This window comes from Nannobrachium achirus (genome assembly GCF_963921795.1).
Source record: "Nannobrachium achirus genome assembly, chromosome: 23".
Classification (NCBI taxonomy): domain Eukaryota; kingdom Metazoa; phylum Chordata; class Actinopteri; order Myctophiformes; family Myctophidae; genus Nannobrachium; species Nannobrachium achirus.
The window spans coordinates 38062959-38129034 of NC_137830.1; the positions used below are offsets into that span (position 1 = coordinate 38062959).

General features: G+C 42.0%; 2 protein-coding genes across 4 annotated transcripts; both read right to left on the reverse strand.

Moving 5' to 3' along the window:
• Positions 1–10637: 10637 nt before the first annotated feature.
• On the reverse strand, positions 10638–20508 carry LOC308309100 (multidrug and toxin extrusion protein 1-like). Of its 2 annotated transcripts, none has more exons than XM_080754570.1 (17): positions 20279–20508; positions 20070–20171; positions 19861–19929; positions 19454–19602; positions 18193–18235; positions 17915–17959; positions 15790–15887; positions 15598–15695; positions 14746–14859; positions 13643–13710; positions 13393–13501; positions 12961–13036; positions 12325–12394; positions 11975–12107; positions 11448–11542; positions 11313–11355; positions 10638–11136 (listed from the first exon to the last, which is right to left on the reverse strand). In XM_080754570.1, the coding sequence occupies exons 1-17, from the start codon at positions 20420–20422 to the stop codon at positions 10925–10927; spliced, it is 1668 nt and encodes a 555-aa protein (XP_080610696.1). In that variant the 5' UTR covers positions 20423–20508; the 3' UTR covers positions 10638–10924. The 2 variants fall into 2 exon arrangements, with proteins under 2 accessions (XP_080610696.1, XP_080610697.1); XM_080754571.1 differs by having other exon boundaries at positions 10999–11136; positions 11448–11504.
• Positions 20509–24238: 3730 nt separating this feature from the next.
• gas2l3 (growth arrest-specific 2 like 3) lies at positions 24239–54950 on the reverse strand. Of its 2 annotated transcripts, none has more exons than XM_080754704.1 (9): positions 54817–54950; positions 42321–42376; positions 36129–36315; positions 33619–33737; positions 33271–33412; positions 31731–31794; positions 31340–31481; positions 29123–29227; positions 24239–26580 (listed from the first exon to the last, which is right to left on the reverse strand). In XM_080754704.1, exons 2-9 carry the CDS (start codon positions 42342–42344, stop codon positions 24919–24921), a joined length of 2445 nt encoding a protein of 814 aa, XP_080610830.1. In that variant the 5' UTR covers positions 42345–42376; positions 54817–54950; the 3' UTR covers positions 24239–24918. The 2 variants fall into 2 exon arrangements, with proteins under 2 accessions (XP_080610830.1, XP_080610831.1); XM_080754705.1 differs by lacking the exon at positions 54817–54950 and adding an exon at positions 43910–43976.
• Between the last annotated feature and the right edge of the window lie 11126 nt (positions 54951–66076).

Below are 66076 nucleotides of genomic sequence, written 5' to 3' on the forward strand. Positions count from 1 at the left end.
GGGTATGGCTTTTTTCTCTATTTAGAACTTTCTCAAATTAAATCAATAGTTTTATTTAGCTAGTTATCAGATTGCGGTCATAGCTAACATAAATGTTTTAATCTCCTTTTTGTTCCCTTCTTCCTGCAGGGCAAACATGCAGTGTTGGACATAAGCCCCAAGGCTGTGGACAGGCTGATCCATACTCAGTGGCACCCGATCGTGGTGTTCCTCAAACCTGACAGCAAGGAGGGTGTGAAGAAAATGAGAAACCGGCTGTGTCCTGAATCCAGGAAAAAACCAGAGAAGCTGTACCAGAAAGCCATCAAACTGAGAACTAAGAAACACCACCTGTTCACAGGTGAGTGTCATTGTTCCTTAACTCAGTGGTTCTCAACCTTTTCAGGCCGCGACCCCCAAAATAATCATTTTAACTGGGGACCCCCCACCTTGACGAGCACTCAGAGTTGAGGAATTACACTTTTCTATAAGATGGTTCTATTGTGAAAATAGTAGATCTATATGCTCACAACGCCGATCTGCTATTTTCACAATTTCGGCTTCTAATATTTGATAATTTGGCGAATGTTTAATTTGTCATTTTAGAGGTATTAAAAGGATCCCTGGCTAATACGACAAATATGCCTTAATACATTATAATTGTCCTCTATAACTACAATGTAAAATTAAAAACACCTTAAATATTTTATTTCTTCTAGAAATAGCTAATCTTTAACTCAATGTGATTCTCAACCTTTTTTCTGCATGGGCACACTTTTCATGTCCCAAGAATCCATGGGCACACCAACATAATACGGGGGTGTAAATATCGTCACTGTCGGGAAGAAACCTTGTATCTCCAAGTTTCAAATGTGTACGTTTCTTCGCAAAGTAAAGCCCTGCTTCATCATACAAGGCTGTCGCACAACAGTAGTGAAAACAGCAGATCTACAAGCACACAACGCCTCGCGGTGCGAGGCGTTGTGTGCTTGTAGATCGGCTGTTCTAGTTTACTAGACTAGTTTACTACACTAGTTTAAATCATTTTTAAAATGATAAATACAATACTGGCTTTCAAGCAGTTTCAAGGGGCACACTTGACCCTTCTGAGGGGCACACCAAAGGTCTGGTCCCCAGGCACAGTGGTTGAGAAACACTGGCGTATGGACCAGGATTGTTTTCCACCTCCACGACAACTGTGTGCGTCTTTCAAGGGCTCCCGTGAGCTGATCGGAGTGAGGTATAATATTCTATGATTCTTCAAAATAGTGAAAAACACAGCCAGAAAGCTGGCAGCCTGGACCAATGAGATGAGAATAATGATACACAAAGAGTGGTAACTGTTTCACGTCATCATCATCACACATAGTGTGACGTGTTTATGCATGTAATAAACACCACTGGTGTAGCTTGGTGAATGTGCTGGCTATGAGAGGTCACCACCAGATAAATCTTACCGTACATGCGTGTATTGCCAAAGTGATATACAGTAGACAAATGCAAAACAAGCAAGCCGTTTCCTCCAGTAAAGTAAGCTTTTCCTCCACCTGAAAACTGTACTGTACTCCAGGGGTCTTCAATGTTTTCAGGCCGAGGACCCCTTAGTTGAGAGAGAGATGAAGCAGGGACCCCCACAACCTTTCCATAGATTCCATATGGTTTCATTGTTTGACAGTACAATCATCAGTATATTTTGGATTCATGTCAATTTGTGTTTTCAGATATTTAACCACTTGAACCATCAATAGTTAACTTTATAGTTACCTTTCACTCTGTACTTAGTCTGCTCTTTTCTACACAAAACCTCTTTGCCAAAAATAGCCAATCTACAAGCTCACAACGCCTCGCAGTGTGAGTCGTTGTGATCTTGTAGATCTGCTATTTTTGGCTAAAGTTCTCCGAATATGGACGCTAGGGTTCAAGTGGTTAATCTACTGTAAAAAGGAGAAACAAAGTCTCTATCATATAAAGATTTGGAGAACCCTCTGTAGTAACTCTGAGGACCCCCTAGGGGTCCGGGACCCCCTGTTGAAGATCCTTGCTGTACTTTACTTGGAAAAATACACAAGTGATTTAGAGATGTAATGTTCCTTTGTAGAAACCATCTACCTGAACAGTATGAATGATGGCTGGTATGGCACCCTGAAGGAAACTATCCGGCTACAACAGAAACAGCGGGTCTGGGTGTCAGTCGGAAAGGTGAGACACCACATGGCTAGTATTTGTACAGTAACACCACAGATCACCATCATGCTACAATTACCATCTAGCTACAATCACCTATCTAGTATCTATACAATCTAGCTAGTATCTATAGTCTCAGTCCGGGTGGCTCTACCACCAGGCACCCAACGTAATTGTTCATACGGTTCATTAAAATACATGATAACAAGAGCTAAATGTGTGCTTCCTCCTCAGGATGACCTGGATGTCCATGATGACAGCCTGTCCTACCTGTCGGCCCAAGGCAGCGAGTACTCCATGTATAGCACTCTCAGCGGCCACACCTCCTCCTACCGAGACACAGAGAGCACTCTCAGCCGTCACACCTCCTCCTACCGCGACACGGACACCGAGAGCGGAACCTGCACTGACCAGGAGCTGGACGACACTCTGACCGACGAGGTCAGCCTGGCCTCAAGTTCCACCCTCACCCCCTCCTCAGAGTGTGTACTGGAGGACCCAACCATCATTCAGGACATTTGTGCTTACGCCGGGTGCCTTCACCAATTGTCTCTAGCCCTAGCCAATCGCATCGACCCCACCGGGTTCGAGATGGGCGCTTCACAGCGGGTAATTTCCACATTCAGGAGAGCTGACCTGTTTTGACTGCAATGTTCACTGTCATGTGTCACTAATGACGCCTTTTGTGGAAGCTATGTTAACCATGGTGGTGTGTTTTTAGCATTATGGAGAGAGAGCTACAATATTGTCCGAGTACGAATGTCTCTTAGCTATGCTTCACAGCAAGACGAGGCCGCCACAAATTGCCTTTTAGCTGTAACTCTTTCTTTTTTCTTCTTTTTTTTTAAAGATTTGTTTTCAGGCTCTCTTTTGTGCCTTTATTTTAGCACAGCGAAGAGTGACAAGGGAGAGAGCTGGGAAGAGACATGCCTTGACGCTGTCATGGCATCAGAGCCTATATGATATGCACCTTAACCACTTGGCCATTGGCGCCCCCTTTAATAGCTGGACAGTAGAGCACTTTCAACGCCATTAGTATTGCCAGTAGCTGTAATTGATGTAATGCCTATTGTAATTGTATTGGAGTGGTTGTATTAGATGCAAACTGAATGTTGGTCGATTCACTGTCAAGCAATTCTTCCAATGGTAAAAACAAACACACATAGTGTCTTTGGTGGTAGTAGTTGTCCTGTGTGAATGCCCACAAATCAAGCTTCTTCCATATGAAGTTCTGTCTCTATATCTGCTGCACATCATATGTTCCAGAACAAACAGCCATGTCGGCCATGCGGATACGACAGCTACGCTGAACAAAAGCCTCCTCACCTGCACCGCAACGACCGTGTGCCTCACTACAATGACCAGCAGCCCTCCTCTGACCAGCAGCCCTCCTATGACCAGCAGCCCTCCTATGACCAGCAGCCCTCCAATGATCAGCAGCCCTCCAATGACCAGCAGCCCTCCTCTGACCAGCAGCCCTCCTCTGACCAGCAGCCCTCCAATGATCAGCAGCCCTCCTATGACCAGCAGCCCTCCTATGACCAGCAGCCCTCCTCTGACCAGCAGCCCTCCAATGACCAGCAGCCCTCCAATGACCAGCAGCCCTCCTCTGACCAGCAGCCCTCCTATGACCAGCAGAGCAGAGCACCTTTTACTTCTACTCCACTACTCCAGAGGCAAATATTGTACTTTTACTCCACTGCAATTATTTGAAAACTCTAGTTATAGATCTGGTTTATTATTACAAAACATATATTAACCACTTCAGCCCTATGTGTACATTCCGGCCATTTGGAAATAGTCGATCTATAAGCTCACAATGCGTCGCATTGTGAGCAGTGAGCTTGTAGATCTGCGCTTTTCAAAGAGATTTATACATTTGAAAACTTGAAATGGGACGTTCTTGCATAATGAGTACTTTTTTCTACTTTTGGTACTTTAAGTACATTTTGATGCCGATACTTTTGTACTTTTACTCAAGTAAATGTTTTGTACCAGACACGTTGTAATGGAGTACTTTTTCCACCCACTGCTGCAGACCCTCTCAGCCACGTGATGGCAAGCCTCTGTCCCTGTTGCCTGCGGCCTGCGACCCCCGCTCCCCTAATGGGGCAGAACCACGGGCCTTCCCTATCAACTCGCCCCGCTTGCCTGACCCGCCGTCAGGGATGCCTGTGGTGACCGTGTCGCCTGTGGTGAACGTTGATTCTCCCACATCCTCTCCTGAACCGGAGTCGCCGCCGTCCCCAGGTGAATCGAGCCGCGCTTCGGGGTGCAAAGCTCCTCCTCCTTCTCCCAGTGAGGAAGAACCAGCAATGAAGCCCAAATCCGTGCGGATCAGAGTGAAGCTGTTTGAGAGCCAGAGATCTGTCATTGTGGACAGGGTAAGTTAACCACCAAGCCGTAGATAATTCATTGTGAAAATAGCCAATCTACAAGCTCACAATTATTGTTTAACTTTTATTTGTTTGTGTGTGCCTATGATGCCCAAAATAGGGGATGCCAGGTTAAAAGTTGTTAAACTACTACATTGTTTAAAAAAAAAGATGGAATGAGAAATAAAAACTAAACTAACTACAGTTAATAATCTACAAACCATTTAGGACGGGAACATACGCGACGTGTATTGTCTTAATGTGTTGATGCAGTGTCCGGCAGTGGTTTAGATCAAGACCCAAAAGAGAGTCTTTGCTCACATGCTCAGACGCCCACCATTATGGAATTTATTTTATTAATGTATTTATTAAATTATTTTGAAAAATGTAAAATGTATTTGGATTGTTTTGAAAATACTTTGAAATAATAAATGATAATAAAAAAATAAAATAAAAAGAACTGTTTATAATAACAAAGGGATATTTACTCACGACCCATCACCGAACAACAGCTCCTGGTCCGCTCAGAAGGTGAAACAATTGTGTCTGTTGTTCAGCCTGCAGACGTGGCTGCTCCTGCTCCGGCCCTCCAGAACCAGACTCCTGGTCCGGCCCTCCAGAACCAGACCCCTGCTGCGGCCCTCCAGAACCAGACTCCTGGTCAGGCCCTCCAGAACCAGACTCCTGGTCAGACCCTCCAGAACCAGACTCCTGGTCAGGCCCTCCAGAACCAGACCCCTGCTCCGGCCCTCCAGAACCAGACCCCTGCTCCGGCCCTCCAGAACCAGACTCCTGGTCAGACCCTCCAGAACCAGACCCCTGCTCTCCAGAACCAGACTCCTGGTCAGACCCTCCAGAACCAGACCCCTGCTCTCCAGAACCAGACTCCTGGTCCGGCCCTCCAGAACCAGACTCCTGGTCAGGCCCTCCAGAACCAGACGGCCCTCCAGGATGAGACGTCTGCAGACGGGTATGTACTGTAGGGCCTGTCACATTTATTACATAATCGCCTGATCACAATTAGTTGAGATAATCACAAATATGTTTGCATAATCGTTTACATTAAAAAAAAGTTCCCTATCCAAAATAGTACAAATATTTCCACCTATATGTATGTTAGAAAGTATTAAGTTATTTAAATATGTTAGTCCTTTCTTTGTATATTTCACTATTTCTCATATCTGCCCTGTGCTATTTTTGTTTATGAAGCCTAAGAGCCGCACTGAAATGTACGTTTTATTGATATGTTTCATACCAAAAACACAATTAAATCGTTAGTCACCATTATTGGTGTGACCGTTAATTATCAAATAAAATTCCATGATTGTGACAGCCTTACAGGTATGCTGCCACAACTACATGAGCTGGGCGATAGAATATCACAATATGTTTGACCAAATACCTTGATATTGATAATGTGACAATATAATATTTTGACAGTGATATAAAAAGAAACGGTCAACATAAAAAAATAGTGAAAATAGCCGATCTACAAGTCACTAGTCAACTGTTGTGAGCTTGTACTGTAGATCAGCTACGTTTACTTAGTTTCTTCTTTTAAGATTAGTTCTTGGGCTTCTATACCTTTATTGATAGGACAGTAGACTGACAGAAAAGGGAGAGAGATGGGAAGTGACACGCAGCAAATGCCTTCGGGAACGGGATTCGAACCCGCGACACGCTGTCAGGCATCAGAGCCTATGTGGTATGCGCCTGGACCGCTAGGCCAGCGGGCGCCCTATGTTTGCTTCTTTTTAAAAAAAAGTATATAACAACATTTGTTGTAATGTCCTTTTCCAGCTCAGACAGCTTAACCCATTTAGGCTTAGAATTATTGAATGCTTTAACTATTGAAAAATAGCAGATATACAAGCTCACAGCGCGGCACCGAGTGCCGCGCTGCGAGCTTGTAGATCTGCTATTTTTTTTTTAGTTGTGAAAATGTGTGCAAATCTTTGAATATATGTATTTTTAAAGGTAACGTTTGTAACTCAAATTTTGCTTCTGGGGGGTCCCTGGAACTAAGTATTTTGAGATGGGGGTCCGTGGCCAAATAAATATCAGTTTGAGGGTCCTTCACATGAAAAGGTTTGAGAACCACTGACATAGTAGTCTCTCAAGAACAGACTAACTGAGCTCCAGTTAAGTGAAAAGGACCTTTTCTTTGACGATGGCTGGCCAGATTGCTGACATAGAAACATAGGCTTTTCAAAAAACCTTAGAAGGATTCAAAAAACACTTATAGAATCGGGTCAAAATTCAAATTTTCACAATTGTTCAAAAATAGCAGATCTACAAGCTCGCTTGTTGAGCTTGTATATCTGCTGTTTTTCCAATAGCTAAAGCATAAAATAATGATACACAATAATGTGTACCCGTTCTAAAACCTGTCCCTCACTGCAGTTCTACAGAACCTCCGGAGGCCCAGCCTTCTGATCTGGACGAGGAGGACGAGGACGTCCGATCCTATAGGGAGCAGCTGTCGCTCTTCTGCCGGCGGTTCTACAGCCCGACCACCCAACCCCAGTAGAGAACAGTTGTTCCTGTTTAACACAACCTCAAGCATTTATGGTGTGAGAAATCGTCGAAAATAACCGATCTGCAAGCTCACAGCGCATCACGCGCTGCGAGCTTGTGGTATCTGCTATTTCCGACAAAGCTATTTGCCATTTTGTTCTTTGGCACTTTTTTCTGTTTTGCACTTGCGCTGAAGGGGATATTCGTTGGGTCTTTTTATTGTCTAATCAGGCTTTTATGACCACCCTGAACAGTTTTTAATTTGCTTGATACAGTATTTAGATATTTGATGTAAATGTTATCAGGCCCTCCTTCTCCAGGGCTTCTCCCCATACGCACCCATTGTAACTTCAAACTCCATTTTAACCATGATAGATAAAAACACGCATTCTTTTTTCTGGTGAAAATAATACCCTCCTAATACGTGAGCGTTTTTTTTTTTTTTTTTTTTTGTCTAATCTTTTTTTCATTTATTTTTAATAATCTCTTATTGTATTCAATTTTTTCCATTTTCCCAAAGAATTATTAAAAATGAGTGAAAAAAATTATCAAAAAACACGCCCAGCTCACGTATTAGGAGGGTAGTATGACTCACCAGAAAAAATAATGGGTGTTTTTATCTATCATGGTTAAAATGGAGTTTGAAGTTACAATGGGTGTGTATGGGGAGGAGGGCCTGGTAACATTTACATAAAATATTTAAATACTGAATCAAGCAAATTAAAAACTTTTCAGGGTGGTCATAAAAGCCTGATTAGACGATAAAATGAGAAAAAGTTTTTTTGAAAGTAAAATATCCCTTGAAGTTGCACTGAAGTTGCACTTTTGCACTGTTTGTGTTTAAAAAAAATTACTACCTCCTTTTTACCAGAGTTTAACAGTTTTGCGGATGGTTGTGTTGTATTGTGCTTTTTTATTTTTATATTAAAAGCAAAAAGCTGTTCTCATTTATTTGTGTCTTGCATCTATACAGCTTGCATCTATACCTGACAAAATTAAATATGCTGGGCTTATGGTCTTTAAACATAACAGGAGCGTTACGAATAAAAACAATGCCCGGAAATTAGTTTCTCCGGGCGAATTAATCGCACAGGCAAAATATTAACAATAGTTCTCCAGGTTTATATGGACCTTTATATGATGTTGCTGAAAGAATTTATAGCCTACCATACATGTGTGGTAAAACATTCAAGGTCATATGAATAGGCTAAATGTATTTCTTTTCCACAATCCTCGATTGCTGCAGTACATAGCATAATCTGTAATTAGGGTGACCATTATTTTCAATTAAATCTGATTTTAAATATCCAATCTACAAGCTCAGTATCAATACGCCCGTTGTGAACTTGTGAGTTGGGAGTCTATCCCTGTTTCAGTGTGCTAATAACCTGGAGAAATGTAGCACAAGTTATTTTCTGTATGTAGCCTTGTTACCAAAATCTATATACTAGAAGTATACTAGAAGATCGGCCGGCTGCGCCGGCCTCCCCTCTAGGTCGTCGCGTTGCGTCTATAGGAGTAAAGATTCGTCGAAAACAAATCCCTGAGGTACAGGGTGGCCACGATCTGATGGTTTTTTTGAGAAAAAAAAAATTTTTGAGAAAAAAAGTTTTTTGAGAAAAAAAAAGTTTTTTGAGAAATTTTTTTTTAAATTTGAGAAAAAAAAATGTTTTGAGAAAAAAAAAAAATTCTCAAAAAAAAATTTTAGAGAAAAGATTTTTGAGAAAAAAAAATGTTTTGAGAAAAAAAAATTTGAGAAAAAAAAATTTGAGAAAAAAAATTGAGAAAAAAAAAATTGTACTGATATATTATTACACCTGTGCGTCTGGTAACTAACTCATGGCATGATGTCACAACACTACCAACTGTAAATTCTTCTTAGATCCACCCAAACAATAAGTGCATTCCCCCTACACAGGTGGGGAACTGGGGATGTGAGTATTATCAAAAAGAGGTGAGGCCTACGACTATTTGTTCACTATGCCTGATGAAGCACCATTTAGCGCCTGGTGTAAGAACCGCCTCCAACGTAAACAAGACCATAAAAGGACTTATTTGGGATGTTCCTTTTAGGCTGGGTGTTTAACTGTACTTTTGTATTGACTTCATTTTTGTCTAATAAAATATTCAATCAATCAATCAATCAATCAAAACCTACTAGCCCTTACCCGTTCAAAGTTATGAGCTCCGAAATGATGTGCAGTGTGTGGGTTATGGGATGTGCACTGTGCACACATTATATGAGGGATGGAAAGTAACTTTAACTGGTGCTTGCATGATAATATGTAGGAGCATCAATGTAAGAAATACCTGTTTCGTTTAATGGCTACAGAGATACTGTGTACCCCCCCCCCCGCCCGCCCGCCCATGCACCCACCCGCCTGCACACACACACACACACACACACACACACACACACACACACACACACACACACACATAGAATAGATAGTAGATACACCATAAAAATGCTAATATACAGCATATGATTTGTGAAAGTGACAAACGGGCTTCACAGTTAAGTCAGGTGTGTTCATACTAGAAGATCGGCCGGCTGCGCCGGCCTCCCCTCTAGGTCGTCGCGTTGCGTCTATAGGAGTAAAGATTCGTCGAAAACAAATCCCTGAGGTACAGGGTGGCCACGATCTGATGGTTTTTTTGAGAAAAAAAAATTTTTTGAGAAAAAAAGTTTTTTGAGAAAAAAAAAGTTTTTTGAGAAAATTTTTTTTAAATTTGAGAAAAAAAAATGTTTTGAGAAAAAAAAAAAATTCTCAAAAAAAAATTTTAGAGAAAAGATTTTTGAGAAAAAAAAATGTTTTGAGAAAAAAAAATTTGAGAAAAAAAAATTTGAGAAAAAAAAAATTTAGAGAAAAAAAATGAGAAAAAAAAAGTTTTTGAGAAAAAAAAATTTTTGAGAAAAAAAAATTGAGAAAAAGAAATGTTTGAGAAAAAAAGAAATTCTCAAAAAAAAATTTTAGAGAAAAAAAAATTTGAGAAAAAAAATTTTTTGAGAAAAAAAAAATGTTTGAGAAAAAAAAATTGGAAAAAAAATATAATAATAATAATAAATAAAACGTATTGGTGATGCGATGACGTGGTATACGGATGTTACTGCGATTGAGGTGAAAGAGAAAAGTGGAAAGTTGTGAGCTAACTATTAGCTATTTGTGTGTGTGTGTGTGTGTGTGTGTGTGTGTGTGTGTGTGTGTGTTCTGGCTACGCCCTCCTCGGTTGAAATTGGATCCGCCGGTCCCATAGCTGGGAATACGAGCCAATGGACGGCGGTCACCATGGCAACGGGGGGCCAATGATAGAGTTATGGGCGGTTTTATTCCCTACACTCTACCGACATCTGCTCTGATTCCCTACACTCTACCGACATCTGCTCTGGCTATGAGTTGAAGTGGAGGCGAAATGGGCGTGGAAGTGGGATGCGGCTCTAAGAAAAATGTAATAGTAGATGCTAATGATGATGCGATTTCAGATCAATTGCTCCAGCCACTGAGGAGAAACGCTGTGACAGACAGACACTCACTCAGACAGACAGACATTAGGAAAATGATATGTTTGATATACGTATTTTATTAGTTAACACAACTTAGGCTACCACACTGAGAGAATGTGGCTCAGTACAAGAGTGGTATCGTGTTACTAAACTCAATAAATTAATAGTTTTATAATAATAATAACAATAATAATGAAAACGAAAGATTGGTAATAAAGCCTTTACCAATGGTCTCTGCTCTGTAGATGTGCATGTACTGTGTTGGCTGGTCCCAGTCACATGCAGCAACCGTTTGTACCACGGTCTGTGCCGCTGCCAACCATGATGCTTGGTTCTAGCTGAGAACAACTATCTACGGGTATGCTCATCTAATCAAGTTAGTGACTACTACGTTGGTGATGATTCCAACAGCCAAAATGAAGAGCATCCCAGCCAGGGTCAGACCCCTACGCAACACCAGAGCTCTGTAGCTGTGTGACTCCACCACTGTTATGACAGCCGATCTGTTCCCAACATCAGCCAGCTCCTGTGTATCTGTTTGTCCCTCGCAGGGCCCTGTATCTTCCAAATTACTCCCTGGAGAGACATGACAGTAGATATTACAACTTGTCAGTAGATCCTTCTCCGATTCATTCTCCAATGTTCTACTCTTGACTTTCAGAACATGAACAAAGACCCTTAAGCCCACAGATCTCTCACACTGACATGACAGATAGAATAAGGAAAACATGTTTAGACAAACACACTCTTACCTGTGTCTGTAGAGCTCCCATGCACTCCAGCTCTCATCAGTGCCTGGAAGGGAAATTGTTATTACCTTCCCAGAAAGGTTAGATCATAATTGGCATTTTTGATCCAATCAGAGAGTTCTAAATCTGCCTACTCACCTCTGCTGTGGCTTTCTTCCAGTTCATTTTGGTCAGATAAACCATTAGGCCGGAGCACTGGAAGAAAACACCGGTAAACATACCAGTCCACAGACCTGGAGAGGTTCAGAGTAATGCCTGTGTTGTTCATATTGTTTATGTCCAGAAAGGGAAATAATAGGTGCTCGGGACATTTGATGTCTTTCTAAAAGAGCAGCAGCTAATAATGATAATAATCAATGTTTTGTACACACAATTAAACTTCCAAAATAGCCTCATCACTGATTTATATTTCATGATGAACAGGTCTAAAATGCAGGGCAAATCTTGTAATCATGTGAATGTTAAGAAACAACAACAGTCCCTTTACCAATGTTTACCATTGTCATTGTAAACAGATTTAAAAAACTAACAAAATGCTAAACTGAGGTTTGTAATATTATTACTTATGTAATAATGGATTGCATTTTTAAAGAGCTTTTCCAAGTGCTCAAACCACTCAAACCCAACAGTTTAATTGTGCTTTAAGTCTCTAAACTTCTTCTTACCTTTGATCCCTAATTTGGCAGCAAACATCAGAGACACACCAATAGGAAAGGCCACACCATAATACCCGACCACATTAACGATGGCTCCAATTTTCTGCTTCCCAGCTCCTCTGATAATACCTGCTATGGAAGCCTAAAAACAAGTAAACAGAACAAAGACATGACATTAGCCTGGTTCCAGCCCATAGACCCCGCCCACTCTCAGAGTGGACTGTTGGGTCTGGAATCAGGCTAACATGACAGTATCAATAATCCATTAGAAATCTTTACAGAAAGTAGTTCACAGGCACTGCACTGTAGGTTCTATCATGTCAAGGTGAAATGCAGTGGCAGTGGCAAGAGATACTTACTGATAATGCATCTAACAGGAGGAATGGTGCATAGAAGGCCATAACTTCAGAAACCCGTGCTCTAATTTGTCTGTTGGAATTGAATAACGAAAATTCCATTTTAAAACTGTCAGACTGTAAGACAGCATTAAACCAAAATAACATACTTGCAATATAGTAAGTAAGTAAGTATTATTATTATATTTTACACAAGCAGGAAATCAGCTTGCCTGATGTTGTGGTTACAGTTTTGCCCACCACTATTCTCCGTCTCTCTCTTGCTGATAGAGATCTGGATATGTACCGGTATATGTATGTGTACAGTATATGTGTATGAGTGATTTGTCACTTGATGTCAACAGTGTAATACTAAAAACTAAAATCATCACCCAGACTGTTATGTGCATAACCCAAACCTTGATTAGATTACAGGTACTGTACTAATCAAGCTTCTGAGAACAAAGGCCACTCACCATGATCACTTGACCGAAGTTAATATGTAAAAGATGTAAGTTCACGGTATTCGTTTTCTATCATACAGTGATTGTTATAATATAATTCAAATGCACTGCTTCGTCTGGGTCAGGGGTAAGCAGAATTCACAATACAGTAATACACCAATGCGAAGATCACTACTCAACATTACTCAATACTCACTCATCATATGTAAAGACATAGGCGATATGGTCCTTTAGGCTCCCAATGACAACTGATAAGCACACAGAGACTGACCCTGGAAATGAGATAATGGAGTTTCACAATTACATCCTGATAGGACTGTAAAGTCCAATTATTATAGGCCAAATAACATCATTCAATAATCAAATCATTGTTAAATGAATTTCTAATAAAGATTTTCATTTAAAAAAAAGATAAATCAATTCTCTTCCTAAGGAAGTCCATAATATGGACATTGGACAGGATCCTGTAGTTAAAATAGTGATTTTTTTCACGTTTTCTTCCTCCCAAATATTTTGAAGATCAATTGTTCAGTACTTCATAATGTCATTTCTAAATCCATAACATTTTAATAATTTAACAACTAAACATAAATTATGGCAGAGGACATGGGTTAGAATGTGTAGTAACCTGCACAGAGCACAGTCATTTTGGCAGACAGTTTGGCCTGCTCTGTATTTCCTGCCCCCAGGGCATTGCCTACTCTCACACTGCCTGCAATAGCAAACCCTAGAGGAAACTAAAAACAAAAACCTTGCATTAACTTACAATTTAATTTCATACATAAACATGGTTCATATTATTTAATGAGTCTAGAATTTGTTATAGATGCCGTCTGCATAACAGATGGATTTACATACTTTTTCATGTAATAACTCACCATATAGCAAACATTTGCCAGTTCGAACACAACTGCCTGCGCTCCGAGTTCCACTTCGCTAATTAGGCCTGACCAAGAGAAATGGAGTTCAAATATAAGTTTATTTACAACCCTTTTTTTATTTTATTTTTACAAACATAATTTCCTGCTTCCTTAAGTACTGTATCATTCATGTACAGTGATACATAAGGACCGCAGGTCTACACTAGAAACGGAGGGGGAGAGAGATTTTTTCTGTTTGGTCCGTTTGATGTTCGTTCTTTCTCCCTGTCCGTGGGCTAGTGGACAACACCCAACCCGACATATTAAAACCGCTTGGGCGGGTCGTCACGCACAAACCGTAGACCAGGGGTATTCAACAAAATTGTCCAGTGGGCCACATTGACAGAAACCCAAGGGGCCGGGGGCCGCACTAACGTATCCACCCCCCCAGCTATTAATCTAATGAACACTTGAAACAACGGGCACAACCACATTTTCACTACTACATTTTCACAAACAAGCACATTTTCACCTAACTACATTGCAAAGAATACTTTTCAAGTAGAATACTTTTCATGTTAATGTGCTTAATTTCTGTTCAACAAGTTGACAACTGTACACATGCTTTCTTGTTTAAAACCTAGTGCTAACTACATCACACTAGTGATGGCCAACCTGGCTTTGATGCTATCTTTAGAGTAGATGTCAACCTTATTGACAGTGCACACACAATTGCCTTCTTTGATGCTAACGATGCTCAACGAGGATCAGGTGGGTCGCAGACACACACACTCCACTCTGCTGCAGTGCTCTGACTGGAGTCTCTTCACTTGAATATGATGGAATATGATTAGGGATTACTGTGATTATGGTAAGATGAAGCTCACGTTTCATATCGCGCAAACCATACCTATAACGTTCATTAGTCTCCACAAAGACTAATTTCAAAATTGCTCCAGGGGCCACAAGGAAGGTCCCCGCGGGCCGCATTTGGCCCGCGGGCCGCCAGTTGAATACCCATGCCGTAGACGAACTAAGCATGTCGACGTAATTACTGCACGTACTCTCTCACCCAAAACGTACACAAAATCAAACATACGGAACTATAAACGGCCCTTTACCTGCCAGAAAGCCTCCAATCTCATAAGTCCACCATTCCACACACAGCATGAGCATGCTGGGAATGGCCAGGCGGATGAACCCACCCCAGTCCTGCAAGCACTCTTTAGACCAGCCTAGAATAGATAATCAATTGGTCAATTAGTTTATTAACCACTTGAAGTTATTGAGACATCCCTATTCTGGGGGGAACAATCCCCAAAAATAGCCAATTTATGGCATCGCAACCCAACACGTTGTGAGCTTTTAGATGGGCTATTTTGTCTGAAGAGATAAATAATAAATCCCCAAATAGCGGCTTTAGAAAACTCAGCCAAGAATAGGGCCAGTGTAGATTGGAAAAAGACCACACCAAGTACAGTGTAACTCAGTTAGGGAGTGTGCATGCAGTTTCAGGCCAATCAGCCCAGATTAGCTGCTCACAGACAGACGGATGGACGTGAGTGAAAACATAATCTACGGCCTGGTGGAGACGATATAAAACATCGATCAGTACAGTACAAGCTGCAGATTTTGGGACTCATAGTCAATGTACGGTAGAACATTGAGTTGAAAAACTCCAAATAGTATTAACACAGTGGAATCACCTAAAGAGAAGTATTCAAGGGGACCTTCATCACTTGTTATGTAAATCTTACAATTAGAATGAGAAAATCAGACACATTTCCTAAATGCATTCTGGGTGCCAAGTGCTTGTGCAGGAAGATTACCACCACCAGCCCATGTAAAACTTGCTGAATTGGAACATTTATGTATTGAGGATATTTTCCATTTCCTTATAATGGTACAAAAGAATTTACATAGTACATCCTGTAATTAATTTAGTAAAACAATCATGAAAATGTTTTACTTACCATCCCAGGTGGTCTTATGAAGTCCTTTCCATATAATATATGCATATAGTAATAGCGCCAAGGCAAACTGGGAGACAGTGTTGGCAGCAGCAGACCCTCTGTTAATGGTATTTAATAGCATTACATGTAGCCATCATCCATAAATATGAGGAAATATATGAGGGTGGTCATCATTTACAAAGTGATACTCACGCTACCCCCAGATTGAGTGCATATAGAAAGATGTAATTGATGAGAGCATTCATAAGATTAACCACAACTCCTGTGATAACCTGTGGCCATATGATGCCCTGAAACAAAGGGATATACAACTCAGTTGAAACATTATTCTAATGCCCTGGACAGAGCAAAACATACACATTAAAATCAAGAGAATTCCTTTAAATCACAGAGTCTACAAAATAACCTGAATCCTCATAAGAAGAGAATATTGTCAGAAATAGTGTCATATCCTGGAATAAATTCCTTACCAAAAAATGTCTTCACCAATGTGTTTGTAAAGTCACGGTGTCTTGTAACACATCCCACAAAGACTGAAATTCAGTTTCCCTAGGAGAATCAGTTACAGCTGATGGAAGTTGGAGTCCCATTAAATTAACTATACAGGATAAAACACACCAAAATAAATATGCTTTAAAGCTATACTATGTAACTTTTTAAATAAAACAAATCTTAAAATTGTCCTAATTATTAAATCGCTAAAGTTTTAGAACACCCACTCTGTTCATTTCAGCTCCCAAAGCCTTTTCTTTATATGTGTTCTACTGCTGGTGGCCGTGACCGGGGCTGTTTTTCCCGGCAAAATTACGTCATATGCATCATTCTGTACACGTGTCTCCCTACCGGCCAATCAAAGCCCAGATCATACACTGCCGAGCTCTTCAGGAAGTACACTGCAGTGTTTACACTGGGCTAGGAGTTTAGCATGTAGCTCCCCAACCGAGGCTCGTAGAGGGACACAAAAGACCTCTATGGATAGGTCTCGGCTCGGCGAGGCGGACGCGGTGGTCTGAAGGCCCGGTCCGCGGCGAAAAACGGCCGAAAAAAGCAGACGCGACCGCGGTTTGCTATAACGCTACTGACCACTAGTTGAGCAACTTACACAGTATAGCTTTAAGTAGCATGTGAGGGGTCAAACTAGGGTTTTTTAATGATTCTGAATCCATTTCAAGCATTTGTTTTGCACGGAAAACATTCCTTGGGGTCAAGGCGGCTCCCACAAAACTTTGAAAAGTGATGACTCATCACTAAACAATAATTGTATGGGGGCTGTTTCTACCCCAAGGAATGTTTTTTGTGCAAAACAAATGCTTACAATGGATTCAGAATCATTAAAAACCCCTAGTTTGACCCCTCACATGCTACTTAAAGCATATTTATTTTGGTGTGTTTCATCCTGTATGGTTAATTTAATGGGACTCCAACTTTCATCAGCTGTAACGGATTCTCCTAGGGAAACTGAATTTCAGTCTTTGTGGGATGTGTTACTAGACACCTTTACAAACACATTGGTGAAGAAATTTTTTGGTAAGGAATTTATTCCAGAACTTTTTACAGTTGGTGCGTTCGGAAATACGCACTAAACGCACTGGTGTGCCATGTTGTCGTTCGTTTATTCGGTGCACTTGGTGCGTTGTCGTTCGGAAATCCAGTGCGCGGCGCACTGGTGTGTTGAGTGCACGCACTCACCAACCCTACTCAGAAGATGGGGTTTGGCGGTGTGGTAGTGTGGTGCGGTGTTCTGATTGGTTGGTTTTCATGTGTCTCGAATGCTTCTCAGCTGTGAACAATGGAGGAAATAACGCAAAATACAGCACTTGCAGCTTAATTGGTCGTTTGGGCTTGATAGTTTCACACACATCAACATGTAAATTAACAGCAGGTATGACAATGTTGTGAATTAGACCTACATCTCCTAATAGCAACGTTACGTTAGCATACTCAGCAACTGCTGCTTTTCAGAAAGTTTACCTTCAGAGTTCAGAGTGAAAAAGCACACAGCTGCCTGTTAAAACTGGTAGTTCGTAAATAAGCCACACTGAACGCACTCTCCAAAGTCATGCCCACTGCACTCACTACACTGAGCACACACCCAGTGCGGGTTTCCAAACGCACCCAGTATTCCCTTCTTATCAAGAGTTGTTGGACTGAACAGTTCATCTGTATCACATCATCACATACAGTATTATATGTTACATGGTACACCTACAGACTCTGGTATCTGAATGTGGGAGAGATTTTGTCAACCTTCATTGATTTACATCATTGAAAGTTTAAACCAGTGAGTGCCCTTTAATACACAGATACAACTACTTACCTGATTCTGTAGATATTTTGTCTCCAAGGAATAAAGAAAGGTGGCCTGTAAAAAGTCTAAATTAAATTAACTTGTTTAACTGGGTGTATTCACGGTCAACTTTATTGTATAATAATGCTGTTATTTGTAGTTAGTCATTATATATGCATTATGGATGATTATTTATGAAGAATATCATTCTGTACAGTATATATTGTTGAATTTGGTGCCCAGCTCTACTTTGATACTTTCTGTTTAATCAATTGTTTGCAGACTAGCACATGTGCAACGATACTTACAGGTAGTGCTGGCATGAAGATCTTCACATACAACTGAGACACCCTAAGAAAGACAAAGCCTGTCAGGACGATCAAGATCAATAGTGATATATAAGGCAGCACTTCATACATAGAAAACATATTACATGAAAAACACAAGTAATTTCAGCTGGAGTATACTAGTAAGACACCTGAGGGTGGAATGCGACCTCAGGGTGACATGCGACCTCGCCCTAAAGGGCGAGGTCGCGCCAATTCTTGACTATCTGGCCAACCACAGCGTTTCTCTGACGATTCTAGTTGTTATCATTCTGGGGGGAGTTTGTTCATGTTTTTGTGAGGGTATCAACCCTAGGAGACACGGGGAGAACATGCAAACTCCACACAGAAAGGCCCTATCGCCAACCCCACCTAGGGTGTGAGCGATAGGGCCTAAACATGGAGATGTGGAGAACACTATATATGGAGATAGTCCAGTCCATCATGTCATATGGGACTACCGTCATAGACAGTAGCCATTGTTAGGCCGGAGTCAATGGCTGTCTGTCTGTCTGACTGTCTGTACAGGAAGTGATGTCACATGACATACTTTTTATGCCCATATATGAGTCATTCTGTACCACATCTCCATGTTTAGGCCAAACAGGTTCGCTCCATTTCTCCATGTATAGGTCCAAATGACCAACGTCGAGCTTGACAAGGAGGATACCGCACATTGTACCTCATCCACCATTTCTTCTCTCTCCTTTTGGTATCTTTATCCTCCTCCTCCTTTTTTTCTTTTTTATTCTTCTCTTTTTTTCACAGCCGCCCCCATATTTACTTTAGAAAATATATATTAAATTCTAAGAACGTTTCGAGTACCAGTTTGATACAAGAGCGAATAAGCGCTACAATTCTGGAATCCTGTGCGTCGACTTAAAGTCGGATCCAGGCCTACCACCTCCTTTTCTTTTCTGAGACACATTGTACCTCATCCACCCTTTCTTCTCTCTCCTTTTGGTATCTTTATCCTCCTCCTCCTTTTTTTGTCTTTCTTAGTCTTGTGTATCCTTCTCTTTTGGCTACTGTCTATGACGGTAGTCCCATATGACATGATGGACTGGACTATCTCCATATATAGTGTTATCCACATTTCGTGTAGCCGCCCCGTACAGGAAGTGATGTCACAACTCGCTGACATCACACTGACATCACAGGGGTACGGAAGGACACTCAAGCGACACGGTTCTTCAGAGTATATGCGACCTTCGGTCGCAATCAACAACTCTACAAGCCTGACCTGGCCACTTCTGGATTTTGTCTGACAGCCAAGAGAATAGACTCTGTGTTTATTAGGACAGCCCAACAAGGACAACATGCCAGCATCAGAATCAGGATAGCCCTCTGAAGAATGCCACCAACTCTCATGAGATTACCACTCCCATAGGTCTGCAGGCACAGAAAAGAATAGAAACTTTTCAGTATTTAAAAGGTAAGTACTCTAGAAACATAATGATTAAGGTTCATAGACAGTGACTGTGTGTGTGTGTGTGTGTGTGTGTGTGTGTGTGTGTGTGTGTGTGTGTGTGTGTGTGTGTGTGTGTGTGTGTGTGTGTGTGTGTGAGAGAGAGAGAGAGAGAGAGAGAGAGAGAGAGAGAGAGAGAGAGAGAGAGAGTCTTGCTGATGCTTTTGGAGAAGCGTTCTTACCTGAGATATTAATGTATCACATGCTAATGCTAGACCAGCTCCAATTGATACACCTGTAACATTAATAACCTGGTGAAATGAAGCAAAAATCATTGCCGCACTTTGGCACTCGCCCTCCCTCGTGTTCTAGAGCTGTATGTGACAAATAAATGTTGAATTGAATTGAATAGTTAAAATAATCTATTTTTAAGGTTACCAGTACTACTTACAGCTATAGCCAGAGTCACTCCTGCCAGCTCTGTCTTCCCCAAATGGCCACAGAACACAGTACTGATGAAACTCACAGCAAACATCATAAGCTGGGCCATAAACTAACGAGAAAAGACAACAATTAGCGAGCCCATGTCTTTAATGAAGACAGGCTAAATGCCTATACTAAATACGTTAATTACGTATACGTTGTTTCCGGTTGACTTACCGCTGGACAGGCCAATTTTGCAAGTTCAATTAATTCCGTCTTGGCGCCGACAGGAATCTTTTGACGAATTTGTCTCAAACAACCTCCACAAATACGTGATATGTCAGATGAACTGTCATTCCCATTTACTGTAGTATTCTCCATAATTTCTATAGCCTATACTGCTGGCAGCTAACCGGCGAAGCTGACAAAGATGGCCATAAAATGCTTTTTTACAAGTGGAATTGAATATTGACCTGGGGCCAAGGTGCAGTTGCATACAGCTGAGCTGACCACACACACGGTAGAACTTAGAAGTGCACACACTGTAGGCAGTCCAGAGCCATGGCCATGGTTAGGTTACTTATTGTACTTCTATGTTATTGGTCACAAATTAGCAGCCTCTGCTAAAGTAGGTGTTTTTAGCCAGGATATGGGATTCATTATCGGGGGCAATTGTCACACAGTGACCGGGGGAAATTGTAACAATGTATTACAATGCAACAGTGCTTAATTTGTCAATGAATAGGTGCCGGATCCCAGGCTGTGTGTGTGTGTGTGTGTGTGTGTGTGTGTGTGTGTGTGTGTGTGTGTGTGTGTGTAAACTTTCATATCTTTTTTACCTAAATTTACACACCCAGTATAACATTAACAGCAACATTTGGCCCATCAGAACACTGGTAGTCAATCTATCAATTTGGAATGATCAATCTGAATAACTGTTGTATTAAAAATATATATCTTATTGTTAACAAAATTCTACATGACACCATGTATGTGTGTGTATAGTAGATTGTCTAATGTGTGTCACTGTCACCTATGAAGCACCACACCAGAAACATTACCTGAAATTGAACAAAAACATGAAAATGTAAAGTAAAGAGAAATGCTGCAGCCAATTTGGAAAGATGAAAACATAAATGACCAAACACCACTATTTTGATTGACAGAGAAGGTCCTGGATCCAATCAAATAGGTGCCGCAGGCAGCGCTACACCCCTGGGAGATGGATTGCTGAGGTGGAGTGCAACACCTACCATCAGCTCCCAGTACGTACTGTATTAGACGACTTGCCACACCCAAGCTGCGCAAGTCATACACTGAGTGGATCGGTACCACCTGGCATCTAACCCATGACCTTGTGGTCCGAAGGCTAGTGCTCTACTGACTGAGCTACCCGTTGTGGAAGCACAATTGTCTATTTACAGTGGTTCTCAAACTTTTTCACGTTAAGGATCCCGAAATTGATGTGTTAGGCCTTGGACCCCCATCTGAAAAAAAAAATGCCTTTTTTTTTTTTTTTTTTTTACATTAACCTCTTGAACCCTAAAAAATCTTATGCTGTGGAGAACATATAAGCAGACAATGTGGGATTTGGGGGGAAAAAGAGCAGACCAAGTACATAAGTCAAGTTTACTAAGCAGTACTGAGGGTTTGAGTGGTTAAATGTCTGAAAATACAAATTAACATGAATCCAACATATTAATAGAAAAGATGTGTAAACTAGAAGCAGTGCTCTTCCGAGCACAGGTCTCCACCAGGCCACACAAATCGGCCTGTTATAGCGCCACCATGAGGCTGATTTAAAAAATGTGGGGCAGAGGTTCTGAATTAGCATCCAGGGAGTGTGTGTGCTCAGTTTGGCAGCGATCGGGCCAACGGCGCCGGAGATTAGCTGGTAACAACCAGGCCACACAAATCGGCCTGTTATAGCGCCACCATGAGGCTGATTTGAAAAATGTGGGGCAGAGGTTCTAGATTGGCATCCAGGGAGTGTGTGTGCTCAGTTTGGCAGCGATCGGGCCAACGGTGACTGAGATTAGCTGTTCACAAACTGCGAGGACGCACGGACGCACGGACGCACGCACGCACGGACGCACGGACGGACGGACGGACGGACGGACGGAGGGGAAAACATACTCTCCCTCAGCCTTCGGCTGGTGGAGACAACAAGAACCCAAAATGATACATTTTACACAACACTAATGATAGTGCTGTCTATGGATCTATAAATGATGAATCTGTAACACAATTTGTTCAATATAGTGGGGGTCCCTCCTTCATCTCTCTCCCAGCTAACAGGTCCTTGGCCTGAAACATGTGGAGGACCCCTGATTTTATAGGCAGATTAAAGGACCATTTCAACCATTTTCAACCTAAGGTATGTTCATATAAATAGGTCCTCACTCATGCGCGTAAGATGGCACCAGAAAGCATCTCTGGACAGTTCAGAAACCTGCCTACCACCAGTGGCATTATTAATCGGTAGGCCAATTCTTATATATATATGCATGACTTCTACAGTATGTCATTTTCCAGGAAGAGAAAGGCTGTGGTTTCTATTTGTGTGTAATCTCCATCGGTGATGTCTTTGGAAGGCAGGTGTCTGAACTGTCCACAGGCCACCAATGAGACCAAGAATGAGTAGACATGAATTGTGCCATCTTATAATGAGCATTAGTAATTATACAAAGATAAGGTTGAAAATGGTTTAAGTGATCCTTTAAGTAGAGGGGAATGGGGATTGGTGCTCTGGTGGGTTTGTGGTTGGCATTTGCTTTGCCCCATTGTGTTCTTGAGGGATCTTTTTCAAAATCGATTTCAAAATATATAGTAGGCTATACACTGCCAATAGAGGGTGCTGCTGCCACTGAATGGATTGCATTTCATCATGACATAAAAATGTTGCCTTTTAAAATATAAATGTAATCCAAATAATGGTATAGTAATAACATTCATTTTAATATCATTAACCTTATTGTGCCATTCTTCTCTATAGCATTTAGCCTACCTTATTCTATTTAATATCATGGTTACTTATCCAACATAATTTAACGCCACACGTTGAACAGTTCCACATGTACCTAACGTCAGTGCCAGGTCTATAAATTCGTAGTTTTTGGCTCTTTACAAACTGAAATATCCTGTCCTGAACTTTGCAGAATTTTCTTCCTTCCAGTCTTGTCTTGCGATGAGCCCTGCTTGAGCATACTAGATGCATTTGAGGTTGATCATGTTTACAGTAGGCTAGCTAGTCTGACATTTTGTTCACATTTTAAACCAGGGGTCTTGAACGTTCAGGCCAAGGACCCCTTAGTTGAGCGAGAGATGAAGCAGGGACCCCCACAATCGTTCATAGATTCCATATATGGTTTAATTGTTTGACAGCACAATCATTAGTTTTTTGGATCTGACTAAAAAGGATATTTTCTTTTTTTCTTTCTATCACATAAAGATTTGGAGGACCCCCTGTTGAAGACTCTTGTTTTAAACGGTAAAATCCTGTTAATTTAACTGAGTGTACATAATAGTACCAAATGGTTCCATGTGTACACACACACAGCCCCTCTTAAAATCTCAAAAGATACATCAATCAAAACACATGCCACAGTAAAAGTTTATTAAAATGTAATCATCTAGATGAAGAAGGGACACAACCAACAGAATCAACATTCATACCGTGACTGAAGAGATTTTCTTAAAGTGCCAAACACTCTGAATATACATGTATGTATGTACACACATCACATAGAAAACTAGAATAGAATTTATGAGACAAAAACAAAACATTTGAAACCACATACAGTACAAAGAAAATCTATGATAGTTAAATTCCACACTAAGATTATACCTAAATTATGTTCTGTTAAGAGGCATTGGATCAGTAGTAGTTGTTAATCCGTGACTTGACCGACCGTTAGCGATCAAATTCACGAGTGCTTGTGTAGGCTGTGCAATATTAATCGTTTAAAAACATCAAAACCGACCCCTTAACAATACATTCTAATGCCACACAGAAACCAGAACAATTTCTGATGAAGGCACGTGAGGGGAGAACATTCTAAACAGTGCTTTATCTTAGTGCTTCTCAAACTTTTAAATTCCAAGGTCTTCCCTTAACTCTGACCGTGTACAAATGGAACCAAATGGACCCGTTATGGTCCATTTGGTTCCATTTGTACACGGTCAGAATTACAGATTTGTAAAGGTCAATTTTGAAACCCCTGTAAAAAGGAACACAGAGTCCCTGATATCCAGTTTGAGAACCACTGCTTTATCTGACTCCTAAATATGACTTTATATTATATGGAGTATACAAAATACAATAATTCAGATTCTCATTGCGGAATAGAAACTGTAACACTTGTTCCAGTAGTGTTGCCCTCTGCCCAACATTTCAAGGCTTTGGATTCAGTAACCTGCTTTAGGATAGGGCCCCAAAGCCTTATACTCTCAGTTTGGGATTTCTTCATGGATAAAAAGCTGTATTTTCTAAGTATTTTCATAGCAGTTAAATCTAAGCATGCATGCCCCCATAATCATTAAATCATGGCTGTTTCTTGACATAGTTCAGAACTAAAAAATCACTTCCAATAGGATTTGAAGATAATTTTAAGTAACAGAAACATAAAATAAAAGGCTCACTTATTGTAAATGCAATTTATAATCAATCAATCAGCGCTCTTTCTTTAGCCTCAAGATCCATTGAAAATATACAGCATAAACACAATACCACCAATTAAAAAAAAGAAAAAAAAACAAAAAACGGAACCAATATAACCATATAAGAGCATAGCAAATACATTTGATCTATTTGAGAAGTGTAAACATTTAAGATGAAAGAACCAGCCTGCTGGTTAGAGTTTCACTAGTTAACCTCCTTATCTCATTTGGAAATATGGGTCCTCTCTTTTATTTTTGAAACGAGTCTTCTTGTTGAGGGCATTGTTTTTTGTAACCTTGGCCTTGTTGGTGCTCGTTTTTTGGGGCACGGGAGCTTTAGTTTCAGCTGAGTCCGGTTTCAGAGTCCCCTTCCCAGGATTAGGTGGATTAGTGGCCACTTGTTTCTGCCCCAGCCTCTGAGTTGTGGCTGTTGCTTTCTGGTTGGGCTGGTTGGACGCAGGCCCAGCGGGCAACCCGGGGACCCGCCCCCGAGCAGCGGCACTGCGTGGAGAGACTTTGACGGCCCTGGCTGGGGCCTGTCCCTTGCCTTTGGATATGGCTTCTTTGCTCTTGGGGAGCGGGGAGGTGGATTTGGGCAGGGCTGTGAAGTTAGTCCTCTGCTGGTTTGGTGTGGCTACACTAGGAGTTGGTGTAGTTCCTCTGGACGTTGGTGTGGCCTCTCTGGGAGTTTGTGCGGCTCCTCTGAGAGTTGGTGTTTTTCCTCTAGATGTTGGCGTGTTTCCTCTGGGAGTTGGTGTCGCTCCTCTAGATGTTGGCGTTTTTCCTCTAGATGTTGGCGTGTTTCCTCTGAGAGTTGGTGTCGCTCCTCTAGATGTTGGTGTGCCTGCTCTGGAAGTTTGTGTGGTTCCTCTCGGAGTTGGTGTGGTTCCTCTAGAAGTTGGTGTTGCTCCTCTCGGAGTTGGTGTGGCTGCTCTAGATGTTGGTGTCTCTCCTCTCGGAGTAGGTGTGGTTCCTCTGGGAGCTGGTGTGGCTCCTCTGGGAGGTTTGGCTGCCGTCCGCGCTGATATACGCGTACGCCTGGCTGCTTCCAGGCGGAGGCGCGAAGCCGGGGAACCAGGGCGTCTGGCAGCCAGACGAGAGCGCTGGCTGGCACTCGTCAGTGGACGGCTGTCTTTCGGAGAGGGCACCCGTGCCGGGGCGGTGGCAGGCCGAGGCACGGAGGCAGCGGTGGGACTGGAGGGTTTAGGACATTTACAGGACGGCTCAGGGCACACAGGGCTCCTGGGCTGCGAAGGAACACCTTGGGGTGAGGGCCTGAGCTTCAGTTTGGAAGTGGCCGAGGGCGCAGTCGCCGAGAAAGGAGCCGGGGATGGAGTTAGGGCTCTGCGCTGGATCTGCCCAGCCTGAGAGCTAGGGCTCTGCTTTGAAGAGCAGCCTACCGGTGTGGAGGGTAGAGAGGCAGAGGCTTTTGTGGAGAGGGGCAAAGGGAGCTGGGTGGGCTTCCTGGGCGAGGAGGGCATCATCTGGAGGGTCTTCTTTGGGGGAGCAGCTTTTCTGTGCAAAGTGGGTGTGCAGGCTGGAGACGGGGTGTAGGATCGACATGTTTGCCCGGCCGCCGTCACAGCTGGGGGCTTGCAGGCTGGGATGGAGGAAGAGGAGGAAGAGGACGATGACGAGGAGGACGAATCGGAGGAGACGAGGCTGTCGACAGCGGCGAGGGGGTCCATTTCGGGAGGCGGCGGTGGGGCTGCGGTGCTGAGGTGACCGCCCACACCAGGAGGGCCTTTCTGAAAAGCCAGGATCTTCTGTTCCAGCGTGGTGAACTGGAGCACACGCATGGGGTCATACTTGTGTAGGAAACCCTGCAGCGTGTCCCAGCCACCCCCCACACGCACCATCACATGCTTCCCATGTAGCATCTAGAGATGGACAGCAAGAGACAATCTGTTAGTACAGCTAGAAATAGTTTTTCCTTTTGACATCAAATAATCTAAACATTTTACTGCCCCTTGGTTGCCCACAATTAAGAGATAAGTGGTAGATATTTTAAATGGAAAGCATTTTTTCTTTAGGTCTCCGAAATGTAATGCAGGTATATATTTTTTACACTCCAGGCAGTAGATGTATTCCATAGTCCAATAAAGCAAGGAAAAAGTTCCTTTTGGCCGACCCTTTTCCCCTGCTTTTCTGTTTGAGCAGTTATTATCTCAACTTTATTAACTTTTTTATATCGAGAGGAGAGTCCCACATACTCATTTGCAGATTTTGCACATCGGTTTCCCCTGCCTTGGGCCATTACAGTAACAACAAGCCCATCCCACAACGTTTGGAAGCCAATTACAGCCAAACTGTCTGGAATATATATCCAGAGATCATGTGTGCATACTTCTGTGAAGGGGGGGGATAAACGTTTCTGCAATGGTTTGTAGCGCCCCCCTGTGGGTCAAAGTAAAATCAATTTTGGAAGCCAAGTATACTTTTATAATACATTGATGTAGCAATTGTTCGCGAGTGTAGCTGTAGGGGTAGAAAATATTTTGAGTCAACAACCTACGGTTCAAGACTTCTAGGCCTTGAGTACTGGCAGTGTACCCAAGACCTTTGCCACTGATTGGTGTAGCAGTTTGCTGTTTGCAAGATTAGCCGGACAAACACAATGGGGGAAACGCAATATCTCCATTCCGGCCATGTGGCCTGGAGGAGATAATGACTTGCCTGCCAATAAGTCACATTGTACACAAGACTTGAATGTGTATCTGCCAGCGTGCGATTAAACCAAAGCTATGCTGCATCTTATTGCGCTTCTGATAACATTTTACCTCAAGGAGTAATTGAATGTGTATGTAAAGTACATCACTCCATCGTCTGCCTGCCTGAATACAGATAGCCACAGTGAAGAATAACCTCAACAGTGACGACTGAGAGAGCAAAATCCCTAAAGACTAAATAGACACTCCTATATAAACTCCTAAATAGACGCTTCTATAAAGCAGTGTTTCTCAACCACTGTGCCTGGGGACCTTTGGTGTGCCCCTGAGAAGGGTCAAGTGTGCCCCTTGAAACTGCTTGAAAGCCAGTATTGTATTTATCATTTTAAAAATGATTTAAACTAGTGAAAACAGCCGATCTACAAGCACACAAATCGGCTGTTTTCACTACTGTTGTGCGCAGCCTTGTATGATGAAGCAGGGCTTTACTTTGCGAAGAAACTTACACATTTGAAACTTGGAGATACAAGGTTTCTTCCCGACAGTGACTATATTTACACCCCCGTATTATGTTGGTGTGCCCATGGATTCTTAATTTCTTGGGACATGAAAAGTGTGCCCATGCAGAAAAAAGGTTGAGAAACACTGCTATAAAGGGTTCCTTTAGGTGAAAGTAGCGAGTTTAAGCTCGCTACGGCAACGGCAGATGACAACGGTAATCGGAAATGATCCACGCTCGATAGATAAACCTGCCGTCGCCGCGGCCGCCTCTACTACGGCAGAAGGTCCCTTCCCACGTAGCGCCTACTCCGTCTGCTGCGTGTACGCGTCGCCATGGGAACCAAAGCTTTCAGTGAAAGGGGTGGGAACCCGTCGCCGCCGAGGCTTTGCTTAACCATTTTGATCGCTACGGCGATTATGTCATAGCAGCCGTAGTCCGCCTGGCGTTGCCGTATTGAAAACCATCTAGCTTAAAATCGCTAGTGTCACATCTGTGCACCTCAGCTGCACCTCCAAGGGTTGGCCCAGGTGGACAGTGATGTAATTAATGATGTAATCTCTTGCTCAAGCACCAGCACTAATGTGGTCCGCTCCTATTGGCCAACAAGCTTACACGTACGTGGTCAATCCGGTCAGTGCTCTGGGGAATTAGTTTGACACCGGGGGGGAAAAAAAGAATGGACACAGAAGGTCTCCCATACTCTCTGCCAGATCACATGCACCGGTGTATACACACAGTGTGTGTCATCTGTGTCTCTTTGGACACGGTCGATGCAAATGCAAGGGCTCCAGACTTCAGGTAACACTCTGAAGCAGCAGACTTTTTAACTTCCATTGTGTGTGGGTTATGGACTGCAGATGCTGTAATCTAGACAACAATTGTGTTCACTCAAGGTACTTCTCTCCAAATTTAAGGAGTAGTTCACCCAAAATGACTTTTTCTATCGATTACTCACCCCATGGAGACTTGAGTTCAATAACTTTTTTGTGATTATAATATATTTGCCCCATTGATTCTGGAGACACAAATGCATTTCTTCTCCATCCAGAATCAATGGGGGCAAATTTAGTATAATCAAATTATTGGCTTAGGAATGGGACACAAACTAAAACATATTATTGAAGTTCAAGTCTCGATAGAGTAATCGATAGAAAACAGGTTATTTTGGGGGTGAACTACTGCTTTAATCATTGGCTCCTTTGGCAACTTGCAAAGCGTGTAAATGTGGTAAAGTATGCATGCAGTACTCACCCGAATGAACAGAGTCTTGTCCCCCAATCTGTAGCGTCCTTCCGAGAGGTACTCGATGGACACTTTGTTGGAGCAGTTGCAGGGAGGATCGTCCATGCCCTGCTCCTGAAAGGGGTGCAACAACAACAATATGAAAATACGAAATATGGACATTGTTTATGCCATTGATCCATTTGAAGAACCCAACGTATCGTAACTCCATAGCTCTTGCAGCAATAGAACTGTTAGTGGACTTGAACTGGTGAACACAACCGGTAAAACTGATCTACAACAGATTTATACATGTTTTTATTATATTAATTGCCATCTTGTAATGGCCCTGATAATGTATCTTAGACACCAGTCTTTTCCAGGAAGTGAAACCTTTGTTGAGGGAAAGAAGAATATGAAGAAAGGCGAAAAGACAACATTCCTGGCAGAGTTGAGTTGCCGCTGGCATAGAAACTCAAAGAAACACTTGTATGGACCAGACAGCAAGAGCATAAACAAGGTACAGAGTACAGACAATAATAATCAGCAAAGTCTAGTTTGTTTAATTCCCCATCAAACATGTCCAGCACTTGGTGTAGCTATGGCACGGCTGATTTTATTCTGCTCAAAAGAATTAAGGGAACACTTTGATCGATTAATTATTTTGCACAGTTTTTGTTAGCAGTACAGCATCTACACTGCTCATGAAAACTGCCCAAAAGAAATTAAGAGATCCCTACATTTCTTTGCGCAGTATATTTGACATTTTCCATTAAATGGTAAAAAGAAGGGGCGCCCGTTGGCCTACTGGTCCAGGCGCATACCACTTAGGCATTGCCACATACTGTAGGCATAGATGCCTGGCGGCGTTGCCGGTTCGATTTCCGATCCGGACGACCTTTGCCGTGTGTCACTCCCCATCTCTCCACCCATTTCCTGTCAGTCTACTGTCCTATCAATAAAGGCATAAAAGCCCAAAAACAAATCTTGAAAAAGAATAATCGACATCAAGGCAATGAGAATACGGTATTCCAGGTCTGTACAGACTATAGGCACAGAACAATGGCAATTCCTGGTCTTTACAGGCACAGGAAAAGAAAAACACCAACCAGTGGCTCAGCCTCTTTGCTCTCTAAAAGTCACTTGAGGTCGGGGCTTTTGATCCATTTTTAAGTGCCCTTATGGCTGATGACATCTGGTTTATGTAGCCTGTGGGTTGCATGCATGTGCAACAGAAAAGTCACAGGACTCTAGCGGAGCATCACGTGGACACTCTTGGTGTGTCATATAGCCGTTGGGGGAAAAGCAAAGAGGCCGTCACAGCCGCTGCCTGACGCCATCTTGCCTCCAACTCAACTGGGTCACACATGTTCTTCCTGTGTGATGAACATTATAATGAGGACTGCTGGAACAATTGCACATTTCAGCTCTCTGGTTGACGGATTGCTATTAGATAAGAGTAGCTATTTAAAGCCCGGATAGACAAGATCACTCCACTGTTCCATAAATGATTCAATTCATTTTGGTACCTTTAGTCCTCATCGGATGAGCACCTGAGACACACGAACGTAGTAAAACGCGTTTTCCTAAACAATCTGTCTTTGGTCATTTTTGTCTCTTTGAGAAGGATGGATAAACAGAAAATGCCCAACCCGTGAAACTTGCATTGTAGTTGACAATCTATGAAATGTACAATTAACATTTTTCATCACATCTCTTAGTTACACCAACATTGTTGCGTTTTGTTCATACTGGTCAAGATTATAAAGATCACTATGTTGATGTAGACATGCCAAATGTAAAATGGCCACTGCCTTGCATTACCTTACCTCACAGGCAAGTGGAAATGGATATCTTTAAATACTAATGAATTTGTTTTCCTTCTTTTTTTTAAAGCCTTTTTACAGATTATCAACTCTACATTGCAACGATGTCTCGTCTCTAAGGGAACATGAATGACGTAGCTCTCTAGCCTGTGGAAAACCAAACGCGTCCTTAGAAGGTCTGCAAATTGGACCAACTGTGAACCGGCACCAAAACCAGCCCAGCACCAAGAATGTGTTCAATAGACTTTAGAGATACCGCTTCACAGTGACGCTGCCTTGGCGTCACAAGTGTTCTTCGAGCACGTCCTTGCTTGCAGATGGGTAATGCAACTGAATGCCCCGTCACCACCTTTAATGGAGGAAAGCCTTCAGGATCACAACGGAAGATATTTGGATCACAAAAATAGTTTTTAACACACACCCCAGGTCGATAGAGGCCACCGTGCTGGCAGCAGACGCTGAAGGTCTTGACGGCAGGAGGAGGCTCCTCACTCATCAGCAAGGTCTCCTCCAGTTCGATCTCCTTCTCCAGCTTTACCAACACAGGCGGCTCTACTCCATACCTAAGGAAGGGGAAAACAATCAAGTAATCAATTATTCAATCAACAAAAACAAAAGTTTGGCAATTGATCAATCCAGCGGTTTGCGATTAGCTCAGGACACACAGTACACTCTCACACACCCACTAACAGTGGGCTAGCCTCTTGCAAAACCACAAAGTAAGAATAAACTAAAATTAATCCGTATGGAAATAATCATTATTTGCAGTCCCGAGAAAAGTTTGAACTCAAGCCTCACAAGAAGCAACTTACTTGGAAACGATTCGGCCGATCTCCAACAGGCAGAGACACACCTGACGAGGATCCTTGTGCAGCACTGCAACAGATGCACATTTGTCAATAAGTGCTGCAACAGATGCACATTTGTCAATAAGTGCACAAATGGCCAAATTATAGGGCTGTCAAGTAATGTAGGCCAGTGTTTCTCAACCACTGTGCCTGGGGACCTTTGGTGTGCCCCTGAGAAGGGTCAAGTGTGCCTCTTGAAACTGCTTGAAAGCCAGTATTGTATTTATCATTTTAAAAATGATTTAAACTAGTGAAAACAGCCGATCTACAAGCACACAACGCCTCGCGGTGCGAGGCGTTGTGTGCTTGTAGATCTGCTGTTTTCACTACTGTTGTGCGGCAGCCTTGTATGAGAAACCTTTGCGAAGAAACGTACACATTTGAAACTTGGAAATACGAGGTTTCTTCCCGACAGTGACGATATTTACACCCCCGTATATTATGTTGGTGTGCCCATGGATTCTTGGGACATGAAAAGTGTGCCCATGCAGAAAAAAGGTTGAGAAACACTGATGTAGGCAACAGCAGTGATTTAAAAAAATCCTTGAGTTTCAGCCTTTATTGATCTGGTCTCCCTCAGGGAGTCAATCTACATTGACTTTGGAATTGCATTAATATTCTACAACAGAGACCGGTAGCATTCAAAGATGACACCCAAGTTACCAAGTCTTCAATGACTTTCAGCCATTATGCAGCAGGCATACCGCACCGTTTTGCTCATCTCAAAATTATACAGTACTTGAGTAAATGTACTTTGTTACTTAGTTTACACCACTGTTTAAAGGTTTCATTGTATTATGTTTGCTTAGGTAACTGGGAGTTGGACTTCATACTGTAATTTGAGCATGTAATTCATTAAGAGGGGAACTTTATAAGATCTTGTGTAAGCAGATTAAAGGTTTCTGAAGATTTACTTTACTTCTTTGCAATTAGCAGGAGCAATAGGATGGAGAATGGAGTGCTAATGAAGTGCAACTTACTGTACACAGTTAAATCCTCGTTACCCATTTGTCACTGAGAGTGTACAAATCTAATCAAATCAGATTAGATCAGAGTTGAATTGACACAATTTTACAGTGTAGCAGTCCAGTAACAACTAAACAAGCCAGACCATGAACTGATATTGCCACTCACAGCTAGAAAAGATTCAGGTTACACAAGTCAAAACAAAATCAATAACGCAACAGTCAAGTTTATTGGGAGATTGCTTTCACACAGCTTCCTGGGTGGATTGTGTCCATGGTCATACATCTCTGCTGTCGGGCCGAAACCGAGAAACCTCCAAAATTCGGGGAAAATGAGCTCAAGTGGAGTCCTACACTTTTTACTACTTTCCATTGGTTCAATATTATTTGAACCAACACACAGACGTAAAGGGTGTTCAATAGCCCGGATTTATGCAAAAGAAATCTAAAACCTCAAAAATGGAGTTCGGAGGTTTTAGCCAGACAGTGACGATATTGTTTTGTATGGACTTTGTTGGAAGCGTAACAAAATCTCTTACCAAGGCCTTCGGACTCAAACAGATAAGTCTCCGGCACGCCTATTTGTCGACACCAACCCAGGAAGTTGGCCGTGTTGTCACGGGCGAAGAATGAGCCTGGTGAGGCCTGTCTCTTGCACGCCACCTTCTTCATTGGGAACAGCTGTCAGAAGGAGAAAAAAAAAGTTGAAACAAGGGTGTGCAAATGTTATTCTGCCAATCAACTGTGGATGATCTCAAATTAGAATCTAGCTGTTCTATGACAATAAGGACAGAGTTTTTGTCGTCCCGGGGTGTGTGAACACTAGGTCTGATGAATGTCGGTGCTATTTCCATCCGTGACACTCCGTGTTCCCGTTCCGGGCTCACCTTGCTCTGCTGCGTGGGACAGCTCTCTGCAACCTTGCTCTGCAGGACTCCAATGAGCTGACAGAGCTTCACACCGTTGTTCAACTCCTCCATGAAGAACTCCACTCTCACCTCCTCTCCTGAGAACAAAAAGAAAAACATATCGTCACCGTCGGGCAGAAACCTCATATCTCCAAGTTTCAAAGTAGTATGTTCTTTCGTAATTTAAAGCCCTACTTCGTCATACAAGAGTGTTGCACAAAAGTAGTGAAAATAGTAGATCTACAAGCACACAACGCCTCATGGTGCGAAGCGTTGTGTGCTTGTAGATCGGCTATTTTCACTATTTTAAACTAATAAAATAATTAAAAAAAAGGTTTTGGACGTACAAGTTTTCCACCCGACAACGACGATACATAAATCGGATATATACTAAACGTATGCAATCAATCTTCTATATTTGTATACAAACTGTGGGGAACTCAATAGAACTCAAGTTTGTTTCAACAAAAGGGACCAAAATAGCCATAACAATAACTGACAATAATGTTCCACAAAGAGAGTATTCTGAGTCAGACAACAGCAAACACCCAAGGCCAGAACATTATCCACAGGAAACTACCCTCCTACACCACCCGACACCTCCCCTATTCAAGTTCTTTTCAGCCAAAGAAGTTTAAGGTCTGGGATGTGGGCTTCAGGTCAAACAGAGTCACCGTACCAGGCCTAGTAGAGCTGACAAAAACAATCTACATTCCCGAGGACTTGTTTCTAAAATAGTTTCATGTCTAACAAAAGAGACAGTTTCCAGTCAGGTTCGATTTCCTTGCTCCTGTCACTGCACCATTGTATTAAGAGGCACAATGCCCTTTAGTATAATAGGGGAGAGGTATATAATGGGAGATTTTCTTCCCCCTCTGTGGTCTGTCGAGGCCTGGTGGAAGTAGCGGTATTCAAATCCAATTTCATCTGATAATGCAAATGTGTATATGCCATTTGCTTTGCCAACCATGGAACTGCACGTACATGTATGATACAGTTGCACAGAGTTCTATTCTTTGTTAAATCTGAACTGGGAAAGGCTGCCTTCAGCATTAATGCACCTGATTTTCTTGCAACAAGATTTTAAGCTGAAAACCCTAGCCTCTATTGGCCATTTTAGGAGTTTGCTTAATAACCTGTATGTAACCGTTTTAGCTGATTGTCGTCAACATTATTATTATTAAAAGTTATGTTATTTATTGTGTGTTAATGTGTTTAATCTCTGCATCATTGTAAATGAGGGTCTCCCTCAATGATCTCTCAGAGAATTTAAATAAAGGTTGAATGAATATTCTGTCCTCAACTCCCTGGCCTGCCCCAGTCCTCGTGCACCTTGCAAAGAGAGACAAATACATGCAGCGCGAAAACAACTACAACTGCTGACTGTTGGTGCCCTAATTTCATTGTCTTGTTGATGCTCTTCCTTTTCTGCTCCACTGACCAGTTTCCTTCCTCGCCTTCAGCAACAGCTCATTCTTTCAGCGAGCAAAGGCAAACTATTCCATTTGAAATGTTGACGTAGTATTAAGAGGAATATGAAATGGAGGAGGAAGCACAGGTTTAAGAAACTAGTGAAGGAGGGAGGAGAAATGGAGGACAGAAGAAAAATGGGAGAAGAAATTGACAGGAGGAAGAAAGAGCAAAGCAATGCAGAGGAAGACGTCGACGACAAATAAAGCCTCTGTCAGAGTCCAGGGTGAAGAGCCATTCACTTCACCGCGGTGTAGTTTTCTAGCTACCACCTAAAAATACATAACAAAGCCTAGGTGATAGCTAGGAAACTACAACGCGGTGAAGTGAATAGCTCTTCACCCTGGACTCTGACAGAGGCTTAAGAATCAACTGTAAGCGGAGGTTTCCGGCAGTGGTGGAAAATAACTAGTACATTTACTTAAGTGCTGTATTTACTTAAGTGCTGTACTTAAGTATAATTTTTGGTATTTGTACATTACTTGAGTATTTCCAATACATTTACTTCTACTCAACTACTCTCGTATCCTTGAGTATTTCCAATTTCCAATACTGTACATTTACATCTACTCCACTACATCTCGGATCCAAATATTGTACTTTTAGTCCGCTACATTTATTTGAAAAAATTAGTTACTTGTTATTTTGTAGATTTTTAATATTATTACAAAACATACATTAACCACTTCAGCCCTATATACATTTGGGCCATTTGAAGATAGCCGATCTATAAGCTCACAATGCATCGCAACACATTGTGAGCTTGTAGATCTGCCATTTTCAAAGGATTTCCATACATCTGAAAACTTGAAATGGGACATTCTGCATAATGATTACATCCTACTTTTGGTACTTTAAGTACATTCTGATGCCACTACTTTTGTACTTCTACTCAAGTACATTTTGAATTCCGGACTTTTACTTGTAATCGCAGTATTGACACTTTTACTTAAATAAAACATTTGAGTCGTTTTCTTTACACCACTGGACTGGTCTCCGGTGGCGCTTAGCGGTCTTACCCAGCATGCCGGTGAGCCAGATGGCCAGGTCCTCCTGCATGGGCACCAGGGTGGCCTCATGGCGTACGGCAAGCCACTGGTCGTACTGGAAGACATCCGCCAGGCCCGGGCCGTGCCGCTGTACCAACGGGCTGCGGGGGCTTTTGAGGCTGAACGCCGGCGCGTCGAACTTCTCCGCAAAGCACACCTTTAAAACGCAAGAGGTCGTGTAGGGACAGGGGGACATCAAAAGGGAAGGGAGAGGGAGGACAGATGAGTATGCGGTCGGGCAAGGCAAGTATTGGCAAATAATCTGACTTACAGTTCCTTCAAGTGGTTTAATGGGGGAGGGGAAAAAAACATCTGCTTCGAGTAAATAAATACACATTTTGTTGCTAGAACAGAATGGTTTGTCATCGTGTGTCTGTCAACAATGCACCGAAACCATCAAATCACGCAACCAGAGCAGAATAACATGCATGCAATACCTTTTGGGAACATAACGTAGTTATTGTTCTGAAACCCGAACATAGGCGAACATTTCCCAACTAAACACATTAAACAAGTCTTAACTTCACCCTCGCATCACTTATGTGGGTTCCGCTGTTTACCATCGCTGCTAACATACCAGTCTTGCGTTGTCATAAGACCAGAGGAATTCTGATGAAGCCATCCGGGCAGAGCACTCGACCCACAGAAGTCTGCATGCATACAGCTTTCACTTCCATGGGCCACTGGAGCTCGAAACGCGCACAGCACACAGACACCGACACGCTGCAACAGCACTGACCCACAACCAGGCCAACTACCCATGAGAACAAGCTTACCCTATCCTAGACTACCCATCATGCAACTGAACATTCCCTTCGTTTCTGCATTGACTGTCAGTGTTCATTGTCAATTTCCTGTTTTATAGCGGGTTTTAGGACGAGCGTAGAGAGAGAAGAGACACGATCCGCTCAAACTCTCCAGCAAGACAATGTTTTTGAGAACCGTGCGTGTCAGGGACGATTGCACGTTGTCGTACATGCCTTCTTGGATGGTTGTCTGTCTGGCACTGGTTCACAGGGCTGTGCTGAGGCTGGACAGAGTGCCTGGAGCCAGCCTCTCATTCTGTACTCACTGATGTCCTATCACATCCATCTCAGCTGCCAGGACTAGCCCAGGACGTTCAGCTCACACACCCTTTCCTATCTCCAATGGTGTAACCCCACAAAGTAGTAAGAAAAGCTAAATCAAAGCTATATTTGCCCATTCAATAGACCGGTGGTTCTCAACCTTTTCAGGCTGTGACCCCCAAAATAATCATATTTTAACTGGGGATGCCCCACCCTGACGAGCACTAAGAGTTGAGGCATTACATTTTGTATAACACGGTTCTATTGTGAAAATAGCAGATCTACATGCTCACAACGATCGGCTATTTTCACAATTTCTGCCTCTAATATTTGACAATTTGGCCAATGTTTAATTTGTAATTTTAGAGGTACTAAAAAGTCATTAAATTGTCACTTTAGAAATGTGCAGATACCCTATATCCACTTAAACTTCATGTTGGTTTGTTTACTGTTGAGTGACGAAACAATGTTTCACATTCCCCTTTCAAAGCCGGGCCGTACTTGCCCGTACTTGTCCGGACCACCCAGCGCGCCGCTCGAACTTTCCCGTACTTTCCCGTAATTTATGAAATTAATTATAATTTTTTTTAAAATACAGTCGCCGGTCGTGCTCTGTCTCTTTAAGAGAGCTCCTGCGACGGGATCGCGTCGGAGAGTGATGACGTCATCTGCTAGGGAGCAACTGGTGTCCACGGACCTCCATTACGTGCCCTTGTATTGTGTATGCTGCCAGTTGGCCAGCACGTCTCCTCATCATTTTCGATCAGACGACAGACGAAATCAAGGCTTCGGAATGAGTGGATTGCATTGGATTAGATCGATGTGCGTGCACAGAAGATGGATTGTATTTTCGGGTGCTGTTTATTATCGCTGTTTGCCCCGTATCGCTCCATGTTAATGACCGGAGAAGAACTGCCTACAGCGCAATGAAAAAAGGTTGGCCAACCAAAAAAACTATTTCATGCATGGTTTGCTGGCTTGCGCGGAGTGATCTGAGCGTGTTGTTATGATTTCGTGCTTTGCTTTTTTAGATTATGTTTATAAATAAATAGCAGATTCCACGGCAGTACCTCTGTTCAGGGGTTTCTGGCGGGGCTTGGAAAGTGTTAAGTTAATCATCTGGGGACCCCGCAAAATAATTTGGGGACCCGCCTGGGGGTCGCGAACTACAGGTTGAGAACCACTGCAATAGACCTACTGAATGTGTTGTTGACAAATGCAAATGTGCCATTTCCATGTGTAACTTTAAGCTTCTCATTTATTTTTATTACACACCTAGCTTATCCCAAGGGGGAACTTCAGTTTTCAGCTTCACCCAGCTGAGTGTTGCCCACAGAGAAGCACTGAGTTGGGAGTAATTAGGGTTTAGGTGTCTTGCTCAAGGACACTTTGCTGGCCTGGAATCGTACCTGGGACAACCAGGGGCTCTGGTTCCCCAGGTGGGCTCACTAACCACTCAGCTATGGCCACTAACGACTCAGCTATGGGTAGTGCTATACATATGTTAGATGAATCTTTATTCTGTGATTATGGCATGCCTACTCCAAAGTTTACACATAATAAAAGACAACGCTTGCCAATAAACTGCATTCACTAAACTGCAGCAGATTGGCGGCAAGGGGCTTTTTTCCCAGACATTACATAAAATCAGTTCTTGATGAGAATCAGATTGTTGACATCTGTTTCCGAGTTGGTGTCGAGCGAGATCTTTTAATCCCCGCGCCCAACCGGATGCTGTTGCACTGTGATGATAAAGAATCACAAGAGCACATGGTGTCACTCTCTGAAGGGAGACATTAACGCTGCAAACAAGGCCAAGTGTTTCTGTTGGTCTTGATTTAGACGCTTTCATTCTCTGCACAAAGAGGACACATTCTATGGGGTCCACCGGTTGAACAGAGAAGCCGTTATAACATTCTTCCGCTCATGCTTAGGAGTAGCATGGCAGACAGATTAGGCTACCTTCATTTGTGTGCGTGTGTGTGTGAGATAGGGAGTGCAGATTTTATTGCCATGCTCGATCCCCCCTCTCAAACTCCCCCAACATGTCAGTCAGGGTCAGGGAGGTCTTAAAACAGATAGTGTGGACAGGGAACAAAGGACAGACATTGTCATCAATATCAGATGTCCAATTACACATCCTAGGCAAATCCAGAATTTAAATAAACACTGTGTGTGGAGATAGAACAGAAACAGAGAAACATGTAGGGACTACAGACTACTAGGGATGGGACGATAAGCAATATTATCGTTTATCGTGATAAAAAACACTCACGATAATCGTATTGTGGAGATTTAATTTATTGTGACATCGTCCTCCGTCATGCACTGGGATCAATCCACCTTTTATTTGCAGAGCTGCATGTCCCTTTTTGTTTCACTCTCTATCAAATGTCTTCGCTCAAAAATAGCTGATCTACAAGCAGATCTGCTATTTTTTGGCAAATGTTCCGCCTCAGGATAATGATTAAATGGATTTTGATTATCGTGATAATATCGTAAATCGCGATTTCTTTTGTCACAATAACCGTGATATGACATTTTCATATCGTCCCATCCCTACAGACTACATGGCCCGATGACGTAAGAATAACTTTCAGAGGCGACCCCCAGAGTAGATAGACTAAAGATTACATTTGGAGTACTTCAAAGAGAGATTGACCCAACAACCCAACCAGCATGTGATGTCGATTCCCGATGTTCCCATCACCCCCCACCACACACACACACACACACAAACATTACATAACAGACTTCTAAAGGACAGGATTGCCCACGGCAGTCTATGCAGCTCCATAACATCAACATATGTCTATCCGTCCTAACATCCAGCTAATTAGAAAATAAGGTAGCACAGCACATTGTTTGGAAGTTACGTAAAAATACATTGCACTGATTAGAATAGATTGCCATACCAGAGGGTATTATCCAACCTTGCATTACAAACACACGAGAGCACCTGACCAGATGACTGTGAAATTAAAGCACAAATTGTGCATTGCACTGCTGTTTAAAGTGACATTTCAAAGTAATTAGTGCGTTTCACCAGCTACCGGTATGTTCATATTACATGAATGCTACTGAATGATGAGATTAAAATGGTAAGACGGTAGGGGTGACCGGATAGCCGAATGGTTAGGACGCATACCACATGGGTGCAGAATGCCCTCGTCATCAGTGTGTCCCGCAGTTTGATTACCGGTCAGTTTGCCGTGTGTCTTTCCACTGTGCTCTGCCTGTGTTCCCCGTCTCTCTTCACTGTACCAATCTATCTGAAAAAAACCTGATGCCGATTCTAAAACATTTTTTCAATTCCTAACAGTTTGATACTTTACCGGTTTTAAATGGGTTAATAAAGCATAAAATGCCCAAATATTTCCAAATCCCTGGAGAAAAAATAACTGCCTAAACCCAACATAATCTGTAGAAATAAGTGAAGAAATGTTTGCATTTAAACAAACTTCAGCCTGCCCCTCTCCCTGGTTTTTGAACCTTTGACCCCTTGGGAACAAAGAGAAAGGGTCAGTGAGATCCCTAAGGTAGTTTGTGAGGGGCCACAGTGCACCACTTAGCTTCTTCTCTTCTCTCGCTTTCCCTTTTTAATTTGCATTGATTATTTTCCATTCACAAGAGCCTTGTCACATACACTTTCTGGTATTGTGGCCATGCTCCTTGGTTTTAATAACAAGACATGGCAACAGTTCCCACAAGCCATTTGAAGAATATGGAAGGACCGGTGTTAAAAATGTTCCATAATGAAGAAAAAATAAATAAAAAAAGAAAAAAAGAAACGAATACCAATATTCTTAAAGGAAAATGCAGGTATTCCACTTCCAAAATGATACTGTATCATAAAAGCATGTACAGCTCTTGCATATAGCTTAGAAGGGAAAAAAGCACACATGAATCCCAGATGAGCAATAATAGTACTAGAAACATATGTTGTTGTTGCTATTGGTTGCACTGTACAAATATTTTGACATTAACAATGGCACTAGAGTCGACTAGGAAAAAAACAAAACAAAAAAAACACCCACAGCTGTTTACCAGTGGTTAGGCTGCAATGTCGCATTCAAAGTATCTACATGGAAATAATGAATTGAGCTTTATGACTGCTGGCTGTAATGGCACATCGCCCTTCACCACTCCGGTGAAACACATGAACCAGCTGGATTGTGGAATTCATATGGATATCACTTGGTGAAACACATGAACCAGCTGGATTGTGGAATTCATATGGATATCACTTGAGTAGCACTATTGTGGCCTCTCCAATGCTAAGCAGTTTGTCCGAGAGGACAAACATTTCTGTGGACAAATGCCTGATACGTTCCGTTTGGAATATCCAACGTTCCTAGATGGTTGGAGACCGCCAGGATTTTGCAAGCCAGATGACAGCGAGATCACTTTTACACAAGACGTTGCCACGTGACTACAATGTAATGCGATACGTTTGTTGTGTTTCCCCCGGAATATGGACAGCTGAAATCACTTTGCTGGGTGTGGAAGGGAAAGTGTTATGCATCCCCTCCACGGCCACCTCTCCTCCCCAAGAGAGAATAGAGAAACGCTCCTTACAGTGATGTTTGCTCCCTAGTAACAGAACAAAAACACCAAGATGGTGCTTTCTCCAGAACAGATGTGCTAGTAGCAGATGCAGAGTGAGATATTGGATAGTTCAGTTATACTTTAGGGAAATGGTTCTCAATGTTTTCAGGCCGCCCTGATATGCACTTGGAATTTAGGAGTTAAGGCATTATACATGACTTGGTTCTACAGATACATACTGTCTGTGGAATTAGCCGATCTACAAGCTCACAACGCCTCGTGTTGCAAGGCGTTGTGAGGTTTTAGATCAGCTATTTTCAAAGGATTTGCCTCATTTTGTATGACAATTTGGCCAATATTTGACCAGTTTTAATTGTGTAGTTTGTTGTTTGTTTGTCTTTTTTAGCTATCAAAAAAGGTCTTTAAAATCCTTAGATTGACACGTCACCATCATCTGGGGACCCCTCCAAAATCATGTGGGGACCCACCTAGAGGTCCCGACCCACAGGTTGAGAACCACTGCTTTAGGGGATGGTCATTCTCCTACCTGAATGCCTGTCTGCACGGCCATGACTGCAATCACTGATGATTCACTTCTTCATTCTAGAAACCAGAGAAGATGAGAGCAGGCATGCCATCAGTTCATTGGGGTTATAATACACAGTGTATCAATCAGAGAGAGCATTACAAAAGGCATTCCAGAGGATTGTGGCAATTTCCAGCAAGCTGGGAAAAAATGCAGACTCTTATGACAACAAAATTGCCCGTCGTGTATGGTATTTCTGCAAGATATTACTTGCACAGGTTTTGTGGGAAGTGGCTGCTTGAGATATTTTGAGGTGCAAAACCAAGGTATGTTCCAGTCCAAACCCAACCAGTAGACACAGTAGATACAGACACCAAGAAGGAAAACCCCTGGGCAAAAACACTGTGCTGACCTGCAAGTCGATAGAATAGTTTGAACTTCAGTCAGGAAATGTTTATTTGTGGCAAGGACAAAGACAATCAATATTGAAATGGCCACGTTTTGGTCTTTCCAGCATTTTCAGCTTCCATCAAAGTCAGCCTTGCAAATACCAAAAGCACATTTCATTTACAAATACTTTCAAGATAAGTTGCATACCGAGGACTTTCAAAGTCTAGACAGATTGCCAGGGTCTTCGTCTTCGCCGCAATTCTTAACAAACAACTGCCAGGACAGACACCTTCCATTGCTCTCCTATTAATGCCATTGCTGATATTTTTCGGAATAGAAGCCTCAACTTTATACCTCGCCGTGATAAACATTAGGCCAGACAGAAAAACAAAGATCTTCTCCTCTTCCTCTTCTGCTAGTCCGATACGTAATCAAATTAGGGGACGTGGATTTAAATTCTGAAAGGAGGCTTGTTATAAACTACAACATTAACAGGGATTAAGACTACGATAAGCAGCAGCATACATAGACAATCAGAATCCTGCTAATACCCACTGGGTATGAGAGGTAATGAACACATTGTTTTCACTGGCTTGTACAGTGTTATTGGATGAGACTTTCTCACGGGGAAGTGATCGGGCTGACCTCTGAGAGCTCCGTATTCCCGTCCCAATACAGGATGTGGAGGATTACCCCAATGCTGGACTGTCCCCAAGGAGGTGTGAGGGTGAAAGGCAGAGGAGATGGAGGGGGGGGGGGGATGCAATCACAAGCACATACATCCCTACTGACTGATCATTTGGCCAAAACAGCTGAGGCAACATCCCCCCCCCCCCCCCCCCCCCCCAACGAATCCACCAGCCTCCCCCCAAACGTAACACACAAAATATGAAACCCCCCCAAATGCCTCTTCCATATATTATGACAAAAATCTGGACTAGGAAACTTCTGCGGCAATGTAACGCAACTGTCATAATGCACCGAGCAGGCAAACAGAGAAGAATGTTGAGCGTCCCAATGCAGGTATCCTGCCAGGGTCGCAAGTAGCATGCACAGCTGCTCGACAAAACGCACCATCTGAGGGCGACAGAAATCCTGCAGCCAGTGAGCCCCCCGCAAAAATAAAAGGCAGCTTCAAGAGGAGACAGTGGAGCAATCCTTTGACATCAGCCAAGGACAGGACAGCTGACGATGACAGCAGTCTGAGAGAGCAGACTTACCTCAGGACACGAGCCCAGCGAAAACGGGTCAGGTCTCAACCGAGCAAGGACACTGCGTAGAACTCCTCTCCTGGCCGTCAGTGACACAAGCACATCCCCATCCCGCTACACAGCACACAGCCACTAGCGCGCAGAGAGAGAGAGAGAGAGAGAGAGCGAGAGACAGCCCACGCACAGCCCTGACTCGGCAGCTGTGTCTGACTGGAGCGTGTGTGTGTGCGCGAGTCTCCAGGGTGAGGAGAGGAAGAGAGGGAGGGCCAGCAGTGAGAGAATTGACGAGAGAGAGAGAGAGGGGAGGGGAGAGAATGGATGGAAGGGAGGGAGGTGGGGGGTGGGCAAGAGGAGAGAGCCTTGACTAATGAAGTGGCTACGCTTGGCTTAGCGCTGCCCCCTCCCCAAACAATCCTCTCACGGCGGTACCCACTCACAAAGCTTCCATTGTTTTGTTAACCATGCCATGGCTCCGCATCAACCCCCCCTCCACTCCTCCTGTGTCACCCAAGCAAAAGCCCAACCGGCGCAGGGAATTCCCTGAGAAGAGCAGCATTAACGGCCTCTGAAGGGATGGGATGAGGGGGCGATGTGGGGTCAAAGGGACTTCCTTTCCCAAACTTCATCCACTGCAAGGGTTAGAGCAGGGGTTTTCAAAGTGGGTGACGGGGCACCCTGGGGTGCCGCGACGGCAGTCCAGGGGTGCCGCGAGATAATTTGATGATAGCCTATTTGGAATTTATTTGGACACTTGAAAAAATATTTAGTATCATTTTAAAATTGAAGTACAAAGTTATTTTCAGTCAGTTCTAACCAAAGTGGCTATTACGTTTTCCTCGCAACATAATCACTAAAATATCGTCACTGTCTGGCATAAACCTCGTATCTCCAAGTTTTAAATGTGTACGTCTTTTAGTAAAGCAAAGCCCTGCTTCATCATACAAAACTAGTGAAAACAGCCGATCTACAAGCACACACCGCCTCGCGTTGTGTGCTTGTAGACCTGCTGTTTTCACTAGTTCAGTACATTTGATAGATGATAAATACACAACGAACGGTTTTGGACATACAAGGTTTCCACCTGACAATGACGATATGCTATGGGGTGCCCTGAGACAAAAAAGTTTGGGAACCCCTGGGTTAGAGCACTGTAGGGATGGGACGATACGCGATATTATCGTTTATCGTGATAAAAAACACTCACGATAATCGTGAGATTTAATTTATCGTGATATCGTCCTCCATCATCGACTGGGACCAATTCACCCTTTATTTGCAGAGTTGCATATCCGGTACCATTTAAACCCTCCATAATTGGTAAAAGGTACTTATAATATACGTACTTGATACAGTCTTTTGTCACAATAAAATCGTGATATGACATTTCATATCGTCCCATCCCTAGAGCACTGTTTCCCAAACACTGGGTTGAGACCCATCTGTGGGTCGTGGACACATTTGTATGGGTCGCCAGTAAATATGCTTTTTAAGTTTTTAATTACCTTCAATTTTCGGATTTTTTTAAAAGAAAAAGAAAATGCAACTTTTCAGGAAGAAGATCTGACATTTTTTTAAAGAAATTCATAAATTCATAAAATCCAAGGAATTACATGCATTGTTTTTAAATCAAATTAGGAAGTAGTGAGAATAGCCGAACTCCAAGCCGATCAACAAGCCTACAGCGTGGCGAGAAGCTATGCGTTTTGGCTTGAAGTCTTGAAGATCTGCAATTTTTACTAGTTTGGGCCTTGGGAAAACATCTAATTTCTATTTTGGGTCTCGAGCTAAAAGGTTTGGGAACCACTGGGCTAGAGGGTTGACCCAGACCCCCACACTGATGTTCTTCCACAGTGATGACAGTACTCAGGAAGGTTTGGGGTGGGACGCAGGAAGATTAGGCTGGCACAGTCACATCATAATCAAGATGTAAAAGGCCCCGTTTAGACTGGCAGCCAAATCCAGCCCAAATATTTTTTTTCCAAATCCAGATTGTAATCAGATTTATTTTATGAAAATTAAAAAAATTAATCCGATTTTTAACAAATCCGACTTGAGCCACAATCAGAGGCGGTTTCAAATGAGATTCAAATCTGAAAGATGAGTCTGTTTGCATCCAGGGCAAGCTTGAAAGAATTTCCCCAAAAGGTCAGCTTGCCTCTTCGATGGCACCCCCGATCCACATCTGGTCAAATCAAATTACATTTAGGATTTCAGAAACCAATTATGATACTGAATGGATTAAACAACATTTCAGCATGGAGAGGCGTTTGGGGTGGGTTGAATTCAGCAGCAAATAACAAAAGGGTAGACGTTTGGCTTTACAATCCAGTTTCTCACATCTGGGGGCCTAGCAGCACAGGCCAAGAGCTTGACTCCCTGCCGCTACCAAAGGCGCTCACACATGCAAATAAATGTCAACCATGGAGGAGGAGAAGCAAATGGTCTGTGTGTGTGTGTGTGTGTGTGTGTGTGTGTGTGTGTGTGTGTGTAGGGGGTTCAAAGACAGTAAATGTTTTATACAGTACCATAGATTGATGGAAATGTGCAGCCCTTAGCAAAGGCCAATGATTGACACAGTGACATGGGAACTACCACGCACATTCTCTGGCGGTCACTGGAAAACACTTGGACAATGCCCACTCTCTTTGCTGTATGGCCTTCTATTCTGCAGTCCTTTCCAGAGCCCCTAATAAGTTCCTACCATCTTGCAACACGGTCATTCTGCGGTCAAGGACAACAGCCCAGTAGTGTGGGGCCAAGTCTTAACATTATGCTCTTAGTCTTCATTTGGGTCAAACATGCAGTTGAGCCTCTTTGTGGATAAACCTGTGCAGTTTTTCTTCTTATAATTAAGTTATTACAACTCAAGAGGGACATTATAGATATGTATATATTTCTGGCTTGCCCAAGAAACCCAGGGTAGTATGAGTGTTGTTACTTTCCAGGCATCGCCTAATTCTTGCAACACTCTCCCTTTATTGACAGTCTCTCTTGCTCTGCACCAGGCAAGATGATTGTATAGGGCAGGGGTCTTGAACGTTTTCAGGCCAAGGACCCCTTAGCTGAGAGACCCATGAAGACCCCCTCTACATATTGTATAAATGTGTGAAACAGATTTTCATCAATTTCATAGATAGATTCGTAAACTTGTTGGACAGCACTGTCATCAGTATGTTAGATTCGTGTTGATGTGTTTTTCTTTCAGACATTTAACCACTTAAATCGTCGTTACTTACTAAACTTGACCTCTGTACTTCGTCTGCTCTCTTTTACCTCTACACCAAACCCATTTGCCAAAAATAGCCGATCTACAAGCTCTCAACAGAGCTTGATCTTAGAGCTTGATCTGCTATTTTCGGCTAAAGTTCTCCTCAGAATTGGGATGTTGTTAATTTTAAAAGAATTATCCTATCACACAAAGATTTGGCGGCCCCCCTGTAGTAACTCTGACCCCCTGTTGAAGATAGGGTGACGGGTCAGGGTACATGCATCTGTATACTTTATATTTGTTGGCGGTGTATTTATAGTGATGTTGTACTCCTTATCTCCTCTTCTGTAACTTGAACTGCTGGGTTGGCTCTGACGCCTGAATTTCCCCCAGGGGATCAATAAAGGTATCTATCTATCTACAGTATCTATCTGAGGTTTGCACTCATCTGCTGACCTAAACTGCTCACAAAGACTTGGGTGTGGTCAAGAGCAGATTCCTATATTCCTAAGTTGACACAGCGGTGGATGTACGCCGAGACGAAACTAAACCCCGGAAAACAAAAGAACAAAAGAAAATCCTCTATTTTTATTTTTTTTAAAGAACCTGATCTGCTTAGAATTGGACTGACTAACCTGTCTTTCTAGCACGGCAATACGTGTGAACACCTTTAAAAACAGACATATTTTTCATTCAATCTAAAGGCTTCAATTATCTGGCTAGCAGGGGTGTTAAATATATAGCCTGCAAGGCAATCATGGTGCGTTAGGCAATTCAAGGAAACTCACAGAGTGATGACAGTCATTTTCATTGCTGCTTCTAAACACTGTCTGAATTAAGCTGCATTAAAATTAAATCGTACATTTAAAGGGTGTCATAATCACACACACACACACACACACACACACACACACACACACACACACACACACACACACACACACACACACACACACACACACACACACACACACACACACACACACACACACACACACACACACACACACACACACACACACACACACACACACACACACACAGAGAGTAATGCTTTTTTTTTCTTCTAATAATTATATTGTTTAATGTGCTGCTATAATGTCTGAGGAGCCATTTGTACCTAGTAGGTAAGGTTCCCAAACTTTAATGCTCGACACCCAAAAGAGAAATTAGACATTTACCCGTGACCCAAACTCGTGAAAATATCAGATCTACAAGTTCACAATGCGCCACTTTGCGCTGCATTGTGAGCTTGTAGAATGGCCATTTTCACTGCTTCAAAATGTTTTTATCATTCATGAAAATTATTAGATTTTCTGATTTTATTTATGAAATACTTTCTGAAAAAGGGTTTAATTGTTTTTAATTGATAGAAAGTTGTGATTATTTTGTTTAATTTTTTTGTAATCTTTTGAAAATAAGATTTTTCCAAGTGCAGGAAACAAACAAAAGATTTTTACTTGCGACCCACAAAAACAAATCGGTCCGCGACCACCCATTGGGTCCCGGCCCACTGTTTGTGAACCGGTGGAGTAGAGGGTATGGTGTGAGGGGAGGGAGCGTCTGCCCACGTGTGCTCCATGCAGGTCATCTCTCTCTGGTCCCAGCCGCTAATCATTTAAGAGGATCAGAGCTATTCCAGAGACAGAACGTGCCCTACTACTACTCCACACGCCGCCCGTCATCACAACACAGGACACGTGGCACATGTGCGGGGGTCCCTGCGGGCACATTAGGGGTACATCTGTGTGTGCACCCGTGCATAATGACGACCAAAATAAATAAATAAAAACAGAGCCGTTACATAATGCGTTAGAGACTTGAATATCAAAAGTCAAGAGAAGAGGTCTTAGTTTCTGCAATATGACATTATACCTAGGTGACTTTCTTCAAAAAGAAAAAAAAGGGTGGTAAAAAAGGAAATGCAAATGCCAATGTAATATTGAACCTGTGTGTACGTGTGTGCGTGTCTAGTATTCCTGTGTAATATGGCTGTAGGCCAGAACAGTGGGTCCTGACTCCTGGGGAATAGTTGGCACTACCGCTATAGCTTCTAGTCCGCAAAGGTTCCGCTCAAGGCAGCTTCCCCCTTGAGAATACCAACTCCTCCTCCATTAAACTGCTCCTGCTGAGCCCTTTTGTGTCTGGACTTTAATTACCCCATCAGTGGAACGTTTCATTTGGTGCCTGGCCTCTCCCTTTCATTAGAGATTGGCCAGACCGTGTCGCGTTGAGAGGAAATGTATTGACTAAAAGAATAATGAAAAGAATATCCGTCAACAGATCGGCTTCTGAAGTGAACTTATTTAAGGGTTTAGGTCTGGGTAAAATATGATCCTTTGAAGCAAGTTACCCACTCTAATGTCTCTTTTCTGGGAATGTCCAAAAATAGCTTATTTGATGTAGAGGGAAAAGGGCCAAAAGGGACCTAGTAGAGATCCCTTGGGAAACTCAGTCAATACCCGGGTATATAGGCTTTAAGTGGTTTAAGTGGTTAAACCCAACATATTCCATCTCTTGACGTCTGTCTTCAAAACCCTTTGTGAGTCGTCGTGCCGTGGAGGTGAGATGGTGCTAGTAGAGTCGAGGGACTTAAAGGCTTGATGGGTGTGTGAGCCACCTGCCAATCCCATTTTGATTTGTTATACTAATCCACACAGCCTACTACACGGCACTAGGCCAACTCCGCGGTTCAGAAACCCTTGAGTGCTGCTGACTAAGGATCAGCTTCACCACCCCCTTTCCCAAACCCAAATAGCTGCAACACTGACTCCAGACCTGTGTTCAAAGGGCAACTTCTGTTGTAATCACACTGGGTCAGTTGAAAACCACATGGCATGCATGAGGGCTCAGCCTCAGGCTGACAGGAGCACTTTCACTGTCATCTCCACCAGTCATCGTGGAAAATACTCATAGGCACAAATCTGCTACATAATATTTACAAACAGAGTTTGTAGTATTATGTCCTTGATGAGTCAGTTGACTAGCACCTCAAAAGGCACCAACACGTCTAAACAAATAAGTCATGCCAATATAGGCAACAGGGAAGTCGACCAGAATGCACTAGTTCAGCGGCATACTGTAAATATAGTGCACGTCAAACGTTCAAATAATGTTGGGATGTTTTTTGAAATAATTCAGTTGGGTGGGTAAATAAAGTAGCGTCTTATCTCCAGAACAGAGGTATGGCTGTCGTTTAAAGCTGCCAGAAGGCTTGGCAAGATTCCCACTCTTCAGTGGAACGTCGTTTCTGATGATCACACACACCAGCCGATGGCAACGACATCACCCCCTCAGGAAGTCACAGCAAAGTTTCCCAGGCTAACGGTTTAAAATTTAAAATAGCTTGGATGGCATTGGCATTACAATATGTAAGGACTGTTCTTTTTCAAAAGAGGCAAAAATGTTTCTGTAAAGTGTTGCTTCACTAGTAAGTACTAAGTAGCCATGGGAACCAACGGTTCCTGTCGAGCCATGTGGCCCATATCGCCTGTTTCTGTAGCGTGAGGCAGTTGATGTACAAGTGCATCACCTGGATATGACGCTAGTATGTTGCAGGGACTTACCCCCAATGCGTCCCTTGATTATGAGTGTCAAGCAGGGAGGTCTTTGATATGACCCAGAGACCCAGCAGACACTGAGCTGGTAGAGCCTGGCTGTACTCATGTGATTTTACATCTGAATCTTCAATTGAGGAAGCATGCTTCATTCACAGTCACGTATAGCCTGTGGCTATGACACTAGATGTCCAAGACAGATACCATGTTGTAATTGTATCTATCACATTTCAATGTGGTTTGTGCAGGGTGCAGCTGCTAATTTCTACCAAATCCAAGCTAAGTTGTTCTGCGAACCGTTTTGGGTGGCTTCAAAATAAGAATTCAATTAGGTAAACTAGCAAGTTTTATCCAAGTTTTATCCTTTAATTCTATCTATTTTGAATTGAAGAAAAACAAACATGTTGCCATGTAAACAAACATGTCTCATCTTCAAAATAAGCCTTTACAGAAGGTCACTTAGGCCATCCTCTCCTGAAAGGTCAGGTCAAGGTAGAGGTAAGAGGGGTCAACAGGTTTAGCCACATAACCTGGTTTGTATGTTAAGCCTGATAATAATGTGGGGACAGACACGAAGGCTAGGACCTTTCACCTTAATCAGCCTCACTAAGAGACTGAGAGAGAAGACAGGAGGTCTTTAATGGATAACGAGTAGCTTATTCCCTGCTGCAGGTGTTCCATGCAGCCTCACTGCTGTCAAGAGGTAGACACTAGACAGTTATTCACAACGTCAAAGTGGGAGACAACTTTACTTGTACCCTCCTTTTCCGTGTCTATACCAAATCTCTTTTCCCAAAATAGCTATCAACAAGCTCACAATGTGTCGCATTGCAATGCGTTGTTGTGAGTTTCTGCCTATGTTGGTGAATTGCTTTTAGGATAGGGTTCATGTGGTTAAATAGTCAGTAAGATTGCTAAAAATGAAAATTAATAAGGTAAACCATAAACATGCCTGTATAGAAAATTAAATGCATGTGCACAGACAGTTGAATTAGATGTCTGTAATTGTATTAATTAATTAAAGAATATGTTAAATGTAATATCGGACGACATCTATGGACCACTAAGCGGGCCACAAAAAGCGTGTGACACACCACGGTAAAGGCACCAACCTGCTCATTAGGAGACACTTCAACACAAAAGACAAAAGGAGCTGTGGAACCGGGGACCTTCGGTCTACCTCCTGAGCCACTAGAACACCCAAGTAACAAGTAAACTCAAACTTGTAATTCAGCCAAATCACGTCAGAGAAATAATACAGTACAATGACCACATTGTCTTTCCATTTACACTACGGGCTGTAAACAGGGCCAGTGCTCTCTCCAATCGAAGGCATAGGCCTAAATCCCTTCTGTCCTCCTGCTTATCCCTCATCTCCCCTCCCACTTGGTCCCTTTCTGTAAGCTGTAGCCTACCCCAAATAAATGAGGGGTAATCCCAAGATTTCATTATGATTTTCTATTGTATCCACATGCAGTATCACAGTCCATATGGGCCCATGTGGGGCTTTGACCCAATAAGCACAGGCCTGTATCTCGACAGGGGCGTCATGTGGGGTTCCTCTGCCAGAGATTCCTTCTGGGACTTTGGCAGCACCCAAAATGCAGAGCTGGGAGCCAAAGATCACACAGATGGTGATTATGAAGATAGAGGACTGGACTGCATGCGTATGTTCATTCCGTCGTTGGCCACCATTCAAAGGCTGATAATGACGGCTTTGAATGAATCAATTGTCATTTTGTCAATGATCTGGTTAAGTGATGGCACCACTTATCTATAATGCTTTATAAACATACGTATAATGCATTATAATCTACTCATAACATTGTACAATTATAGTTATAACAACTACTATTGCTTATATAAAATCATTATCAGCTTATAACACTGTATAATTACAGTCTTATACACTTAACAGAAGTACTCATAATGCAATCATAACACCTTTTAAAGCCATTTATAATGACTTATATGTTCAAGTATAATAATACTTCACTACTGGTCACTCACAGACTACTTTTTTTTAAATACTGGAGTGTTTCCATTGATAACCGACTGGGCTAGCTAGACACTAGACTGAAATTTGTTCCGACATAATGACAATTATGAGCCACAGGGTGTGCCTGTGTCTCTGTAAATTTGTGTTGTGTTCTGCCAATGCCCATATCACTGGAGCATCTAGACTAGTACCAGTGGAGTTCCACTTAACTGTCGACACAAGCTCACTGAAAGAGTGTCCCAAGGTCTTCAGAAAACAGGTCAACTCTGCCACTACCCTTACCTTAAGGAACAATTTGGATATGTATCCTATTGCACATTGTAATAAAGAACAAACACGTTATGTCACTGTGCTATTTTTATGTTATGGTTTCAATATCTCCTGCACCAACACCTGCACAGCTCAATGGTGCTTGCTGGTGCTTAAAGGACAACTTTGTTTTGTTTTTTTTACATCAAGGGTTCATATTTTAGATTGCAATTAAATGATGAAAAGAAAAGATGAGTGTCAAAATGTTTTCATTTGCTGCTTTCTATTGTTTTAGCGATTTTAGTATTTTGATTTCGGTGGGTGGGGGCATGCGTACAAGTGGCTAAATGTCTTTTTAGACACAATAAGCCGGCAATTTCTTACACCAGCCCCCATAAGTCACATCTGCCCATAAACATTGCGGTGCATCTTGGGAATGGGCTTATGGTGTCTAAAATACATATTTAGGCACTATTGCATGCAAATCAAAATCATTAAAATCACTAAAACGACAGAAAGAAGTAAATAACATTTGAAAAACAAAGTTGTCCTTTAAATAATGTTGACATGATCCAATCAAATGAACCAAATAATCATGGTCACAACAATCAAACAATGAGACATCATCTTCTGCCAATAGCAAACTCAAACTTGTTTCTGTTTATCTGAAGAGAAGCAATGCAAATATATCCCCAGCCATGAATCTTTCACAAGTGTTTTGAAGTGTCCAGAATTGGCTTAATGGTCTTTCTCTTGTTGTTGCCCACTCTGCAGGAAGCACCTGTTTAAGACTCCAGCCAGCTTTCTTCAGCAGCAGGAAAAGAGGGATGTTGCATTCAAAAGGGAATACATTTTCCCCCACTCATTCTCCATTGTCATATAGTGCATTCTATTGACAGATGGAGCTTAATCGACATAAAACCTGCAATTGAATGTTGTACTGCAGCAGTCGTTCAATAGTATGGATTTGTCCAGCTATGACTGCTATGTGTATGTGAGCCTGTTGATGCCACACTGTCCTACCTACCTGTCAAACAAACAAACAAACACATGTAGGCCTATTACACAAACATAGACCTATAGGCTATCTGTCAATTATGATTAGGCCTAATGTGTTATGTAAGGCTCAAACATACATAAGACATTTGACAGCACAGCCCTACAGAGATGTATAGAGCATTGGTTCTCAACCTGGGGTCCTGGCACCCCCACAGGGTCCTTGAGGGGGTTCCAGGCGTTCCCCCAGGCTAAATGATTTGTGTGTCTCTGTGGCACATGTTGTCCTCTTTTGCTGATTGAATTAACACTTATTATTTTACAGTGTAGATTGGGATCCAGACTCCATAGATTAAAAGTCATCAAATGGGGGTCGTGGCCTAATAATAAGGCACACCAAACTGGGGGTCCTCTTTGAAATAAAAAAAAGGTTGAGAAAGAGGACTACTGACTGATCAAAATAAATTAACCATCCATGAATAAAATGCATATTTTGGACAGTCAATGCATTGCAATAAAATCACTCCCATCCATCCAATCTTTATCTCAATTCTCAATCCGTTCAAGCTAACCAGTTCAAACACAGTTTGCTATGGCAGCCAGCCAAAAGCCACGCCACGCAAGCCTACTGTGTGTGTATGTGCAGTGCAACTACTTTGTTTTTCTGCATCACATTTCAAACCGACGATATGAGTTGAGTGCACCTCTTATGTTAACACACAACAAGTAAATTCAACTACAACCAAAGTTATTATAAGACTTTATCAATGTATAGGCTACGCGATGTTACCGTCCGTACTGCCACACGAGGCTTCATTCTTGATCGGTTACGGAATTACACTCAGTCTCAGTCACTCTAACTTTTTCCTGTAACGCAAAAGTTTGGAGGAAAAGATTTTAAACTCACCACCATTGAGATGTTCTGATTACTGTTTTGAAAGACTGTGGTGGGCTATTCTTTCTGCGGACTCCTTTCCGTTGGCTGTCAAACATTACTCAGTCTTTCCAGACGTCGTTGCTAGTTCTTGCTATGTGTGAGTAGTGTGTCCCCAGCCGCAGGCTCGCAGCCAATGGTCCAATAATGTGGAATGCGATCATCGTGTTGTGGATTTTTTTGGTGTGGGTTGCGCTGTTCGAAACAGCCAACCACGGCGCGCGGGCTGCGCGTCGCCTGCAATTCTCAATGGAACAGCACCACGCACGGGGGCGTGACACAACTGCTGTCCCGTGGGAACAGCAGGTGGGCGGATACAAAGAGAGGAGGATACTGGTAGCCATAGTACCTGAGTGGTGTCCTCTTACTGGCCACTACACCTGTTTGATGCACGCTCATCTACTAGTCTAGCAGTGGTGGGGGAAAAAGTACCCACATTGTTTTACAGCAAAAATATATCAATACTGCAATGTAGAAATATCTGTTACTTACAAGTAGAAGTCCGGAATTCAAAATGTGCTTGAGTAAAAGTACAAAAGTATTGGCATCAAAATGTAGGCTACTTAAAAGTGCCAAAAGTAAAAGTAGGCTACTCATCGTGCAGAATGTCCCATGTCCCAACTCACAATTAAGTTTTCAAATGTATAGAAATATTTGAAAATAGCAAATCTACATCTCACAGTGTGACGCATTGTGAGTTTGTAGATCGGCTATTTTCAAATGGCCAAAATGTATAAGGCTGAAGTGGTTAATGTAGCCTATGTTTTTTGTAATAATAATCAATCCATATACAGTTAGTAACTAAAGCTTTCAAGTAAATGTAGTGGAGTAAATGTACAATGTTTGGATCCAAGATGTAAAAGTAGAAGTAAAAGTACTGGAAATTGGAAATGCTCAAGTAAAGTACAAATTGTACTTAAGTACAGTACTTAAATAAATGTACTTAGTTACTTTACGCCACTGGATACCTGAGTGGTGTCCTCTGAGTGCTCTGACCTCTACACCTGTTTGATGCAAGGTCCATTCCTGTATTCTCTGAGTTGCAGAGCTGTAAGTGTAAGGTCCATTTGGTTCCTAAATAATGTATCAATAATTTAGTTATGGGGACCTCACTTTGAACCACTGAACTACAGGATTCAACATTGTTTCCAATTGTCACCTCTTTGGCCTTGAGGATGATGGTTATAATGCTTTTGTGATAACTTTGAATTTGAAATGTTTCACCTGTGCAGTAGGTGATTAAGTTCATAGAGTTGACCTATGTATTTTATAATAACATACACAATTTAGCCTAATGACCAAAACATACATACATTTAAACATCTTCTTTAATTACTGGCTTAGAGCAGCAGTCCAGAGTGAGCTTTTCTTAAGTTTCAAGTCAACCACACCCTTCCTATTGTGGAGTGAAACCACGTCAGCCTCCAGTCATCCCTTTTTTGTAATAAATGGCTACTTAGGGAAACAGCCAACCTTACAGCTGCTAAGCAAGCCCCCCCTGCCAGATGACACAAAACAAGTAAACTGATATTGGATATCATAGGCTACTGCAGTCCTGTGCTGTGAGACACATCTTTGTTAATACATGTGGCTAGTTATATTCAAATACAATTCTTTCATTGGCTTAAGAGAAACTCAAACTATGTAGTGAATTCCAAGTATGATTGCGACCATAGGTCGCAGTTTAGTTGCGACTGTAGGTCGCAGATTAGTATGTGAACGGTCACAGCGTGTCCGTATGTATCTCTGTCTGTCTTTCTGTCACGCCTGACACTGTGGTTCTATGGGTTTGTCGCTCTGACATCATGCTCTGACGTCACTGTGATGTCAGTGGAACCACTCTTAACAGAATGGATTTGCTGCTCTGACATCACACTCTGGCTTCACTGTGATGGCCCACTAACAGAATCCATTTTATTCCTTTTATGAGTTTCCTGATGTCATCAATATTAAGCCCATATCTAACAGGACTTCATATGGGAATGCCCATATATGGAGGCCACATCGGCCATATACCACACTAACGGCTGGCAGACAGGGATCTCCATGTATGGGCATAAAAGGGTATGATGTCAGATGTCATTGACATCATAGGACTTTCACATAACGAATAACTGAGTAAGCATGTTTGGGCTCTCACAGCATTCTCCATATACAGTACATGGATCTCCATATATGGGTACCAGGGGTCTCCATACTGTGACATCACAGGTGACATCACATTGATGTCAGATACTCAGAGCTGGAATCTCCATATATGGGCATGAAAGGGATTGTATGTATGATGTCAGACAACAGAATCTATATATGGCCAAGACAGATGGCCAAGACAGATGGCGTGACCTCGTCTCTTTTCGCCCTTAGGCGTCTTACTGGTATTACATACATAAGAAAAATATTAAATTCACTTTTGTGAATTGAATTATTACAACAAGCTCTAGGGCATTTTTTGTGTTCATTGTTTTGTCTGCTGTGTAACTGTTCATTTGTGCATGCATGATCTATGTCAGGGGTGTCCAAACCTTTTTCAAAGGGGGCCACATTAGAAAATATTAAAACACCCAAGGGCCTACAATATCTCCCGTAATTTCGATTGGACCATGACAAAGTCACATATGCATCGCAATTAAAATATTTTATTTAACTATCATCATCAATATTTAATATCAATGGACTTTAGTCAGGTATGTGCTCTGAACAAAACACAAATAACTCAGCCTTTTTTTTTCAGTCTTATTTAACATTACCAAATTTCAGACGAGGTAAAAAGGTAAGTAGGTGCAAGGTAAAAAAAATACAATAAAATACCCCTTCAGAATGAGACAACAGGGAACAAGGAATCCTGACAAATTATATATACCAAATATTCTTGTTTGACAGTGCAAAATTATAATACAATTTAGGAATGAAGCTGCGGGCCGTATAAAATGTCACATTTGGACCCCGGGCCGCACTTTGGACGCCCCTGATCTATCTATGTCAATAAAAATGTAAATCAAACAGGACAATCCTAATCCTTAAAATTGCTAGGGTCAACCGAAGGTGGGTGGACGGACGCCACAAACGTAACATGCAGACTTGCATGGCACACTGTTGCTATATGATCCAAACTTGGCACCAACATTGGTCAGGGGTCTACCATCAGAATAGCTACACCAGGGACCACGTGTGGCACACCATTGCAATGCTCTTCAACATACTGGTAGGACTGTTTGAAGGCTGCATAGCGGCCTGAAAATGTGTTAAGGAGTATGACTACCAATCCTCAGTATGTGATCGTCTGACATCCCGTCCCAATGTTCAGGGTTTTTTCAGACCCAAAACATCACAAGTGGCCAGTTATCTTTCACATCAATCTGGGAAACTGCATAATCTTGTTTCCAGGACTAAGAACTCCTCTCATTAAATACCATGTAGGATTTTCACTCCAATCCTACACATATAATTATGTGAGATGACCTAATGGTCAGTCGGTCACACAAAGCCATTCTTTCAGGCCTAATGAAGGCCTAGTTGAAAACAAGGACCAACTCTGAAGAACATCTTGTGTTTGTCTGCCCACCCCATGTTATGCATTTCCCCACCACTGCTTAATCCAGGTTTAATAACGCACACACACACACGCACACGCACACGCACACACACACGCACACGCACACGCACACACACACACACACACACACACACACACACAAACACACAGAGAGAGAAATTAATGTTAGATGGTTATTGGAAGTAATAATCAAAAGTTAAAAAGTGTTCGCTGAGTCTTTAACGACTTGCAGGTTGTGCAATCTGCATAGTTAGTAGGGTTTAGCTAGTTATGTTTTGAGTAGAAATAAGAAAAGGCAGAAATTGACATCACAGGGGCAACGTATAATTCTCTGCATTTTAGCCATCTATATTGGAACAGTGTGCAGCTCCAGTGGGCACAATTAGGAGTTTCGCGAGGACACCTTTCACACAAAGCCAGAGGAGCGAAGACCTTCTGGCTCCTAGACAGCTACATTATCTCGTAGGGACATGGGTAAAACCACTGCCCCTTGAATATTGATTGTTTTAATATTTTATTTGACAGAAGTAAAACGGAGTAAAACATTATTACACCAAAAAGGTCCTTGCGGTCTTGTTTCCATTGGGTTCCTATGTATTCAATTAATCATATACATATAAAAAATAAGATCAAAAATGCAATATCATCACAAATATAAAACACTATTATGTACAAAGTAGGGGAAAAAGGGGTTGTGGGGTCACCTGTCTAAAAGGCCTCCTGATAGGTGAATTTACTGGGCTGTTTTAAAGGAAGCCACTGAACCACATTTTTAAGGGATGGGTCAGGGCATTCCACTTTTGGGTGGCAGTGCTGTAGAAGGAGAATCTAGATTTCAGATATGCATCAAGGGCATTGAGGGCTAAGTTGCATTGACTATTTTGAAAGCCAATTCCATTTATTGTTTATCCCTGTCTTCTACACCATAAAATGTGTAGGGGAAAAGGTGGGTCATGGGCCCCAGGCCGAGAAGTAGCCGAATCAGTTTGTTCTGGGAGGTTTGAAGTCTTTAATGACATTGAGATGTTGGAACACCAAGAGGTGCAAGCATAGTCAAAGTACAGTAGCATTGAATGAGGGCTCCGGCAAGAGTCCTGACAGCACTTTTGTTAACAAAAGATTCTGCCCATAAATCTTCTTTTTTGACCTGTCAGTTCTTTAAACCTTAAAAGCCACTGCTGCCGCTTTAAACAGGGATGGGGGTGTAACAGAGAGGTCCTCTGTTACCCATTTTTGCACATTGTAACTTGAAGTATATTATTTGCACATTGGCACTTTACATAATTATAGTAAGTGCAATATGTTGAGAAGTGCAATATATGTTATGTGAAGTTTTATTGTTAAGTGTGGATTGAATGCTTAACAAGTAGCCTACCTGGTGTGTCTCCAGTAGTGATTGGGCTGGACCTCCAACCCAGTGCCAGGGATGGGGGGCATTTAAGATTATCCTAACCTCTAGTCTATAATCTCTGGGCCTTTATGCTTGCTTCTGAAGATTATGTGATGGAATGTGGGTGGGCACTAGGAACATCTGGGCACCTCGATGCCAAAATGTAAAAATGGTCTTAAGTAGCCTAATGTAAAGTACACATGACAAGAACATGCTCAAACACTCGGCAATTAAGGTCTAACATTTCTACAATTGCTACAAACCTTTATATCCAGTCATTTTGGGGCATAAACAGGTAACACTCTAGGAAGACGTTGAAGGATAAAATAGAATCTGATCACGATTCACAGTGCATTTTCACACAATGTATAGGCTACTTTACATAGGCTAACTGAAGTTTAAAATATATATATATATATATATATATATATATATATACTTGTACTTTTTGGACAAAATAGCCAATTTGACATCGAAGTGCCCAGATTTCCCTAGTGCCCTATCCTGTATCACCCTGTGAACAGTAGGCCTTATTTACCCTAGAACTATGCATTTTATCAATAAAATGAAAATAATAACAATAATAATAATACATCTTATGTTGATGTAGAGTTTCACAAACAGGATTTCTCTTATTAAGAATGAGTGTGCTGACTCTGACCCCAAACCTTGAAACAATTCTGCCATCTACTGGTGCAAATAGGCATAATTCTACTACTCAATGAACACTAAAAACAAATCATTGCAAATGAACGTTAATGTAATGTTAATTTATAATGTTACAATTTTAACATGAATTTACTTCATATTCATTTACTTAGTAACTATGCACGTAGACTATAGAAGGCAGCTCTCAGTGATGTCTCTTTACTTGCACATGAGACTGAGGTATAACTTCAACTTCATACATCCCAATATTTGCAGTTTTCAAGAAAGAACAGAGATAGAAAAAAAAGAACAAGGAAAACAGGTGAGTACATATGCACCTTATTTGACATTTTCCTGCAAATGGTTAACTTTTGAAACTAGTACAGAAATAATAATGATGATGATGTATCCACTATTTTACCTGTAAATGTGTGATGTGACAATAAAGTTGAAATGTACTTATCCTATAGTGTCACTGGGCCCAGGGTCACATACACATAGTTACACATTAACTATGTGTATTAGATTCTATTTTGGGGTTACATAAATATGCACCAATTCCAGCATTCAATGGAGATATGCTGGGACCCTTGTAAAATTAGATGGCAGGCCAATATGATAAATCTCTGGAACAGGTTGATGGGTTTGCCACCCAATAGGGTGGCTAGCCAAATATTTTACTGGGATCTGTCTGTGAATGGGGAATGGGTCTCAGAAGTCTCGGATCTACTGGAAGAATGTGGTCTCGAGGAACATTATTTCCAAAGAACAACAGTTAATGTGGTGTAATTTAGAAATAGAATCTGTGCGAAATGCATTCAGTCCTGGGCAGAAGAAATCTGGCAGAAGCCCAAATTAAGATCCTAATTGTCTACTAAAACAAGATTATAAATGTGAAAAATATATTTTGTATAATTTACCTAAAAGCCAAAGGTCACTCTGTGCGCAATTAAGATGTGGCATTCTGCCTTTACACATTGAAACAGGAAGGTACAGGGGCCTAGCAGACGAAGACAGAATATGTGAATACTGTGATCTGGGTGAGGTAGAGAACGAAATACATTTTATTTTATCCTTTGTATCATGACTTGAGAGAACGTTTATTTAAAAAAGTTCATAACCCTGATATTAACTTAATAGAGTATGAGAATGGTGCCTTAATGACATTTCTTTTTGATCGTGTATTTGCTTTTGCAGAATATCTCTTTAAAGCGTGGGATAGGAGGAGAAGGGTGATAGATTAATTTAAATGTTGACTTTTGTGCTATGTGCAGGCCATATGGAGATGTAATGTATCGCAGGGGTGGGTGCACCTCTCTCATCTCTGCAGACGTTTGAGTGTTTGAGATGGGAGGGGTGTACTCACTTCTGTAAGGTACTCACTTCTGTGAGATACTGTATTCTTTGTATTTAGCTGTTGGCAGAATTTGCACTGGAATGTCTGTTTTTGTTTACATGTACAATATGTATTTGATGTGTCTGATAATCCCATATGGGATGGGTCAAATATTGTCCAGACACTGAAATAAAATATTAATTCATAGTTACACACACTTCAAAACTATACCCAAGGCAATGATATAAAGTGGGCTGTGCCGTTTGATTGATTGTATACTTTATTAGAAGTTTGCATATAGGAATAGTACAGGACAGTGCAGTTCAGAGGTCTATACTAAAAGGATATAATGAGAAAGCACAACGGCTTGTTTGCATTGGATCTTTTGTAGGCTACTCAATTCAAATTCCTCTTGAACAGCTTGGGTAAATGCACTTGGGCAGTTAATGTTAACAGTTGAGGGAAAGAAGAAAACATGTAGTGCTTCGTGTGCACTAGATTTCCAAGCATTGCAGACACAAGGTTCTACCACACACCCCACCACAACCCATTCACCTGCCAACACGTAGACATACAACCACACATATCTTGTTGTCAAGCTTAGCAAAGATCTTGTTTAAGTTTAGATATCACATCTGCTTGCACCTGCTTAATTTGCATGTATGCGTTTTATTCTTGCAGACTTGTAAAAATTCACCAGCTGTGGTCAACTTATCTAGACGTTAGGCCTGTTTGCCACAAGGGGGAGGTATTTTCCACCATATAAATCGACACCTCAACTTTGAAAAGAATACAGATGCCACCGACTTGGAAGACAAAAAGAATACGCAGGGAGGTGTAAGGACGTTATATGCAATTAGCGTCCCACTGAGATCTTTTGTCTGGGCGCCTACAGGCAGCTTGGCCACTGGCCCCGATCGCGCCATATGCTATGAAAGACCTGTCACATCAAATGAGGATCTAATGTGACATCATGACCGATTATGCGATTAGAGCTCACACAGGACGCATATCATTCATCATCTTGTAATTAGCACTAAATTGTAATATGGAAGATGAATTATAGGCTACTCATGTAATTATATATGCATACATACATACATACATACATATATATAGAGCTATATAGTCTATATATATAGGTATATATATATATATATATATATATATATAGGCCTATATACAGTAGTATATATACAGTAGGCCTATGCGCTACATGTATGTATAATTAAAGCGCTATACGAAAATTATAGGCCACACACACACACACACACACACACACAGCACACACACACACACACACACACACACACACACACACACACTTGCCAAGTGTACACTACACTAACAGCCTACAGTAGGCCTACCTGCCGAGTGTAAAATATCTTAAACATGGGAGAAATTAATAGATTTGCAATGTTTACGTTGGGACTAATGCTCCATGTTACTTGTGATTTACAATAGTTCTGTCCTATAACATTCGACTACATTTATAGATGTTTTGATTGATTACTTCGATTAGGCTATATTAAATGATATGCTACACTGCAGGGTAACCTAACCTGTCCTCCTTGATGTAATAGAATCAATCACATCAATTTAAAACACATTTCCCTCCAGTGGGGGAAAGAAAACATTCGTAGGCCTAGTAGCATTTGCTAACTCTGAGCATATTCTGCACGTATACAAGGTATTCAATTGCATGGAGATGTCTAGGTATAGACTATTTTTATTTCATTTTGGAATGGAGGGAAGGGAAGGTGTAGGCTAGGTCAGTGTGCTTTTCGTCACGTGGATTTGTTTCGTCAGTACCCTTCATTTAATCCTTCGCCGCATTGTCGTAGCCTGTGTCAAGTCACAGATCGTAGTCTACTTTACAGTATGAATTAATTATAAATCATATAGAAACAAACTGGTCAATTAACTGTCGTTGTGTGGTTAAACAAGTTGCCTTAATTCCTTCAAACTGGTGGTTCTCAAAGGCTATGGAGAGTCGCCTAAATGCCAAAAGATCAAAGGTCTTTGTATGAATCGCGCAGTCAGGTGCATCCAACGTGTTAACGGTTTAATATTCCCTGCTCACTGTGGTTAGTTTAGCTTTTATTTTTTATTGTATTAATGCATCGACGTGTCAATCATGCTTTAGTTATTCCGCCATTAAGGCTCTGAAATACATTTATTTTTTTATTCATTTTTAAGTAGGCCTAATAAACAATAACATAGGCTACCTATCAGATAAAAGATGAAATCCGGCCTGGTAATCATGTATAATTAGCGGCATATGGCTCTTCATATAGCCTATTCAACTATATAAACCGTGCACAAAAAGTAAGGAAACTTGACGTCGGTCTATTATAGCCTATCTCCCCATTATTAAAGGGGTGACTAATCAACGATAAAAATGACACACACAATACCAATTGGTATTATTAAAGGGGACCGAAGTCAAATTTCCTTACTTTTTGTGCACCGTGCACGGTTTATAATGTTGGTAATCAATGTTTGACTATAGGTCCACTCCATGTCAAACAGTTGTTGGTCATAAAAACTAAACCATTTTAAGTCACGTTAGTATTGCGCTTCGTAATCGTAACACATCTTTTTTGCGACGAAAATCGACGCATTCGAAAATACATAATTTTGACAAACATTTGTTCAATTTAAAAAATGTAAATATGTCAGAGCAAAAAGAGCCGCACGACACGGCTAGCTGACATGCTACTGCTAGCATTAGCCGAGGCGGCTAACAAACGCATACAGCCTTGTATGCATACGCACAGAACAACGGGACAAACTGCTAACCGGTACCAGCGATGGCAAATAACTAAACTGACTAATTAGTCGCGTTATGGTCGAGTTAATTTGATTAACTGTGATAAAAAAAACTGCCCCGTCCGTGACTACGAGGTTAGCTGTCCAGACTCCAGCTAGCATGTTAAGCTAACGAGTTAGCGAGAGGCTAGACTGGGATCAAGTTGCTGATCCGGTCTGGGTCCATACCGGATAGGGAAACGTTTCTTGCATGCATGTGCGCGTGAAAAATAACCGGATAGAGTAGGCGGGCTCTAGACCGGATCCCACTGGCTGAATCGCAATAGAAACCAGGCTTCCCACAGGTGCTGCGAAGCGAGGAGGTTAGCGAGAGGCTTGTTAGAGCGCAGCGAGCGTACAGCGCAGCAGAATTCGGTTTAACGGGCGTGGTGGTAGCGGCGGAATCCAAACGTCCGTCAGGTGAACTCGAGTGTGTCGCAGTTTCTTGGCGAGTTTCCCCCCCCACGGCACGGAGTTTGTCTGTCTGAGGGTTTTAAAAAGTCAGATCAAAGACAAGTGTCCCTTTTTCTCGGTAAAGCAGTGTCAATTCCTCAAAATGGGGTCTTGCTGCTGAACGTTACGTCTCCGCCATTTTGTGACAGGTTCTTCATTGAGCAAAGGGGGTACGTGTAATGGTTGAATGTAACCCCATCAACGAAGATATCCGCCTGGCAGTTACACAGGGAAAGGGACCAGGAGGCATTTTCCAACCGTCCTTCACAGGAGTTAAAATAAATAAATAAAAATAAAATAAAGCATTTTTTTTTAAGTATTCAGTTACATGAGTATCTTAAATTGTGCTGGGTTTGATCATTACCCTGGGGGAATAACTAGTTTGTAACAGCAAAGACAAGTGGCACTGCTACAATTGTGAAACTTTATACCGTAATTAAGCATTAATTAACCAATAAAGTTCGGTGTTATAATTTATTAGTAGCCTATTTGTCTGTAACCACGCTGTGTATTCCCAAATGTGGATGTAACAACCTGACAGATAACACAGCAAAACACCAATCAAATTTGGCAATTCTGACAATGTAATAATTTCAGTCAAGGTCAGCACCGGGGATATACTGGTATAAATAACATGCAACCGGGCTTGTATTGATGCTGTGCATTAAATAATCTGCACACTTGTTTCATGAATCCGTTTAAGAGTTACAACAATGTATTCAGTCATAATAACTTCTAAGGCCATACATCATAAATTAGGGTACGTAAAGCGGCAAGACAGTGTTTTCCACATCATTCCCCCAAAACATACTAGTTTGGTAACCTCTTCCACAGGATTATAATGTCTCCAGTACAGCTAGAGACAAAAAGCTAGTAAATTATTGATGTGTTTATTTGGATTTTTGGGTGATATCTATTTAAGATAGAAGAACCCCTCCCCCCAAGACCTGTTCCATCATTGCCCTAACATTTTCAATGAACGTCGTTAAGTTGCAGATGAGCCCTAAAAAAGAAAACAGTGTCTATTGTTCCAATAAAGCGC

What these genes read in the sequence shown, in the direction of transcription:
- gas2l3 (XM_080754704.1), bottom strand. Translation starts at nt 42,344, where the DNA reads ATGGCCGTGCAGACAGGCATTCAG. An exon ending in GTGGCCTCTATCGACCTGGG is followed by an intron (nt 29,228 to 31,339) that starts GTGTGTGTTAAA and finishes CACCCCTTTCAG; the next exon opens with GAGCAGGGCATGGACGATCC. An exon ending in ACAAGACTCTGTTCATTCGG is followed by an intron (nt 26,581 to 29,122) that starts GTGAGTACTGCA and finishes GTCCATCTCTAG; the next exon opens with ATGCTACATGGGAAGCATGT.
- LOC308309100 (XM_080754570.1), bottom strand. Translation starts at nt 20,422, where the DNA reads ATGGAGAATACTACAGTAAATGGGAATGACAGTTCATCTGACATATCA. An exon ending in GATTGGAGGCTTTCTGGCAG is followed by an intron (nt 13,711 to 14,745) that starts GTAAAGGGCCGT and finishes TCTCTTGGTCAG; the next exon opens with GCCTAATTAGCGAAGTGGAA. An exon ending in TATGTCTTTACATATGATGA is followed by an intron (nt 12,395 to 12,960) that starts GTGAGTATTGAG and finishes CAATTCCAACAG; the next exon opens with ACAAATTAGAGCACGGGTTT.